At 33.5% G+C, this 72,089-nt stretch overlaps 3 protein-coding genes and 1 non-coding gene across 4 annotated transcripts; 3 read left to right on the top strand and 1 right to left on the bottom strand.

Moving 5' to 3' along the window:
- Window positions 1–26,390: 26,390 nt before the first annotated feature.
- Window positions 26,391–30,012, bottom strand: LOC125809839 (uncharacterized). The gene is made up of 4 exons (XM_049489416.1): window positions 29,841–30,012; window positions 29,648–29,737; window positions 28,428–28,546; window positions 26,391–28,334 (listed from the first exon to the last, which is right to left on the bottom strand). The coding sequence occupies exons 1-4, from the start codon at window positions 30,010–30,012 to the stop codon at window positions 26,391–26,393; spliced, it is 2,325 nt and encodes a 774-aa protein (XP_049345373.1).
- Window positions 30,013–37,241: 7,229 nt separating this feature from the next.
- Window positions 37,242–43,674, top strand: LOC125809800 (proline-rich receptor-like protein kinase PERK9). The gene is made up of 8 exons (XM_049489382.1): window positions 37,242–38,372; window positions 38,511–38,921; window positions 39,012–39,098; window positions 39,653–39,723; window positions 39,807–39,883; window positions 39,978–40,125; window positions 42,987–43,148; window positions 43,249–43,674. The coding sequence occupies exons 1-8, from the start codon at window positions 37,310–37,312 to the stop codon at window positions 43,447–43,449; spliced, it is 2,220 nt and encodes a 739-aa protein (XP_049345339.1). The 5' UTR covers window positions 37,242–37,309; the 3' UTR covers window positions 43,450–43,674.
- On the top strand, window positions 43,672–43,771 carry LOC125809845 (U6 spliceosomal RNA). The gene has a single exon (XR_007441837.1). It is a non-coding gene; the product is annotated as a U6 spliceosomal RNA (small nuclear RNA).
- A 1,335-nt stretch (window positions 43,772–45,106) lies between these two features.
- Window positions 45,107–45,790, top strand: LOC125809813 (probable calcium-binding protein CML15). Its single transcript, XM_049489394.1, has one exon. It carries the CDS (start codon window positions 45,198–45,200, stop codon window positions 45,681–45,683), a length of 486 nt encoding a protein of 161 aa, XP_049345351.1. The 5' UTR covers window positions 45,107–45,197; the 3' UTR covers window positions 45,684–45,790.
- The last annotated feature ends 26,299 nt before the right edge of the window (window positions 45,791–72,089 follow it).

Raw genomic sequence — 72,089 nt, 5'->3', positions numbered from 1 at the left:
ATGGGCAGTAGCTAAAGAAGACTACCTACCACCCACGAGAGCCTAGACGGCTCGTGGTGGTCACCACAGATCGTGGGACCACTCGTGGAGGTGAGGCAGTAGCTTCACAAAGTTGCCCAAAATATGGACCCTCCCCACGAGCCACTAGACGGCTCGTGAAGGCCACCACGGGCCGTGGGAGGGTTCGTGGTTATGAGTTAGATTTTTTAGTGGTTAAGGGGTGGCAAGCTAGGCTACTGGTCAAGGGTCAAGGGCACCACAATGGTCCGTGAAAGGTATTCATTTGACTTAGAGTGTATGGTCAACTTCAAATAATGATATCTCTTAGCTCAAAATGAATAAGGTGGGCCATTACCTATCCAATTAAAGGTCTCTGAGTCCTCTTTCCAACGTCATCGAGTTTGCCCAATTCTGATCTCGGGGTAAAAAGTTATGCCCAAAATAGTGAAGCACTGTCAGGCTGAAAATTCTTCACGACCTGTTTGACGGGCCATGGTGATGATAACGATCCGTGAAGGCGTCCATCATGCCATTTCGACAGTTAACAGTCAAGTAACTTCTTGGGTCTTTTCCCAATCGTTTTAACTCAAAGTTATGTCATTTTGCCCAAGCCTAGGACCCCTATTTAAGTCATTTTAACCCCAAAACTCACCCAAGTAAGTCATTTATTCCAAGACCCAAATCAAATCCCCAAAATAAGTCTTCTCTCAAATATTTCTCTTTCTAGAAAATCCAAGACTTAAAGGAGAAGATAGAGCTTGAAGCTAGGGTCAAGAACAAAGACTCTATTGATGAAAGTTTGTGTAGTGCTTTGAATTAAGGTATGTTTAGCTTATTCATCTATGGGTTCTTCCACCCATAGAGCTCCCTAGAAATCCCTCAATTGTGAAATCAAAACCCCAATTCTAGCTAAGGTTCTTCTTACATTGTGGGTAGAATTTGGGTATGATTCCAATCTAGTGAATAATACCCAATTATGATTGATTTAGCTTTGTTTAGTGATATTATGATGAATTTATGTGATTTCAATGGTAAACCCTAATCTAAAATTGATGAATGTGATATTGGTGGGTTTATGCCATTAGAGGTGAAATTGAAGGTTCAAAAGTGATCTTCTTAAATCAATGTCATGAGTAGTAATTGTTCAAGGTTATGAATATATAATCATGAATTGAACTAGAATTTATTGAATATGATGGGTCTTGATTAGTAATGCTTGATATTGATCTTACATGATGACTTATGACTAGAATTTATGATAATGAAGAATGTGATGAGAATTGCTTAAGATGAAGCTTATGACTTGAATGTCTTGTAATCTAGATATGAATAAGGATAGAATGAGGTAAAGCTTTGAGACTAAGACTTGTAGTCATGTATGTTGAATCACTAGGGCTTTGAGAGTAGAGTCAATGTGATGAATAGAAGTGTAATAGGTGGATTTGTGGTAAAAGGCCTATACTCACCTAACCTACCTTATGAATACTTGAAAGTATGAAGTGATAGAATCACTTGAACATGGATTAGTTGTCAAGGACATCCTTCCATGAGATTTGAGATAAGATTGTGCTAGAGCTGCCTTCCTTGCTATAAGTGACTAAAGGTGAGAGATTCCCTTGGTTATGAAAGTTAAGCTAATAATGAGGTCAAAGGAGGGTGAATGTGACTAGGATGACTTCAAGGTTATGCTTAGTGTGAAGGGTAGTATGGGATGCCTTTTATGCATTGCACAAATGTGCCTTGATGTTACGTAGGAGTATGGTACACTTATGGTAGAGAAAGCTTAAGAGATGACCATGTATATAGACTATGATTAAGATGACCAAAAAGGGATACTTGGCTTGGGTGGTATTATGGGATGTTATTCATGCTTTGCATATGTATGCTTTTGAGGTTACTTAAGAATGGTGCTAATATGGTATAGATGACTAAGAGTCAATTATGTTTATATGATTATGACTTATCTCTTATGCTCATTAACTATGTCTTATGTTGACTTGTGATTATATGATGCTTATGTTGGAGATTATGCTATGACTATGTTATTATCTCTTATGCTTATGTCTTATGTTGATTAACCATTTTGAGATGCTCTTATGTTGTTATGCTAGTTTTCATACTTGGTACATTTTGTATTAACACATTCTTTGCCTACATTATAATCAAATGTAGGGTTTCAGAGATTGAGTTCCTTTGGAGGCTAGGTTTCAAAGGAGCAAGAAGAGTTGAAGATTTGGTGAGTCCTCATAGCTTCGAGGACAAACCCATTATTCCTCTTTATGTCATTTCTCTATGCTTTAGACTTTTATATGGCTGCTTCCCAAGACTTTTATTCAAGAGTTTAATAGATGGTTTGAGACAAAAGTATAGTAAAGGCTTCATTTTGCTTATGAAAATATTTTCGATTGTATGGATAAAAGAAGTTTTAAATTTTTCCGTACTTTTCTATTATCTTATGTTATGATTATGCTAAAGGCTTGTATGTTGACCCCGAAGTTACGTCTAAGGGGTACCCCTGGGTCGTGACGAACTTGGTAATCAGAGCACAAGGTTTAGAATAGTTTTAGGATTGTCTCAAACCACGTCTAGTAGAGTCTTGTTCATAAATGTGAAGCGCGCCACGTTTATGAATAGGAGGCTATTAGATGCTTAAGAAACTCCAATTTTTCATTCTCTAAGTCGTGCCATAGAGTTTAACCATATAAGGTCTCTCTCCTACTCCTTATCCGATAGTCTTTAGGATATGACTACTTGAAGGGCTTATGCTACAAGGAGCGAGGGAGAAAGTGTTGGTTGTGATGCCAATTATGGCTATGTGACTAGATAGACTTGATATAATAGACTTTGATGTTGTCTTTAGTATGAATGGGTTGTATTATGGTTATGTGTATTTGATGGTAGAACCCGACTTAGTAATGATGAGTTTTGAGATATGATTATAGATTGGTTGAATATGGTGTTTTGAGTAATGCCTAGATGGGTTAAGTGAATAGACTCTAGTGTAATTCACCTTGGTATAGAATTATCCTGTGTGATAGATGTGAAAGCTTAGTGATGACTTGCTCCGACCTTAGAAGTGAAAGAAGTGATGCTTAAAAGAGTTTGTATAGGCTTGCTCCCAAGGGGGAGATAATGTGCTTAGATAGCAAGGTCGTTGAGTATCCTTGATGTTCATGAATTAGGGTTGCTAGAAATTTTCACCTTGAGAGGTGTAGTGAGTATGAGAAGTTTAGTCCCGGTTTGGTAGGCTCATATGAGATCTTTAGTGGTGTTAGTAAGGTTGCTTGTGAGCTAGAGTGCTTACAGAGAACCTCTCTAAATTAGAAGTACCGGTAGGGATCTTAGACCGACAAGTTAAGAAATAGAAGAACAAGGAAGTTGTTCCATGAAGTAGCATGGAGTGTCCTTTAGTGAGGGTTTTAGGTGAAGATGCCACTTGGGAGGCCAAGGGTCAATGAGATGTCACAATGTCCTCATACTTTTCCTTTCTATTCCTATTCTAGCTTGAGATGATAAGTTCCTATTGTTTTGCTTTTATATGAAGTCATGTGTGATTTGTATGCTTTTATGATCTTCTTATGTGGTGCATGTTCATGAAAATGCTTAGGTCTTGTTAGAAATGCCTTATATGCATTGTTTTCCTCATGTTTTACTGCATTTTAGTAGATTTTCATATAGACTTCATGAGATGAATTATGAGCATGCCTTAGTTTTGGGAGTTGAAAGATTCCCCCTTAAATAAATGCTTTTGAGAGTAAATTGCATTTGGGCTCAATGAATGCGTGGAGCATGTTTTAGCTAGGAAATGTTAGTTCCTCCTTGAAAATGAGTAGATATAAAGTTTCATGCATTTTGGGTTGGTAGAAGTAGTTCCTACTCCCTTGTGTTGCATTGAATGTGTTTAGCTTGGAATTGAAGTTTCCTTGTTTGGTTGTCTGCATTTAGATGTAGTGCATGCATGATGGGCTGCTAGTCTAGAGTCATTTCCTATAAGAAGTGTTGAGAATGCCATTCGAGAATCCCAAAGGGGAGATAATGTAACACCTCGGAATCTTGGAGACTAAGCTAGGGGCTAAGTGCTAGGCATGAAATAGAGAATTAGGCCTTGGCACCCTCCACGAGTGCCCACACGAGTCGTGAAGGGCACCACAACTCATAGTGGTGCCCATGATGCCTGGGCAGTAGCTAAAGAAGACTGCCTACCACCCACGAGACCCTAGACGGCTCGTGGTGGTCATCACGGATCGTGGGACCACTCATGGAGGTGAGGCAGTAGCTTCACAAAGCTGCCCAAAATAAGGACCCTCCCCACGAGCCACTAGACGGCTCGTGAAGGCCACCACGGACCATGGGAGGGGTCGTGGTTATGAGTTAGATTTTTTAAGGGTTAAGGGGTTGCAAGCTAGGCTACTGGTCAAGGGCCAAGGGCATCACAACGGTCTGTGAAGGGTTTTCATTTGACTTAGAGTGTACGGTCAACTTCAAATGATTATATCTCTTAGCTCAAAATGAATTAGGTGGGCCATTACCTATCCAATTAAAGGTCTCTGAGTCCTCTTTGCAACGCCACCGAGTTTGCCCAATTCCGATCTCGGGGTAAAAGGTTATGCCCAAAATAGTGAAGCACTGTCATGCTGAAAATTCTTCGCGACCCGTTTGACAGGCCGTGGTGATGATGACGATCCGTGAAGGCGTCCATCAAGCCATTTCGGCAGTTAACAGTCATGTAACTTCTTGAGTCTTTTTCCAATCATTTTAACTCAAAGTTATGTTGTTTTTCACAAGCCTAGGACCCAATTGTGAAATCAAAAACCCAATTCTAGCTAGGGTTCTTCTTACATTGTGGGTAGAATTTGGGTATGATTCCAATCTAGTGGATAATACCCAATTATGATTGATTTAGCTGTGTTTAGTGATATTATGATGAATTTATGTGATTTCAATAATAAACCCTAATATAAATTGATAAATATGATATTTGTGGATTTATGCCATTAGAGGTGAAATTGAAGGTTCAAAAGTAATCTTCTTAAATCAATGCCATGAGTAGTAATTGTTCAAGGTTATGAATATATAATCATGAATTGAACTAGAATTTATTGAATATGATGGGTCTTAATTATTAATGCTTGAGATTGATCTTACATGATGACTTATGACTAGAATTTATTGATAATGAAGAATGTGATGAGAATTGCTTAAGATGAAGCTTATGACTTGAATGTCTTGTAATCTAGATATGAATAAGGATAGAATGAGGTAATGCTTTGAGAGTAAGACTTGTATTCATGTATGTTGAATCACTAGGGCTTTGAGAGTAGAGTCAATGTGATGAGTAGAAGTGTAATAGGTGGATTTGTGGTGAAAGGCCTATACTCACCTAACCTACCTTATGAATACTTGAAAGTATGAAGTGATAGAATCACTTGAACATGGATTTGTTGTCAAGGACATCTTTCCATGAGATATGAATGTTAAGCAAGGCTTAATAGTGAATCTAGGGGTATATGCTTGGCCCCTAGTGGATATTGACAATGAGGTGGAGTGTCCCACAAGATAGGGTCCGGGCTCCAAGTTTAAATGAGAATCACACCTAGTTGATGTGAGGAATACCCAAGTTAAAGGGGGAACTCTTACGTAGTAGAGTGTGGGTTTTTCTAAAGTTAGGCCTCATGAGATGGAAGCCTTCACATAGTTGAGTTAAAGTTTCTAGTAGCAATCTCCATATCCTATGAACTAAGACATGCTTGAAGAAGCATCTCATAGTGTTCTAAAGCATAATTGAACTAAGACTTACTTAATGAAGTACCTCATAGTGTTCAAGAGTATGAATGGACTTAGACATGCTTAAGGTAGTATCTCATAGGGTCCATGTGAATAATGAACTTAGACATGCTTGAAGAAATATCTCATAGGGTTCAACCTAATAATGAACTAATATGTGCTTAAGGAAGTACCTCATAGTGTTCCAAGGTTTTAAGAGAGGTGAACTAAGATGTGCTTAAGAGAGTACCTCATAGTGTTCTAGAGCTAAAGAGAGGAATTAGGTTCCAAACCAAGAAGTATTAGTATGAGGACCTAAAAGTGGTACTTAGCATGAATAGTATTATGGGATGCTATGTATGCATTGCACAAGTATGACTTAGGATTATTAAAGAAAAGATTTGAGATAGGATTGTGCTAGAGTTGCCTTCCTTGCTATAAGTGACTAAAGGTGAGAGATTCCCTTGGTTATGAAAGTTAAGCTAATAATGAGGTCAAAGGAGGGTGAATGTAACTAGGATGACTTCAAGGTTATGCTTAGTGTGAAGGGTAGTATGGGATGTCTTTTATGCATTGCACAAGTGTGCCTTGATGTTAAGTAGGAGTATGGTACCCTTATGGTAGAGAAAGCTTAAGAGATGACCATGTATATATACTATGATTAAGATGACCAAAAAGGGATACTTGGCTTGCGTGGTATTATGGGATGCTATTCATGCTTTGCACATGTATGTTTTTGAGGTTACTTGAGAATGGTGCTCATGGTATAGATGACTAAGAGCCAATTATGCTTATATGATTATGACTTATCTCTTATGCTCATTAACTATGTCTTATTTTGACTTGTGATTATATGATGCTTATGTTGGAGATTATGCTATGACTATATTATTATCTCTTATGATTATGTCTTATGTTGACTAACCATTTGAGATGCTCTTATGTTATTATTCTAGCTTTCACACTTGGTACATTTTGTACTAACGCATACTTTGTCTACATTCTAATCAAATGTAGGGTTTCAGAGATTGAGTTCCTTTGGAGGCTAGGTTTCTAAGGAGCAAGAAGAGTTGAAGATTTGGTGAGTCCTCATAGCTTCGAGGACAAACCCATTATTCCCCTTTATGTCATTTCTTTATGCTTTAGACTTTTATATGGGCTGCGTCCCAAGACTTTTATTTAACAGTTTAATAGATGGTTTGAGACAAAAGTGTAGTAAAGGCATCCTTTTGCTTATGAAAATATTTTCGATTGTATGGATAAAAGAAGTTTTAAATTTTTCCATACTTTTCTATTATCTTATGCTATGATTATGCTAAGGGCTTGTATGAGACCCCTTCGGGGTCAAATACGCTATGTTACATCTAGGGGGTACCCCTGGGTCGTGACAATAATGCTCTTCCAACTTACTTTATGATGATGTGGTGTTAGTTTGATGTACATTTGATGGATAGAGAATTTATTAGCCGCCACCACTCCCTTCAACTTTGATCCTAAATCACTTGGACTCAATATAGGCCTGAGTATCTTCCTAGTCTCCAATATTTTCCGTATTATCCACGTGGCATTTGTTGGAATAGGGCAGGGTTCCACCTCCTCTCCTTTTGTATAGTATGTATGTACCCATTTGATCCAAAGACAATCCTTTTTCTCATGCACTGCCCATAACAACTTCAAGATGGCAGCATTATTCCAAACTTGTAGCTTGATTAGATTTTGACCTCCAACTGATTTTGGAAGACAAAGTTTCTCCCATGAAACTAGTGCTTTCCTAGAACTTAGAGTTAACATGTCCATAGATAGGCTCTGCGGACCCCTTCAATTAATTTCAGTATTCTTTTTGTAATACAAAAATTTGTGCCCAATAAGTTTGCATCTCAAACACTACTAACTTCAATAACTGGATCCTTCCTGCATAAGAGAGTAATCTAGTTGTCCCGCATCTTATTCTTTCAGTTATCTTCTCCACCAAAGGCATACATTGAGTAATCCTTTAAATATTCATCATTATTAAAGGATGAAAAAAACCTAAATCTAGAATTGATTGGAGTGTGCGTTGATTTTATATTAGAAATCAAAATTTCAAACAAAAATAATATTATTGTAATTTGAATTCATTTAATCGCAGAATGTGAAACATCAAAAGAACTGATATGAATAAATGACTTCTAATTGTTTTGGGCTAATTTGGATGGATTGGGTTATTAGTTTGGTCATGTGGACAAATAAATTGATGTCATCTATTTCAGTTTGTAAAGTTTATATGTGTTATTTCATAATTTCGTTAAAAAAATTTTATTGATTATAATAGTGATTTGATGTACAATAAGATTTTCTAAGTGATTTAGAAGATACTGTAGGTAAGAGTTGGAGAAGATCTCACTTTCTCTGCTCTTTCCGTTGTAACATACACGTATATATTAAATAAATACAAATACTCCTAATATGATAAGAAGTCCGGAAACAGAAGAAATAAACTCCTAATGATATAAGGTTGTTATTCTCTATTGAAAATCAAAGGGAAGGTATAAGGATAAAGTAATTAATAGCAACTAATTTGATCATTTAGATTATAAAAGCATTTTAGCAATTTGGAATGACCAATTCAAAGACATCACCGTATATTGGCTTCATGGCTTGTATACTAATAACTACTTTATATAGTTTTCTAAAACTAAGAGTAGTAGGGAAAACAATGCTAAAATTATTTCATCATGTGGACAATAATAACATGAAACAATTAATTCATCATGAATTATTTAAATATAGATAGACGATATCAACTATGAAATTATACTAGGTCTATTATTGTCGTAGACTGTAGATGATACTAATTAGTTAATATATATTGTAATATTGTCAGTACATTTCCTTTACGTACTAGAGATTTATCTATCGATAAAATATATAAGGAGATCTCATATATTATTACTTTGCGAAGAAGTACTTAAACGAAATAATGAAAATTCATATAGTTAATCCAACCCATTTCGAATTAAATCAGCTATCAATATAACCCATATAGAATCAAATAAAATGAAACGAAAGGAATAAAATCAATATGTAAATTTGTAGTCACACATATAATTCTTCTTTTTCTTTTATTTCAATTCCAATTGGTTGGCTGATAATTAGGATATGACTCTATGAGAAGGCAATAATGTGGAACAGAGAGTGAAGCAATTGTGCAGACAAAAATTCAGATTCTCATGTAGATAATATAATAAGTGGCTTTAATATGTTTCAATTTACGTACTGTTTAATTTGATGAGAAGTTTTTTTAAAAAAATAATTAAAATTTGTGGTTAAAATCCTTTTTGATTATGGACTATAAACCATTTTATAGAGAAAAAGTGACACATAAATTGAGATATAAAAAAACAAATGTTAAACATATTTTTTTTTACATAAGAAATTATTTACACTCATTCAATAAATATAAGGGAAAGGGATAAATATACCCCAAATATCATAAATGGTATGCAGATACTATACTTTTCGTCATACTTTTGGGACATTGGTGTCCCTACCATCCAAACACTAGAGCATATATGCCTTCACTCTAACGGAAGACTAAATAGGGACATGTGGCACAATCTTATCCGTCGATCCGATATTTAATAAATGTCGGGTCTGTGGATAAGATTATGACACGTGTATGTCAGTTAATATAAAGGGTATATATGCTCTAAAAATAAATGTCGGGTATGTGGATAAGATTATGACACGTGTATGTCCATTAGTATAAATGGTATAATATGCTCTAGTTTTTAAACGGCGGGGGCACCAATGTCCCAAAAGTATAAAGGGTATATATGCTCTAGTTTTTAGACGGCAGGAGCACCAATGTCCCAAAATTATGACGAAGGGTATCTGCAAACCATTTACGATAGTTCGGGATATATTTGTCCCTTTTCCCATAAATATAGTAATATATACTCTTGTCATTAACAACTTTAAATATTCAAAAATCATATTAAAATTTAATTGACTCTCTAAATATAAGTGGGGATACCAGGCAAGTTATGGTCGACATGCCTGCCTGGTAGCTACACATATATTTAATTTTTTTCTTCCGTTTTAATTTATTTGTCATATGTTTTAATTTTTTATATATTTAAAAATTGCGTAAACAATATTATAAATCATGATAATTGACAACTTTCAGTACTAATATATAAGTGGGGATACCAAGCAGGTTATGGTCGACATGCCGGCCTGACAGCTACACATATATTTAATTTTTTTTCTTCTGTTTTAATTTGTTTGTCTTATGTTTTAATTTTTTATACATTTAAAAATTGCGTAAAAAATATTACAAATCATGATAATTGACAACTTCAAATATTTTCTAATTGCTTGTAAAAAAAATTGATTCATTCATAAAATTAATCTATATGTGTCACATAAAATGGGATAAAATAGGTAATATGTATTTAATTTGGAGATTACATAAAGGATATTGTAAATCTCAATAATTTACAATATTTAATTGACTCTTGAAATTTTATTTGTGCTACATACATTGGAACAAGAGAAGTAAATATTATTTAAAAATTATGTAAAAAGTACTATAAATTACAATCCTTAACAACTTTAAATATTCAAAAATCATATTAAAATTTAATTCTCTCTAAATATAAGTGGGGATACCAGGCAGATTATGGTCGACATGCCTTCCTGGCAGCTACACATATATTTAAATTTTTTTCTTCCATTTAAATTTGTTTGTCTTATGTTTTAATTTTTTATATATTAAAAAATTGCGTAAAAAATATTATAAATCATGATAATTGACAACTTCAAATATTTTCTAATTGCTTATAAAAAATTTGATTCATTCATAAAATTAATCTATATGTGTCACATAAAATGGGATAAAATAGGTAATATGTATTATTTAATTTGGAGATTACATAAAGGGTATTGTAAATCTCAATAATTTACAATTGAGATTTACAATATTTGATTGACTCTTGAAATTCTATTTATGCTACATATTACGGGTGTACAAAACCAAACCAAAAAAAAAAAACCTGACTAGTAGTTTGGTTTGACTTGGTTTGGTATTGGAAAAAAAAACCCGACTATATTTGGGTTGGTTTGGTTTTAACTAAAAAAAAACAACCCGAGACCAAACCAACCTGATATTATATATGTAATTTTAAAATTTTATTTTATACGTAAAATATTTACTTTGATATAATTTTAAAATATTTCTTATACTATTTCATAGTTTTTATCTTTTAATATATTATTTCTAGTTTAAAACTTAGAATTCGGAATGGTCCAATAAAGATTATTGTTCATAGATGTTGATAATTATAATAAAACTTAAATCAAAATCAAATTAATAGTAATGCAAAAAGGAAATCAATTCAACACTAAGAATAACAATAATATTGATATTTGTTCTTTAGTTTTACATTGGTTTAGACAATTAAAATACATAATCTAATTTTAATTTTCCTTAAATATTTAGTAATGTAACTAATACTTATTAAACTTATTTTAGCATGATTTAGTACTTTTAAATTATGATCATTTTCATTATGACTTTGCAATATTTATTTTATATGATGATTTCATTATTATTTTTTATTGAATATTTTAGTGTCATCGGTACTCATCTCATATTTTGTGTTATTTTCTTAAGAAACACCTTAGATAATTGCATTTTGGTTGGACTAAAGAAATATTTGGAGCACAAGTTAATTATATGTTTGTATGCAAACTTTACCTAAAAAATTCGAAAATCTGAAAAAATTTGAGGTTTATTAGTTTGGTTTGATTTATAAATTTAAAAATTTGACACAATGGTTTGGTTTGGTAGTTGAAAAACCCGAACCAACCCGAGGTTGAAAAACCCGAAAAAATCCAAATTTTATTAGTTTGGTTTGGTTTATAAATTTAAAAATTTTACACAAATGGTTTGGTTTGATATTTGAAAAACCCGAACCAACCCGGTCATGTACACCCCTACTACATATATTGGGACAAGAGAAGTAACATATATTATATAAAAATTATTTAAAAAGTACTATAAATTACAATCCTTAACAACTTTAAATAGTTAAAAATCATATTAAAATTTAATGACTCTCTAAATTGTATCTATATCACATAAAAGAGACAAAAATATAATAAATATTGGGCCCGTGCTAGCACGGGCACTTGTGTCTAGTAATATCATAAACAATGATTCAAAATATTTCAAAAAAGGTGAATAATTCTCATCACCAAATAACACCACTAAAAAATTCATTAAATATGAGGGACATAAAACCTCTTTTTTTCTCTAAAGAAAAATCCAGATAATGGAAAGAGGCTTTGCTCATAAGAATAAATTCCTTGTGTCGAATCCTTTGTAGGAAGTCCCCGCCTTGTAAATATTCTCCAACTCTTTCTCGTGACATCATAACAAAGATAGAATAATTCATTCAATTTTTCCCTCTTATAATTACCAACAAACACGATATCCCATCATGACTTCGAAAAGTAAAAGTTGTATGTTTACAAAATGTTATCCCTCTGATCATCTCTTGTGATGGTAAATGAATAACATGCCTCTCCCATCGAGTCTTTTCTAAAACCCACAAAATTATATACTTGTTAGACATATCATACATAATCTATGATGGCTAATTTGTCATTCAGTTCTATCGGGCAATAATAGCATACATTGTGATCATATGGCCACAATTGTATGATTCGAAAATTTTCACCTTTAACATTAAATGCAATTATTATCCTCTTGAAACCAGACAATCGATAAATAATTCCATTGATACATAATCCATCTTTAAATGGGTAAAAATCGTCATTATTTTCAATCTCTCTCCATAATTCGTCTTTACCTAGAGTGTAAACCCAATTTCTTGATATTGTCTCATACGGAATACTTATCCAAACTTTAAATTTCTTTTCTTCTGGATCAAAACCTAGTGAGCAATAATACATAGGATAAAAGATATTTAAATCAAAAACCTGATCTTGTAGTTGGGGTAGAAACTTTATTTCTCTTGTAAAGGGATTGCAAATTGCAACTAATTGCATACTTTTGCTCCATAAGCAAAACAAACCATTAACACATTAATTGAGTGAGTCGATAGCGCGTGTGAGTGAGATTGCATAATTTATCCAAATTTCGAATACGAAAAAGTGAGGTTTTGCCATCTTCTTCATGCTTGATCGTGTAGAAAACTTTTCCAATAACAAGGTATGTGGTTCCACGAATATGAAATTGATAATTGTCCACAAAAGTTGAATCTGATATAAGAGAATTCCAAAATTTTGAAACGCACTTGAAACGCATCAAAGATTTGACAGGTAGCAATAAAAATATTTCAAAGAGTGGAATTGACATTGTTTTTCTCGTATGATCAATCTAAAGGTGACAAAAGTAGTGTGTGTTGTCACACCTCTTTTTGCGTACGACGGATAGAGTTTTTTACAATTAAAGTGACGTTATTGATTAGAAATTAATTTATATTTTTTCGGAGTCGCCACTTGGAATTGAGTTATGGTGTTCCAAGTCACCTTTTTTTTAATCTCTAATCAAAAGGAAATGACTCTTTATTATGGTCTGCGAACTAGAAATTCGGGTAAGGAATTCTGTTGACCGAGGGGAAGGTATTAGGCATCCCTCGAGTCCCGTGGTTCTAGCACAATCACTTTTTATTGACTTATACTTACTTTAAAATATTCTTGGATATATTATTTCAGGCCATGGTTTGCTCGGATGTTTTAATTGTTGAACTTTATTGGGTCTCAACCTAGATGCGTAACCGCATTCTTGATCTTGACATTTAGAGACATATCTGTCTTCTTTGCATCACACCTAATAATATATTTTTTCTATAAGTCTCTACTTTAAATTAATAAAAACTAATTATATTAGTGGACAAGGTACGTCACCGCATCCTTGAGTTTATTTTAATGTCTCAAAAAAGATGTGTAACCACATTCTTAATTGAAACAAATATTTTTTAATTTATTTAAGTGTTCGATCTAACATTAAAAGAAAATATGTATTCCTACAAAAAACAAATAAAGTAAAATACTAAACTTCTAGGATAATTTTTTTATCATTTTTCATATGTTTTTATTTTTTGCAATTTCTTAAAGTTGATGTCAAAATTAAGTGTACACTTTCTAATCAAAGAAAACAATACCGAATTGCAAAAAAATAAATCTCATTTTTTGTTTGATAAAATAAAACAACAATAATTTATTTATTTATTTTTAGCCTAATTATACCTACTTTATCATTATTATCTAAATCAAGATAAGAACAATGTTATGACTCGTTCATTTTTAAGAGATCACAACTAACAAATAAAAATTAAAAAATTAAAAAATAATCATCGATTAAGGCTACCTTCATTCATTAAATGGAGATATAACAACTAACAAATTAATCGTTTTAATCAAATTTAATGAATAAAACAAAATATAAGAAAACTTGTCATAAAATTACATCAAACTCTATAAATAAATTAAAGAGATAAGGAAAAGTTGAATACCGCAAAATCTTGACCGAACCTCGATTAGAACACCCACCAAATTTTTGTAGGTGGTTTGTGATGATATATGTGTTGTGTTTAAATAGAATAGTAATGAAAAAGAAAAAAAATATGTGAATGTATTAATGAATTAAACTAAAAATAAAAATGGATTCTCTCTTTTTTCTTTTCCTGCGTGAGTTTTTCTTCTTTTTTTCCTTGTGCAGATTGTTTTTTTTTTTGGTTGTGTCGTGTGTCTGTTTCTGGGTTTTTTTTTCTTTTGTTGCTTGTGCGTCTGTATGTATGCTGATGTTGTATGATATTTTGTGTTGTTTTTTTTCTCTTTTTTTCTGTACGTTTTCTGTAGTCTTTTTTCTTTTTTATGTACGTTTTCTGTAGTCCTTTTTCTTTTTGGGTTTGTCCGTTTGGGTGTGGTAATATAGGTGTATGTGTGTGTTGTGTTGTGTGTGTCGTGTGTGTAGTAGAGTAGTACGTGTAGTATGTGGGTGTATAGTGGTGTTGGGGTTGAGGGGAGTGGGGTGGAGTAATGTAGTGTGGGTGGTAGAGTAGTGGGGTTAATGCGTAGGTATATAAATATAAAATATAATAATTAAAAATATTAACTAACTATTTTATATTAATATAAATATAAGAAAAGTTAAATAGCTAATTAAAAAATATAATTAAGAAACACTAGTTTATTTATTAAATCTAAATTAAAAGAAAATATTTATTTTTTGTAATTTTCCATTTCTTTTTTAAACAATTTAAAATAAAACTTTCCTTAAAAAGTGATTATATTTTTGTTGTTTTCAAACATTTTAAAATAAACTTAATAAAATAAGATAAAAATATAATTTAGATTTATTAAAATTTTAAGCTCTAAAAATGGTGTAAAATTTTTAGGTTCGATCAAAAATTACGTGTCTACATGTATTACGTGTCTACATGTGTCTTAGTGTTTAGCAGACCTTATTTTCTACCATTAGTAGTAGAATTTGATTCTTTCGAAACCCTAAATTCCTTTTATATCCTTTATATTAAATAAATAAAGTCAAAAGTATTTGTTTTTTGAAACAAAATATTTATGGTAGAAAATTGAGTTGCTTGACCAAATTTTAAAGAAAAATAAAATTGAGTAGGTTCTTAAGAAGTTGAAATGCACTTTTTCCTCTCAAACACTTTTGTAACCTAGTGAAACACAAATTATTGTTCTAATATTACTGAGAAACTATGAATCGCCAGCACTGTGAGCTTCAGGAAGTCCAACAATGGAAGCCTCTGACAATGGTAACCATCCAGGAGAGAAGAAAGAGATATTGATTTGTGAATTGAAAAGCTTGATTACTCTATTGCATCAATAAGTATTTGTACAAATCTGAAAATAGAAAATATCTAGTCTAACTTTTGTACGATATGGACTAACTAACTCTGTAACAAATTAACTAACTGTCTAACTAATTGTGTAACTAACTATGTAAACTGTACAATACTTTAACACCCCCCCCCCCCTCAAGTTGGAGGTGGATACAACACTGTCAACTTGTCTAGAATGGAAGAGTGTTTGATCCCTGTCAAAGCTTTGGTTAAAATATCAGCCAACTGGTCTTGTGTAGTAATGTGGTGCAAGGAAATAAGTCCTTGTTGCAAAACATGTCTCACATAATGACAATCGACCTCAATATGTTTGGTCCTCTAGTGAAAAACAGGATTCTTGGCTATATGCAATGCAGACTTGCTATCACAGAAAACTGAAATAGGTTTCGAAAAAGGGACATCCAGTTCAGTAAGTAACCTACTCAGCCATACCAATTCCCCTACTACTTTTCTGAGGGATCTGTACTCAAGCCTCTGCAGATGATAAAGAAATAGTTTCTTGTTTTTTCGACTTCCAGCTTATTGGACTGCTTCCTAGTAACACTAAGAAACCACTAATAGACTTTCTGAAATCTGGACAAGATGCCTAATTTGAATCACAATACCCTTTAATGGTGAAATCTGCATCCTTAGAGAGAAATAAGCCTAGGGTAGGATCAGACTTTAAATATCTCAGAAGATGAAAAGCAGCTTGTAAATAAGGTTCTTTAGGATCCTGCATGAATTGACTCAAATGTTGAACACTAAAGCAATATCAAGCCTGGTATTTGTGAGGAAATTCAGTTTTCCAACCAGCTTCCTATAGTAAGTTCCATCACTAGAACTTTGCCTTCCTTAGATCAAAAGGAGAAGCCAAAAAACTCATGTGTAAGCAATCATACTTTTTTAACATGTCAAGAACAAACTTCCTCTGGGAAATTACAACTCCATGATCTGTGTGAAGTACCTCCATTTCCAAAAAATAGTGCAACAGCCCCAAATCCTTAATCTTTAATCTGTTATGCAGATAGACTTTCAGGTCTGCTATTTCAGCAACATGTTTTCCTGTGAGAACTATATCATCAACATACACAACCACATAAACAGCTAAATTGTCCCTCTTTTTGTAGAACATAGAATAGTCATACATGGAATGAGCATATCCTCTAGAACATAAAGCCTCAGTGAGTTTGGCATACCATTGCCTACTCACCTGCTTGAGTCCATACAGGGATTTGTTCAATTTACACACCAAATTAGGGGGTTGAACTGCAAGTCCAGGTGGTACATCCATATAAACCTCCTCATGCAAATCTCCATGAAGGAAAGCATTATTAATGTCTAACTGATACATAGTCCAACCCTGCTTAACTGTTGTAATCAACAAAGCCCTGACCGTGGTCATCTTGACTACAGGGGAAAAGGTCTCAGTATAGTTAATACCTTCCTGTTGTGTGTACCCCTTGACAACAAGCCTTGTTTTTAGTCTTTCAATACTACCATCTGTCTTGTGTTTGACCTTATAGACCCATTTACAACCAATGGCTTTCTTGCCATTAGGTAGTGGAACCAAATCCCAAGTATGATTGAAATGCAAAACATCAAATTCTTGTGCCATAGCCACCTGCCAAGCAGGATCAATTGCAGCCTCCTCATATGAAATTGGTTCCCTGTCAATACAAATATTTCTCATAAGATCTTGACTACTAGGAACTAAGGTACTATGATCCATGTGTTGCTGATTGGAGAAAAGGGCCTTAAGAGAAGTAGCAACATTGGCAAGGTGTTGAGATTGAGGATTAGGTGGTTTGAGTTGTGGCATATTACAGACATAATCATGCATGTGACTTGGTAATTTGGGAGTCCTAGTAGATCTCCTAGGTTCTGGATGTATAGAGGGAACAAACATGAGGATAGAAGAAGAGGGTAAATGTACTATAGGATCAGGTGATGGACTATATGTAGCACTAGAACCATCTGATACAATTTGATTTTGATTACCTTGTGTGCCATGATCATCAGAACTATCTAAGATATCAATGAAAGAAGGAAACTGTAGACAAGGAGTAGATGAAGTAGGAAAAGAAGCATTGTGAAAAGGAAAAAAATATTTTCATGAAAAACAACATCCCTAGAAACATGTATTCTTTTTGTGGACATATCTAGGACCTTGTACCCTTTTGTCGCATAAGGATATCCAACAAAAATGTGGAGAGTGGCTCTTGGTTCAAATTTGGCTCTATATGGTGTAGGTACAGTGGGGTAACAAAGACAGTCAAAGCTTCTCATGTGGGAGTAAAGGGGTTTCTTTTTGTATAAAATTGCATATGGGCTGGCATCATTTAGTACAGTAGAAGAAAGCCTGTTTATAATGTATGTAGCACACATGATACATTCTGCCCAGTACTTAACAGGTAGTTTGGATTGAAAAAGCAATGCCCTAGTAGTTTCAAGTAAATGTTTGTGTTTTCTTTCTACTACACCATTTTGTTGTGGTGTGTAGGGGCAAGTTTTCTGATGAAGGATTCCTTTTGCTTGAAAACAGGTGGTTGTTTCTGTATTAACAAATTCCAGACCATTGTCTGTTCTTACTGCTTTTATAGTAGTTTCAAATTGATTTTCTATCATGGCAATGAAAGTTTTAAGGGTCTGTAATGCATTACTTTTAGAGCTCAGTAAATGAGTCCAAGTTGATCTGCTGAAATCATCCACAATGGTGATAAAGTATTTGAAATTGTTGTGTGATATGGTCCCCACATGTCAACATGAAGGAGTTCAAAAATGTGTGAGGTTGTTGTGGTACTGGGCTTAAATGGTAGTCTTTCCTGTCTTGCCATAGGACAGATAGAACACAAGAATGGTTGTTTAGAAAAATATTAAACAGGGATAGTAGAAATACCCTTCATCTTGACAAAAGGTACATGCCCCAGCCTATTATGCCACATAATGTTTACATCATTTCTAGTGCATGTATGAAAATTATCAGTATAAGAAATAGATTCAGACACATAGTCATAATGGTGTAAAGGAACACCAATTGAAGAATTCTTGGCAGTCAAACAAGATTTATCAAAAGAAATACACTGTTTAGAAGAAGAAACATTGTCAATACAAGCAATACATGTGTTGCATGAAGGTAAACTATTACATGAAGAAGAAGTAAATGATTTCTTCAAGCAACTTGAGCATAGAAAATAGAGACCATCACTTGCACTACCACTGACCAGAGGCCTCTTCATTGAATGGGCCTGCATGAAATATTCTGTTAAAACTGACTGTGCAGTTTGAATGTACAGTCATGGTATGAACAGAAATTAAATTGTATTTAAAAGATGGCACAAACAAGACTTTTTCTAAACTGATCATAGGTCCTAATGTTGCACTACCAATTTGAGTCACCTTAACCTTATAGCCATTAGGTAATTCAACTAATAATGGATAGGGCAGGAAGATAATGTTATGCAATAGAGATATATTGAAGGTCATGTGGTTTGAAGCTCCTGAATCCAAAATCCATGAATCAGATCTATTTTTGAAACATTTGCATGATTGTTTACCAAAGTCTATAGAGGAGGTACAAATTGTAATACCTGCAAAGTCAGTTGATCCATTAACAATAGCTGAGCTTATGGTGGATCCCTTATTCTCATGTTCTTGTTGAAAATGCTGAATCATGTTCTGAAGATGGCCATATTGATCCTTGGTGAGACTTACATTGTATAATTCCTCATTTTGATCTACTGTTGGTCCTTTTCCATGAGCCAAGTCTTGTGCACAATGAACATTTGCTACTGTCATGTGTCTAGTTCCTTTATTCTGAAGAGGCTTTGGAGGAGCTCTAGGATTATTCTGAGGAGGCTTTGGAGGAGCTTTAGAATTCTGAGGTGGATTCGAACCAAATGGATACCCATGGAGTCTATAACATTTCTCCATGATGTGACTTGTTCTCTTACAATAGTTACAAAACCTATCCTTGTATGGAGGATTTCGTGATTGATTTGGTGAAAAATCTGTCATGTAGGGTTGAGAAGGTTGAGAGGGCCTACCAAATCCAACATGTAAAGCACTTGACTCCACATTGAAGTGATTGGATGGCTTGATTTCCCTTTGGTGTTCATCTTGAACCAGAAGAGAGAAAGCTTGTGCTATAAAGGGAAATGGATTCATATTGATTATACTACCACGTATCACGGTATAGACGTCATTCAATCCCATGAGGAATTGAATCAACCTTCGATATTGTTCAGCCTTATTAACAAGAGCCTTTGCTCCACAGACACATGTGCAGTTGCATTGAGCTATGACATTCAAAGTACTAAGTTCCTCCCATAGCTTTTTTAATTTTGTGTAGTACCCCGTAATATTGAGAAATCCCTGAGACAGATCATTAATTTCCCTCTAAATTTGATACAGTTTTGCACCATTAGTTTGTTCATAGCGATCTTCCAGCTCCCTCCACAATTCTGCAAAGCTCATAATGAATTCAACACTATCTGCAATTTCCTTTGACAGTGAATTCAGAATCCAGGATGTAACAATATCGTCGCATCGTTCCCATTGACGATATGAAAGATGATTGGATTAAGGTCGTGGGCAATCCCCATTGATGAATCCTAACTTGTTTTTGACTGATAGTGACCTCAAAACACTGCGTCTCCATGAACGATAATTAATTCCAGCAAATTGTACTGGTACGAGCATGGCTCCAGGATTATCAAAAGGATGCATGTAAAGAGGGCAATTGGAGTCGATTGAAAAAGATGTTGAACCACCAGATTGGCTAGAATTTGGAGCATCTTCCATAGATCCAGCAAAAATGAAGAATGGACAGATCGCGGAGAGAAGAAGAAAGGAGAAAACTCGTACAAAAAACAAAAATGAAGAGGAAAGTGAATACCTCAGAGTTGGACTTGCTCTGATACCATGATAAAACTATGAGTTGCCAGCACTATGAGCTTCAGGAAGCTCAACAATGGAAGCCTCTGACAATGGTAACCATCCAGGAGAGAAGAACAGAGATGTTGATTTGTGAAATGAAAAGCTTGCTTATTCTATTGCATCAATGAGTATTTGTACAAATCTGAAAATAGAAAATATCTAGTCTAACTTTTGTACAATATGGACTAACTAACTCCAAAGTAAGTAAATTGTGAAAGTTTCAAGAATAAAAATATTTTGAGTTCAACTCTAATTTATTCGATGTTTTCTACTTTGGGAGATGAGAACTAAAATTACAAGAAAAAATATTACTCTCCGGTCAACAATACTTGTTCACTATATTAATAATAGATGTCCAATAATACTTGTCCACTTTATGAAATCCATGAATAATTTTACACTTAGTTCCTAATTTACCTTTATCATTAATTATAGACATTTCCCTATTACCTATTACATTTTTCAAGTCATTGTATTTATTATATTCAAAGGGTAATATAGTAAAATTACTCTTCTATTTATAGTTTCTTAAGAGGTGTGTCAAGTCAATAGTGGACAACTATTATTATTGGACGGAGGGAGTACTAATGTCTAATGGTTTTTACTTTGTATATTGTATTAATTAAATAATTTGTGCTTATGCTGCTAGCCTGCTACAAATTACAATGTCTTCAAAAATTTAATTTAAAATCCGGATTCAGGCTAATAAAATTATGAGTAATGCTAATCAAAGACCTTAAATTACTATATGTAGAACCCATTGGTATCATATTGAAATTTTACCTCTTCAGTGTACAGTTAACACTTGTCTTGTCCAAAAGAAAAAGAAAATATGACAAATTTGAGAAATCAGAAAATTGTTTATGTCCCAGGAAAAAAAGATATTTTTGTGATTTTATTGTTATAATTAGAGTTGTCAATATGGGCTAGTCCATCCTATTCGGGCTAATCCATACACGCTTTGACATTTTACAGGCCAGACCAGGCTAGCCCATTTTTGGTGTGTGGGCCAGAAAACGACGGCCCAACCCACAAGTACTTGGGCTACAGACTTGTCGAGCCAGTCCACTTTTTTAAAAGTTATATATTTTTTTATAATTATTAAATTATATTATAAATTATAAATTATAATTTAAAAATATTATCATAAATATCGACAAAACTATATTACATGATGTTAATGTTACTACTTGTTAATCAAATCCACAAATAAAATTATCTTCATCAAGCATATCTGAATCAACTTGTGGGAAGGTTGTCTTAACATCTTCATTTTCATCTGCAATATATATGCGATTTCAATTATTAAATATTAAAAAATAACTAAATTGAGAATTATAATATTTAAATGTACACAAAAATATATTATCAAATTTGAGAAAAACCATGTAACCAATTTCGAGTAGCAACAAGTGTTTGGACATTTTCATGGTGGATGCAACTTCTATACTTGGTGATTTCCTAAAAAACTTTAAATAGATTTTGAGTTTGGATCTCTTTAATTTTAAATTTTAATATTATATTGTATTTTTTAATTAATTTTTATTAGCCCACGGGCCGGCCCTACCTATATTTCTCAGGCCCCACAAATTAGCAAGCTTATCCAGGCCGTGCTAAAAAGCCCTTTTTTGAAATGGGCTCCAAAATTTTTAGCCTAGCCCTATTAAATCTCGGGTTAGGCCAGGTCGGCCCAATATGCCTAGCCCATATTGACGGCTCTAGTTATAATGAATATAACTTTTAGTGATCATTGTGACATCTCCAATAGATTTGTTCTTGAAAGTACCCTAAAAATAGAAATATTTCCTTACACATCACGCTATTTCAGATTAAGAAGATGTGAAAGCATATTCACCTTTATAATAAGAGTGTTTCGAGATGTGGAATGGAAAATTACATAATAACTATAAAATAAATATGTTCCTTTCGAATAAATTGCACAATAGGTGACAATTATTGTAAACTAGATAATGTTGGCACGGGCCCAATAATATAAATGGTATGTTTTAGGGCTAATAACGGAGTTTTTGAAGCGATTGTTTGGGTGGATAAAGGAATAAGTTTTTTTATGACAAACCTGTACTTTCTTTGACGCTATTTAAAGCATAATAAAAATACCCATATACACCAGATGAGGTTCGGTGAATTTCAACACTATGAAAAACATAAGAAAAGTGACAGAGAAGCATATTGTCGTAAGATCACAAAGAACCAGAATTAACACTTTGAAAGAAAAAAAGAGCAGCAGTAAACATTTGTGTTCATTTTTATTTTTGTGTAATATATGCCATTATCAATCATTGCTTGTAGGATCTCTAGTATTCCCAGCGATGAAATAGTCCATATTAGTGACAGCAAAAGTTGTTGTCGTTTGCTCAAACCTAATATAAATCAAAAAAGGAAACATTATAATAGCAAACCAAATTAGTAATACTACAAATAAACTTGAGGGGTGGGTTTGAAGTATGCAGCTGGAAAATATAAGAAGCAGTACCAATATGTAGCTGCTCAAGTATAATAATCATGTACCCATCGAAATTTAGCATACCGCAAGAGAAACAACCGATAATAACAAAAAAGAAGCACAATTCTTTTTCAGTAACTTCAGAATTCAAAACTAACTAATATTTAGAGCAATAGCTATTAGTTCTGTTATGTATTGTGCTGTCATATTCCTCCTATTTGCTGCGGAAAAGTCTAATATATAACATTTTCACTGTTTGGCTGTGTACAGATCAATAGCTGGGGAATACCTGTGATTTCCACTTGAGTTAAGTTAGTTAAGGATTTAAGGTATAGACAATCATAGTAGATTTGTGGACAAATGGTTGGCATAACAAAGTCTGGCTGTATTTAGTATATATGAGAGCAGCTCCTGAGTTTATGAAAGCGTATACATCAAGTGAGAAAATAGATAAGGTACCTGTGACCACGACTGGGGATTCCTCTAAATCTTGTTGACCGCCTAGTCTATACATATGGTTTGGACTGGCACTTGAATCAGTGTCTCGTGAAAACAAAAGAAGCAGAAGGGGAACTGAGAAAAATAAAAGAAATTTTGGGTAAAAACATACCTGAGTTTGTAACTAAGAGATGAACTCGTCTGGAAGCAGAGAAGGAAGGAGAAGATAAGCTGACAAACAAAAAGGAGATAATTTATTATGATTGTTAAATGGGGAAACTATGCAAGACAATAGTAAAAGATGAACTATGATAATTAAAATAAACAAATGTATGTGTAACCACCAATTAGAATGGCGTGGAGGGAACAACAGAGTTATTAGTTTAGTGTAAGAGCAGTAGACCAATGGTTTTCCAAAGAAGAAGATATATGAATAAGATGGCAAAAAGAGTGAAAATCACTATTATATACAGGATACTGTAGACCTAAGTTGTGGGGACTCTTCATTTTTGTTGCCGCAACCGTGTTGAATTCTCCAAAAATATAGTACTTTTGAAGAATCACAAATACTATATTTCAATAATAAAGAATACCAAAAGAATTGAAATATAAAGTTATGAATAGAAAACAATTGATAATGTGTATATGTTATGTTTACATGGATATGATCTTACTTGTACTAATCTTTCTTTTTCCGCTATTCTTGAGGTTAATCAATTACGGGTGCTGTCTTTTTTACGTTTGGACAATTTTCATCTTTGAGCTATCACAGGATGCAAAGGAGACAGAATTGGTGAATCTTCTGAGATGGTTACCAGGTTATGATTTTTGGGGAGCTAAAAGACCAACCAAAAATTAAGGATCTTTAGAAAATTCGCAAACAGTGGACTAAAAATCAATAGAAATGATTAAAAAATGATAAATCTGCAAAGTTGAGGGAGTCATCAAAGTTCATCTGATCCAAAATATTCTTCCTTTTCAAAGAAAATCAGTGAAGTGCTTCCAAAATATTCCTCTTCGCTTTGCTAAACATTTCAGCGCAAATTTACAAACAATGTGAGTAAGTAGTTTGCCAAATTAACAACTATTCTGGCTCTAAGGGAAAAAAAAATTTCCATCATGGTTTTACTCGTAATTCCTAATCTTCTGACAGGGTGGTTTAAATAACGCTTAGTATCTAAGTATAAGATATTTCAATTTTCCACTGCTACCATACCTTAGGAAATCTGATTTAAGTTTATCAAGTTCTTTTCATTGGACATGTATTCAAAAGAATAAGGTTGACTCGCCTGTTCATATACCTTCTTTTAACAAAGAAATCAACTTCAATTGATTTCTCGCCTGTTCATAAATCTTCTGACAGGGTGGTCAACTACTTGATTTACACAGCAGACAATTTCACAGAAATTTAAATTCAAAATTATCAATCGACGCAATTTTAGAGTATGTAAACTTAAGACAGTGGCAACACACCTTCATTAATCTTCTCAAGCACCTCAAAGTCTATGCTTGGCGTGCCTACTTTCTTTTGAAACATTTTCGGTCGTTTTGGTAGACGGCGATGGAAGCAGGAATAAACTGAAGGTTAAATGTTTACTTTGTAGTGTAAATTATGTGCAGGGAAAAAATATGATTATAATTTATACAAATAAAAGTAAAATACCTGTATCATAATGGTGGACTGATCTATAGGACTTTGTCAACTCTGAGGGCAGGCTTTTCTGATGGAGGAGGCACAGTCAAAAGGATTTAGGGGCATCCAAGGATGGTTTCATAAGAATGCTTTTTGAATGATTTCGTTGTAGACTATGTTGTATGTTGAATGATCATTGTCATCATCTGGTGTTGGTGGGCGAATTAATATTTTTGTACAGTTGGAACTTCTTGCTCTTGATAAATCCACGTACAGTTGTCGATGTGAGAAAACAGGTTCTCGTAAATAAACTCCAACAAAGTCCAATGTTTGACCTTGAGATTTATTTATTGTCATAGCAAAACATAAACGTAAAGGATATTGTGTTCTTTTAAAAGGAACAGGCAATTTTTCATCTGCAGATGATAATAATGGTATTCTTGGAATAAATACATGCTTGTTTTTGAAATCTGCAGTTGCAATTGTTGCACTGATAACATGTTTTCGAAGATCACTACATATAAGTCTAGTACCAATGCACAAGCCCTCACAAGGATTTAGATTTCTTAGTAACATGACAGGGCAATATTTTTTTAATGTCAATTTGTGGGGAGGCAAACCAGCTGGATGTAGGGTGTGTAGAAAATCTTCATATTGACTTTGATCATTCGCTTCAATAGTCTTATCAAATGAAACATATGTTTTAGGATCACCAGGAAATTGAGTTATAAGCAAATCATTCATTTCATCGACGAAGTCATTTTTTGTCGTCAAAATTACACGAGAGGTCATAGAAGATACATTTGAAGAACACGTATGTAGATCCGGATAAGTTAGTCTAAATAGGACATCTAATAATTCATTTTCAGAAATAAAAGGTATAATAAAGCAATGGGGTATTTGAATTTTATCATTATCATGTACTTTTTCTTTTCCATTTCCTATTCTTAGCAAGTACTCACAAAATGTGGGGTCTGTTTTTGCTCGCATATTGTCAGATAATCGTAATTTTTCAAGGTGATTCCAAATTTCAGAAAACAGTAAACTCTCTTGAATGAAATCATCCTTTTTTCCACTGCGAACAACAGAAAGAGTTTGTCTAAAATCACCACCAAAGACAACGACTTTTCCACCAAATAAGATATTTGTGTCCATTAAATCTCTCAAGAGAATATCAAAAGCTTCTAGCAGTCCTTTTTGGCCATAGATACTTCATCCCATACGATTAATTTGGCATCACGTATTAAAGCTGCCAGTGAGCTTTGTTTACTGATGTTACAAGAAAAATTTTGATCTATTTCGAAGCTGCAACACCTGAACTTGCTGTTGCTAAGGCAACAAAACCTCTTGAGCGTACAACAGCTAATAAGGCACGATATAAAAAAGTTTTACCTGTTGCTCCAGGTCCATCAATAAAAAAAAAAAAAGCTCCTGATTTGTTGGAAAATATTCTATCAAGGATTGTATCATATGCTATTCGTTGTTGGGTATTTAATTTTGTCTGTAGCAACAAATCCTCTTCTGCAACAATAATGTTTCTCTCAAACAAACATTCAGTAGCTTCTGTGACATCTGTTGAAGATTTTACTGTCTCTGCAATCAATTTATATTCGTTAATATCATGTCCCATCAAATGCAAAAAGTCATTAATATGATTTAAAGTCAGGTAAGTAATATTTTTTGGATTCATGTTAGGTAGAATTTGAAAGTCTTCTGACATTTGAGCTTCAAATTGTTTCCAAATTTCTGCTGGATTGGCAGGATTACAATAGACCAGTAATGTTGCAAACAAACGTCTTAAATTATATGGCATTTGGTAAGTGACAGCCTCAGACATACATTCCACTAAGTTGTTATCACAATGTAACAAGCCTCTTTTTTCCGCAGACTCTCTAAATGTACTACAGTATTCAGCATCTACTTTAAGTAAATCCTCATATGATTTTGGTCCTCTAACATTCATGAGTAATAATCTAAGGTAATATCTTTCTCCTTCTGTTGGATGACATGTTACAACACGGCCAATAACAGAACGTTGTTTTCGACGTGTCCACATTTTGTCTTTTGTTGACCATACAAAGTATTCAGGAAATTCTTTATATAATAATGATAGTTGCATAGCATCAGTGTTTGTTCTATTCATAGCAAAAAATTCAGTTAACATTGTTTTTCCAATAGTCGGATTATTTAGAATTTTATCTACCTTGTCAATACTCTTAAAGAAAACAAATTGTTGTCCTTGTAAATGTAACTGAAGGTGATAGACAGATGGAGTCATTTCACTGATTGGAAATTTAAATAATCGCCAGGCTGCCTCAGGAGGTGAAACCCACCTACCAGATTGGTATTCTTTTATTTCATCTACGCCAGTATCTATATTACTATCATGCATTTGAAAAGTAATTTTGTCATGTCCTTTACAAATATATTTGTAGATATATTTGACTACTTTGATATCAGAACAAACTTCAACATTCATATGACAATTATACTTGCATAACAAGAAAGGATTATATGGAACAACCCATGAATTGTCTAGGAAAATGCCCTTCTTTTTGACACATTCTTTGGTTTTTCTCCGCTTGTATATTGGATATGAATTCTTTCCTTTGGATGTTCGTTCAACAAAATCTTTTGGATATTTGAATTTGCACTTACCTTTTTGTTTCATGCAACTATTTGTGGGATTTAATTTTCCACAAGGGCCATGCATCATATGTTTGATAACAAATGAGTATAAATCATGATCTACAACAGAATCAGGAAGTTCAGCACATACAAATTTATCATAAGATTCAGGAGTTAGCAATTTGTGTTCATTAGCAAGTATAATAAGGAAATGAGCATGTGGAAGACCACGTTTTTGAAACTCTATAGTATACATAAAAGCAGCAACCTTTCCAAAAATTTGTCTTTTTAATATATCTTTTTTTGATTCTTCTACTTTTGCTCTGAAAACTCTACTAACCAAATCGGGTCTGTTTTGTACTTCATCATTGAGTAGTAGTTGTTCTTTTATTTCTGGCCAAGATGGGTTGCATGTCATTGTTATGAATAAATCAGGTTTTCCAAAGTATTGCACCAATGCAATGGCGTCCATATATCGTCGACGCATGTCTCTTGGTCCTCCTATAAAAGCAACAGGTAAGAAATTTTTCTTTCCAATATTTGAAGCTTCCCTTTCTCCACATCTTAATATATCAAGAATCCCTTGCAAGACTTCGATTCTACATAAATCCTGGTTGAATGAGAAAAAGTCTAATCTTTGTGTTTCAACTTTTATATAAATATCAACTATAAATTGTTGAAATATTCTTCCACAATGTACTACCTGATTTGTTTCATCTTCTCTAATTTGGAATTTGTAACAGTAATACTCTCGGCAAGATATTGCATCTCTTTTTCTTTTTCCTTTTTGCAATGATTGAGCTTCCATATCAAGAAAACCATCTATTGAACACATATTTGATATACTGGGCAACTGCTCATGTTCACAGTGAGCTTTATTTCTTGTCATATTATTTGTTCGCAAGATTCTTTTAATTCCACAGTGCCATCCATTTTCTCCAAATAGAAATAATAATGGATATTGTAGTGGATCATAGCAGCCATAATAATAATTTACTAATTGAGCTCTATTACTATGAGTATAAATTTGAATATGTGGTGTAGAAATAGGGTGAGTAGAGTCTTCTTCAACCCATATTGCTGCGATTTCTGAGGTAGTAGGTAAATTATGTGTTCTTTGATCTAAAGTTGAGTCACATTTAAGTGCAATGTAAAAATCAGATAAGTCTGAAACATTGAAGAGAGATCTTAGGAAAATACTATATGGGTTAACTTTTAGTATGTCCATTAGTTTTTGAACTATTGACTGGTCAATTTTATATTCTATTGGGGAGTTCATTATCATGATCATAAAAGTATAACTGCAAATTTTTGGGTTTGTCATTTGAAGGAATCAAATCATCTATAAAATGGTACATTTTTCCCTGAACTTTGAATGTGTAAACACCAGAGTTTCTTTTCGCTAGTTCTTTATCGTACTTAACACCCAATGAAGTAAATGCAAACATATTATTGTACGTTCTAATATAAGTTTGAAAGTTTTTGGACTCCTCAGTTTTTGCAAAGTATAGGTTTGATAATTCAGTTGGCATTTTATATGATGTCAGTCTTATTGAACCATTACTACAACAAAATCCAAGAGGTTCGTACTCAAATTTTTTGGCATTACAATATTGACAGTTGGAAACCTTTTTTAAAGCAAGATATTCACTCCGGTGGTTGGTTGTGGCCAGATATACTCCTTTTGTTTTTCTAGTATCTGAGTTTTTAAGAAAGATCATTATAAGTAAAGAGAGCACCAATATTGAGGAAGAGAGGACATTACTGTATTGTAAGATTTGTGCGGACCTTTGGTTGGAATTGTATTTTGGATCTGAAGAGCTTGGTTAGATGTGTTGGATACGCTCCCTTATATGCAAAAAGTTGTAGGTTACAACAATAGCGTATATACAATATTCCACAGTTGAGTAAAGACAAAGTTACCTGTTTCACTAATGACAGAGGACGTGCATAAATCCTTTCCTTTTTTTTTGTTATTGTCTGATGTGCTCACAAATAGCTGAGGACGGGCAGCTGGGACAAAGAGTAGTTACGATAATTAAAGTTGTAAATCTAGTATTGATAGATGCACAACACACAAGTAGAATAGGAGTATTTGAATATCCGTGTTTCGAACCTTTTTGAACAACCGGAAGTGGCTCTCGTATGGTAAGAGCAACCTGTTTTGGGACTCGTGAACTGCACCAAGATGATGTTGGTTGCTTGGGGACAGCTAGTGTTGAATTTTGAAGGATAGAAGATATTTCGCTATATGTATTACGGCGTTTGAGTTGCGCCGCAACCTTCATTTTTTCTTTGTATATATATTTGTTTGGCTCTTTTGAATCCATCAGTTATGAAAGTTGAAGCAACCCTTTTTTTTACCTGTAGATATTTACAACACAAATTCAACGAAATGATGGTAAAATGCATAAGTTATTTGGAATACTTTGTCAACCGCGCAGAAGAAAGAAGACACAACGACATCAAGGATACTGTTAATAAAAAATCTTATAATAAAGTTGAAACTATTATTTCCTCTAGTTAACTATTAAGTTAATTATTGAGGTATGACACACCATATGCAAAAGAGCAAAGACACAACAAATCAAAGTTGATTTATTATCAAATGTTTTCTTACATTTCTTTTGGCAGAACCTCTGTAGGTAAAACTAAATCATTCTCTATTACATAAATGATTTATTTAGTGTGCGAAGGAGGTGTTACCATTTCCTAAGGATCTGCAGTGGAATCTAATAATTCCATAACACTCCATTTAAATTGTTCAAACTGTAGAAGTCCAATGGAAACTATCTAATATATTTTATATTCATGTCGTTACAAATGTTTCAGAGAAAGTGGTAAATCTGTGTTCTTCATGGCAGCATTTCACTGTCCATGTAGCATAAGTCAAGTCGTATATAGGATTTATGCAACCAGATTCTATAATTTGTCTTCTTCTGAGTAAAGCCGTGGAGAAGGAAAAGTCATCGCCGTAAATTGGAGATTACATATCTGTAAACACGCAACAGGAATTCAATTTTACTTTATTGTTCGATAACAAAACATATTCTTTAGCTATTTTTCCTGAATCCTCCTTTCACATACCTACTTTTAATTAAAAAAATCAACTAACCAACAGTAAGGTCTGGTATTTGGGTGAATTTTAAATTTTTTCATTTTTTTATTAGCAAAGATGTATTTTTTTTTGCAAATCCTACAGATGACTCAATTTGATTGATTTTTGAAATGAAAAGTATCAAACTAATTTACTGTATTAGAATCTGAAAAACAATAGGAATATGATGTGGGTCTGGACTAATGAGTTAACAATGGTAGTTTAGATTTGGGGATTGCAAATTTTGGAGAAGAAAGCGAAAGGAAATATTACCTGGAATCAACGGAGGCAAGAGCAGGTCAAGCACATGAAGAATGGCAGCAAGCTGAAGCAGCGGAGAAACCAAAGAGAAATTATATTTTCTATTGAAGACAGATCGATAAGAGTGAGATTTACTCGAGAAAGATAGATGAGAGCGTGAGACAGTAAACGCGGCAGACGCTGAAATGAAGGGGGTTATCTAGGGATGCCGAAATTACTAATTTGTCCTTATTAATGGCAGTCAGGCTAACATAGTACAACTTAGATGCTAGTACAATACTTGAAGACGCTTTCCACGTGTTTTATGGCCAATCAAAGTGGGACTATACACATTTGACTGGTTTTAGTTCATCTGTTTGGTGGGCCTCAATGTACAATTTGTGTAGCTTTTACGATGACAACTTAAAGTATACTCCATATCAAAGTTGTGTCATATATATCCAAATGCTTTGTGTTTTTTTCTTTAGTATTTAATAATAGATAATGATATTAATTAAAATCAACATAAAATATACAAATAAAATAATTTTAATAATATTTGTTGAATTTGGTTTCAAATTAAACTTTGGTATATGACTTTATCACAAAAAATTTGGGTATTATAAGCATAATAAAAAATGATTATTGGGCCCAACATATTTTTTTATTTTTTATTTTAATTTATGTGACATTAATAAAATTTTAACGGTCAAACAATTTTTTTGTATGTTCTTTAAATTTTAAGTTGTTGATTATCGTGGTTAATAATACTTTATATGTAATTTTCAATATTCTCTTTGTCCCAATTTATGTGTCATTGGTAGAATTTCGAAAGTCAATCAAATTTTGTATATGTCTTTTAGATTTTGAAGTTATTTAATTATTATGAGTTCTAGTACATTTTACGTATATGTTACTTTTTCTATCCTAAACTATGTGACATTAGTAGAATTTTGAGAGTTGATCCAATTTTTTGTTTGTCCTTTAAATTTTGAAGTTGCTAATTATTGTGTGATTTGTAGTACGTTTCATGTTATTTCAAATAATAAATGTTATTTCCTCTATCCTAATTTATATGGCACTAATAGATTTTGAGCTTCAACCAAATTTTATAGATATCTTTATAATATTTTAGGGTTTAACTACCTCTTTTTGATTTTTAATCCATTAATATGCTTTCTTCACAATTATCAGTAGAGCTACCTTAAATGGTCATGTGGCGCTCTCTATGACCTTCATTGTCATTTTTCTTTTTTCTCCTTTTTTGAAATTTTTTGAATTATATTATTTTTAAAAGTTATTTTCATAACTCACACTTCTTCATCTTCATAAATTATACTTTTAATTAGTATTATTAATAATATTCATAACTTTCAAACCTTTTATATTCATAACCCCAAAAAATTCAATTTTACATTAAATTAAAATATTCAACGTCTTTCTTTCTTTGGAGAGAAATGACATTAAATTAAAATGTTTGCCTCAATATGCTTAAGATGCTAGAATTCTTAAAGTTCATTTTAATTTTATGTATTCTTTTGTTATATATGTTGTATGTTGTTTAATATATTGATAGATTTTTAGGATTTTTTTTATTTATATAGTAGAAATCTAAGTCAATAGAATTGCTCCACTTGGGCATAAACTCCCTTTTATAATATAGTAGAATTTTGTTATATATGTTGTATGTTGTTTAATATATTGATAGATTTTTAGGATTTTTTTTATTTATATAGTAGAAATCTAAGCCAATAGAATTGCTCCACTTGAACATAAACGCCCTTTTATAATATAGTAGAATAGAATGTGAAGGCACTTCATCTGTCTCTCTATATAATAATACATACATATATAGAGAAAGAAGATGATATTTGTCTTCATTCGCTGCTCACCTCAATTATCATTACCCTCATGGGGAAGTAAGAGTATCAGTTTGTCGAAAAATTATATTACGTATATATAAAATTAAAATTATTTTTTATATTTATTAAACCTTTTTAGTAAAAATTTTGATTTGTCATATACCAACCAACAAATAATCGCTAAGTCGAATTGAGTAAAAAAATGCTTATTAAGTTAGCAATAATTTAGACATATAATATTCGATAACCAATAAATCAAATCATTATATCTAAAAACTTAATCAAACCCACCATTATGAACCTAGTTATATATCTCGTGAAAGAAAAAACACATAAAAAAAAAAACAAAAAAAAAAGTATCCAACTCACCAAGCACCTAAATTTCACGGGTTCCTCTTAATATGAGACAATAATTGTCGTAATGATTTGTCATTTTCATGGAACATTTTAAAACTAATAATGGAGATTGTACTTTTAGCATTGTGTGTTGTACCTCATGTAATATCTATACTAGTAATAAAATAATCTATTTTTGCAGTACACAAAGTCATCATTCTTAATTAATAATTAAATATTCTGAATTATTATATCACTTAATTGAGATTCTAATCAGAGTTTGTCTTTTAGTTAATCGAGGAACAAATCTCAACCAACTAGCTAAATTGGTTCATTCGTTTTATTATATTTGGAAATAATTAACCTTTGATTTGTAATTTATTGTAAAAAAGCTCCATAATGTTTGTTTTTAAGAATTAACCTAATTAGAGTATAGCATATGTATAATTAATATATGTATATAATTGTGTATAATCCATGCGTACTAGTTAAGAAAAGTAAATATTAAACACTGAATTTGACTAGCTATTTATGTAATGTTTTCGTTGTTCTTCACACGGTGACGAAATCCTATAAAGAAGCACACAAATAAGCAAAAAAATTAATATATTATATATATACATATAAAATAAATTTTTTTTAAAAAAATAAATAAATTGAAGAATTCTACATGGTGTATAGTTACCTAGTTAGAATTTACAGAATAGAATTCCAAAAGAATGGAATCTCTAGGCAAATGTAGCACGTGGTTGTAACATATACTCTTTTTATGACAAGACTAGATAAACAAGGTGATTTTCAAATGATAACTTTAAGAGTCGTTTGGCGAGAGACATAAGATAAAATAATTTTAGAAATGAAATGTAAAGGTATTTTATCATGTATTTGATTGGAGGTATTAGGAAGTCTTGAGATTATTTATTTCACCATTTATACCTTAGGATAAATTATTACACACATATATGGTGAAATAATTTATCCCAAAATAACTTATTTCAAAATAATTAATCTCAGAATAATTTGTGCCTAGTCAAGCGACCCCTTAATGTGTAGCTAACAAGAAACAAGATTAATAAAGTAGAAAGCACCTAGGATCCCTTTTAAATGGTAATCCCACTTCATCTTTTTCTTTTAATCAAATGGAAATAATTAATTAACCAAGTTGTTTATCTGAAATGAACAACTAAAAGGCTTGAAGATCAAAAAGTTGATTAGCAAATAATTGTAGTAGCTAGGACCATGTCAATTATAAGTATTAATAATACTAAATGTTATTAACAATTAAAACAAGGGATATGAAATTTTCCATCAGAGAAATACATGATGTATAATTAACATGGAACAAGAATCAAATTAATATAGAGAAGAAAATTGAAAGCTCGTTGCTCTTTTGATAATTTTGGGTTGATTTTGACTAAAGAAACTTGAAGAATTATGCAATTAATATTAGATTTTATTTGGCTTGAAAATCCAGTAAATCTTTAAAATTTGGACTATAAATCCCAGTGGCTTCCTAGAATTTCTCTCACAAATACTAAAAAAATTCTAGTAATCCATTAAATTTCGATAATCAGCATAATCTGTTGTGTTGATAATATTTACAGAAAACGATGATTATCATGATTTGACCATAAATTCTAACATAAGTCAAAATTGTCAACTAAGATGCTGAACAAAACTTAGCGACCCGTCAAAATTTATAGCCAAATTCTAATTAAAATTAGAACACAACATAATGATGTGTACGTTAGTGTATTTCGACGTAATATATTATGACAATTACTAAATTTGAAGAAATTAAATATTGATAATCACCATAACATGTTGTGAAACCATTAACTCTTACGTACGTGAAAACATTTTGGAACTTAAATTAATTGTGTTTGAGAGATTAATATAACTAATATTTGGAAATAAAAAACTTAAATTAATTGGGTACTCCTTTCTCAATTTTGACAATTACGTGGAGTGGAGATTAGTATATCAACTTAATCATATACATAATCCCATAAAGATTTCCATCGAGAAAATGCTTCTTCACAGACCACACATGTATATAGCACTAACCAGGATTATCATTTACTGCTTGACCTTTTTGCAAGTGGTATACTTGTCGCTTGATTGCAAGCTTATTCAAATTCGAACTAATAGCAAGTTATCTGCTTAATTATAGTTTATTCAGAATTGAATTATTTGTAAGTTATCTGCTCAACTATGAGCTTATTTAGAAAACTATGTCTAGACATTCAAGATATGATGCATTTATATATTTTTACTTTTTATCCCAATTTATCTAACACACTTTTTTATTTTATTTCGTCCTTAAAAAAAATACCAACACTTTTTCTTATTTGCAAATATATAATGACAATATATTTTCTCCCACTTATTCGAATTTTTTTTTATTTTGAGGTCATATCTAGTATTCAGAGTTTGCCTCGATTTGGTACCGCTCTCGCGGCCCGCACCGAAACAGTGACGTAGAACAAAAATTCATTTATTTGCATCAAGCTTTCGAGGGGCTCATTCAAGGCTTACTAGAGACTGAAAAAAACGTACCTACCACCTTTTTGGATAACAAAAATATTGTCTTGTAATTACAATATTACAAAATATTTTATATATTTTAAATTTTCTTCTAATCAAACTACATCACATAATTTTTTTCTTTCTAATTTCTTATTTGATATGCACTCTTCACATTGAAGTCCGATTAAATTTGAATTAAGTCGAGATTACAAGAATTGATTGAGAGGGGGGGGGAGGGAGTATATTTGAACCCTTGATGAAGATAGGGGCGAATTTTACTCCAATTAGTACTAAAATAATATGCGTTGCTCAACCTTTGGACGAATCTGTTGCACTGAATTTGACGTTATAAGAAAGCAACAATTTCAGTCCAATAAACACAATGACTAAAAGACAACACTATAACCAAAAAAGACAACACTATTACTGAAAAAACACACATGTTCCCTTTCTAAATTTCATACCAGTATTAAATTTCTCTCTTTTTTTTTTTTTCTTTACTAAGGTCGTTTTCAGTGTTGTAGTTAGTACCACTGCTAGGATTTCTCAGACCCCATTCCATTGATCCTTTTCTAAGGTCACAAAAAGAAGTTGGTTTTTTCATTCTGTTATTTCAAGATTGGCTCAAATTCTCATGCTTTTCTGTTCTTGACAAGTGGAATCATTTTTATGGGCCTTTGTTTAAAGTGGGTTTTCGTTTGAAAGCAAAAATTCTTTATTATCAAGAAGAAGAAAAAATTCATTTTTGTGACTTTTGGGTACTTGGGGTTTTGAGATAATTCTTTTTGGTGATTTGGGTATCTTTCTTTTTCCTTATTGGTTGTTTGTTTCAGCAGATAAGGGCTGGTTACAGTCTGAACCAACATATTTTTGAGTGATTTTGGGAAAAGATTGAATCTTGTTATTGTTTTTAGCTTGGTAGTGGAGTGTAATTGCTGTAAGTATTGTGGAGGTGAATTGTAGAGTAAAAAGAAGCAGTTTTTACAGCACCTAAGGGGATCTTGATTTGAAAAAAAAAATCAATTTTAGAGCAAGTATTGTTGAGGTTTTGATACTATATAGTGAATGTTGTAAATTTAGTTAGCTTGTGGTAGTTTGTTTGACTAAGTGTTTGAAATTTGCAGCTGAGTTCTACTTTGGACATAAAGCCAAAGTCTTGAGTACTGTGGAGAAAGATTGAATCTTGTTTTTGTTTTCAAAATCTTTGGTTTTTAACTTGGATAGTGGAGTGTAATTTGATGTAAGTATTGTGGAGGTGAATTGTTGTGAATGCAAATTGTAGAATAAGAGGAAGTGATTTTCTGCGTACACTCTATCCTCCGTAGACCCCACTTGTGGGAACGCACTAGGTTTGTCGTTGTTATTGTTATTAGGGATCTTGATTTGGAAATATCAATTATAGAGCTAGTAGTAGAGTTCTTGGAGTTTTGTCATATCAATGATATTCTTGCAGATATTGATAGTACTATATAGTTGATGGTGTAAATTTTAGTTAGTTTTTGGTGGTGGTGAGAATTGGAGATGTCAATTGTTTCACCCCCTCCAAGTTCTTCTACACCATTTGCAGCTCCACCAACTGCTTTGAATTCTCCAGCACCTATATCTCAGCCCAATGAAAACTCATCTTCGATTGCATCTCCACAATCTGCTCCTCTTGTAGCAACATCACCACTGCCACAATCCCCCCCTCCTCCAACAAATATGACATTGCCTCCTCCAGCCTCATCTCCACAACCACAACCACCAATTTCTACTCCAACACCTCCTGCAAAATCTGCTCCTCCAATTATTAATCCTCCACCTACACTGTCTGGTCCGCCTGCTAGCAGCTTAACACCACCTCCATCTTCTAGTCCACCTGTTAGTTCGCCAGAACCTCCATCATCCAGCATAACAAGTAGTCCACCACCATTACCACCTCTACCAGAACCAACTCGTCCTGCAAGTTCACCTCCACCACCATCGACACGTCCCCCTTCATTGTCGCCTCCTCATTCATCAACAAGCCCCCCTGCATTGTCACCTCCACCACCTGTGCAAAATCCAAGAACTCCTCCAGCACCACGATCACCAGGGAATCCATCTCCTGAACCTCCTAAAAGGTCACCGCCATCATCCAAGCCACCTGCGAATGCACCTCCATCCAAGCCACCACGAAATACTCCAGATTCTCCAGCCTTAGTCCCTCCCAAAAATTCACCCCCTTCACCAGCTGCATTACCTCCTATTAATTCAGCATCTTCTAGTTCACCCCCTACAAACTCATCTCTACCAACACCTACAGCACAATCATCACCACCTCAATCCACCAATGGTGCACAACCTTCTCTTACTCCTCCTTCACCATCATTTCCTTCAGGCAACACTACTACATCCAGTAACAGTTCAGCAGTAAAATCAAAGGATATAGGGGATGGAGCCATTGGTACTGGAGGGTCCGTTGCAATTGGCATCATACTTGTGTTTCTGTTGCTTGGTATTGTTGGAGCAGCGGGATGGTGCATATGGAAGCGAAAGAAAAAAGATTCAGGCCTGAGTGGTGGTTATATCTTGCCAACAACTCTGATCTCCTTTCCAAAATCAGGTACTGTTTGGATACTGTCAAATCATTGTTTAAGTGTGTTAATCCATGTTTTACATGCTGCAAGCACCATTTGTGTTATCTATAAGTCATTCAGATCTTTTGAAATGCAATCTGAGTAGATGTGGAAATACAATTCAGGTTCTGCCTCGTTAAAGTTTCGAGAATCAAAACCTGAGATTGGAAATGGAGCTGGCTCCAATATTGCGAACACGACAGGAAACACTGGTGGATTAGGTCATTCAAAGCCATGGTTTACTTATCAAGAACTACTTGAAGCTACTAATGAATTTTCAGAGCATAACCTATTGGGCGAAGGTGGATTTGGTTCCGTGTACAAGGGATGCCTAGCAAATGGGAGAGATGTAGCAGTAAAGAAGCTTAATATTTATGGGAGCCAGGGGGAACGTGAATTCAGAGCTGAAGTTGAAATCATTAGTCGAATACATCATCGACACTTGGTTTCACTTGTAGGTTATTGCATTTATGAGAACGGAAAGCTCCTTGTATATGACTATGTCCCCAATGACACCCTTTACTTCCATCTCCATGGTAAATGTGGACTTTCCAGATTTCAACATTCATTTTTGGCATTTGGTAACTAAAGCTAGCTGTTAATACTTGCAATTTACAAAATTACAGAGCAGGGAAGAACTGTTATGGATTGGGCAACACGTGTTAAGATTGCTGTTGGTGCATCCCGTGGAATAGCTTATCTGCATGAAGATTGTAATTACTGTTCTCTTCCTTACCTTATGAGCTGTCCATGTTTCTTCATTTGATTTCTTCTCAGGATGAACAAGATAAAATGCTTACCTAACGACTGACCACAATTTAGGCATCACCTACTTGTGTTGAGAAATTACTAAAATATCTTCAACAATCTTGAGCAGCAAGTATGCAAACACTAACAATGAAATGCTTTCTCCTTATGATATAGTTGGCTCAACTAAATTCTATCATATAAGAATTATATTGAACATACTTGGGAAGGTGACTGTTATGGTGTGGTATATGTTCAGTCACAAATGAATTCTATCTTATAAGAAATATATTGAACAGACTTGGAAAAGTTACCATAATGGTGTGATATGTGATTACATATTCTGTTTGGTCTTGTTATTTGACCTATTATTGGCCTTCAGCTAAATAAGTATCGCTGAAAGATGACATGAAATTTTCCCAAAATTCAGTCTTTGAAGTGAGTTTAAGTATAAATTTCTAATATGATATTCAATTCTTGCTTCTTTTGGTTTATTCATTTCTATTGATTGTGATGGCAGGCTGTCCTCGCATCATTCACAGAGATATTAAGTCACCTAACATTCTTTTGGATAACAACTTTGATGCTCGGGTATGCCTAATTCCTCAAAACTCCTTTATTTTGCATTGTTTTTCTTGTAGACTGCCTTTTACAATCGTTTCACTTTTTCACAGGTTGCTGATTTTGGATTAGCTAAATTAGCTCAGGATGCAAAAAGCCATGTTACAACACGTGTAATGGGTACGTTTGGGTAGGTTTCTCTTCCAACGTTGTCATCAAATAAGAAAATATACTGCCATTTTTGTACTGCCCATGTTTACTCTAATTTCTTGGTTTGGATTTAGATACATGGCCCCTGAATATGCATCCAGTGGAAAGCTGACTGAAAAATCCGATGTATTTTCCTTTGGAGTTGTGCTTCTGGAGCTAATTACTGGACGGAAGTCTGTGGATGCATCTCAGCCTTTGGGGGAGGAAAGTCTAGTTGAGTGGGTATGTTTGTAGCTGACTTCTCTTTCTTTTCCTCTTAAGTCAATAGTGATGTGTGATCTTTTTCATTATCATTTTTACACCTTCTATGAGAAATTGAGTCAGAATATTGTAGTTCCTCCTCATTTTTCTCACTTCATGAATTTGATAGCTGATGTTTGAAAAAAATACTGTAATTACTCTACAGTGTAGGCCTCTAGTTGCAGCTCTAAGAGGGTTCCCTTTCCTTGGTTTGACCACACCAATGTCTTGAGTATGAGATTGATGTGATACAAGTTCTGAAAACTTGAGACCGATACATAAAGGATTTGTATTATTGATTAATGTTGCCCAAATCACGTAACATGGAATGAGATAAATCAGGTAAGTTATAGTCTCTTAAGGAAAATCTTAAAGCAGGTACCAAATAAACGTACCTCAAGTTTTGGACTGCTCTAATATCCCTTGTGAAGTTAGGGGAAAGCAAGAAAATGTGGAAAACCGGTTGAAGTTTTTCCGTATTTGTTGCTGGGAATTCATCCCAATTCGTCTGGTGCTACATGACATAATAGGAGAGAGAATATTGGCTTAGTTATTTGGGCACTAATGAAATTAGACAGATGTGTGCTTACATGTTTTAGAAAAATCTCCATAATTTTTTAGGATCGGTTTATCTCCAAATACATAATTGTTATTTTGCACACCTTAAATTTATGTTTAAAATATCAACCTTATCCTTGCATGTGCACGTTGCTATTGATCTGTTTTAAATCCTTTTGATTTAGGTGTTATATTGAAATACTTTGAATTGATTCACTTCGGTCTTGTATGATCAACCTTTTAACTAAACACAGAGGGATAAATGTTATAAGTCATAGTTCAGGCAATTGCTAAATACAAACAGTGGCGAATCTAAAGGTAAAAAATAAGGCACCGGAACCCGTGGTCTCTTCGTAAAACTAGATATTTTATGTATATATTTTCTAAAATTTGTATATTATTATATTTTTGCACCCGTGCTATAAGAAGTCTATCTGGTCCACATGGTTAAATGTTGAGCTTTTTACCTTGAGGATGAAAAATCAATTCTCACTTAATACATTTTTCTTGATGCATCCATGTTCGGATCAATTCCCACTTAATACATTTTTCTGGGTGCACCCATGTTTGAAAAATTCTAGATTCGCCTCTGAATACAAACATATTTATTTGTGACCTTCAGCTTCATTAATTGTACTAACTTAGCTCTGTGTTGGTGCGGGCATCTGTAGATAAATTAGATCTAACATAACTGCTGCTGAATACATTCATTTAATTATTTTCCAATCAACTATATGGTGATGTTTAAGTTAAGCTATGTTGTTTGGACTCTTCAGTAATGTTGATAGGTGCGTGTCGGATCCTCTATATTTAGTGTATTTTTTGATGATCCGACACAGGTGTGGCAACATTTTTGGAGTGTTCGAGCAACATAATGTTTAAGAACTGTGTAATTTGTGTAGCTCCTGGACACAATTAGTATGAAGGCTGATCAAAAGACTTATCTTTATCTTGAAAATAATACGATTACTGGTAACTGTAATTTACAAGTGAATAACAATTGTTTGTTTCATTGCTATATATTATGACTATGAGGACTTGCCTATGGCCTATGACACCAAAAGAGCATGTAAAGTCCTGTTATAGAAAAATTCTTAACAGTATATGATGTGTTCGGTATGAAGGAAAGTGATTTCTTGAAAAATATTACTATCTAGGAAAATAAGTGGGTTGTTACTTATTTTCTTTTGTTGGTAATGTAAGCAAAAAATATGAGTGGACTGGTGGGGTTGGGGTCTATGAGAGTGGAGGGGGGAGGTGAAGATGAGGTATGTTGGAGAGTGGGAAGGGTCACTTGTGGAACTTGTTTTCCCTACTTTCTTTGGGGAATCATTTTCCTCATTTTTAAGGAGCTGATTTTTCTTAAGAAAATGTTTTCCAAAAATTTTGACCAACCAAACATTGAAAAATTGGAAAATATTTTCCTTCATACTGAACACACCCATACTAACTATCTATTAGAACGACCAAATAGATATACTGGTTTAAATAGTAATTTTCAAGACTCGAGAGCTCATCCAAACTTTAAAATATAACAACCTTAACATGATCTACTAAAGCTAAATGCTTTTATTTCTTTGTTCATTACAAGGAAAAGGCCCAAATCTTATCTTTTCTATGGTTCTTTCAGCTATTCTTACATATTCGGAGGGAATAATGCTGCTTTCTTTTGTCTCATAGAATTGAGATGACATATATTTAAAGGATAACTCTCTTCTCCCAAGCCCTCAAGTCTCTATATTAAACATATCGGTTGGACTTAGCAGCATAGCGGAATCTTTCAGAAAAACATAAGTCTCGCTGAACCCGATATCTTAGTGCTGAGTGAATCAAATCAATTTGTTATTTGAGTATTAACATTGTGTTGGATGTCCTGATCATTGAGATCTGATAAGGCAGACTTTTTGCTTTGATTTCTCCAATGGAGGATTCTATCTTCATTTCTTATACTCTATTTAGTGATTCGGTCGTACAATGGTCTGACTTGGTTTCAGATAGTAATGGGAATTATGTAGTCAGTTAACACCTGAAACATTGAGGTCTGGTTGCTTTTGCAACAACCAAAGCAACAACTCCACAGAAGTTGTCTGCTTAAATTTCGTTTCAACTTGCTCATGTTACCAAAACCGTAGATCCTAAGACAAGTCTAAACTTGAAACTGCAACAACCATTTAATCGATCATTAGAGAACCAAAAACCAATAACAGTAGCAACAGAGATCTTATATCCCTTCTCATTTTGTCGAGCAGGATCCACTAACTGCACTTTAATTTGATTGCTTCCAGGCTCGACCTTTGCTTGGTAATGCACTTGAAAAAGAGGAATTTGATCAGTTGACAGATCCTCGCCTTGGGAATAATTACATTGACAGTGAGATGTTTCGAATGATTGAGATTGCTGCAGCTTGTGTGCGTCACTCAGCTGCAAAGAGACCAGGGATGGGACAGGTAAATTCATTTACTTTACTGGAAAACTAACACTCAAACAACCTCAAGTCTTCTTAAACAGAAGAAAAATTACATTCTCGTCATGCTTATGCTTACGCAGATCATGAGAGCTTTTGATAGTATGCTAATGTCTGATTTGACAAATGGGATGAAAGTTGGTGAAAGTGCAATATATAACTCTGCTGAGCAATCTGCACAGATAAGATTGTTTCGAAGGATGGCATTTCCTAGTCAAGATGTTAATTCAGATTTTTCGAGTCAAAGCACCAATTATAGTAGAGAGTTGTCTGAACATGTTTAGATGAAACATCTGTTAATATATCAAAGGCTGCTTTAGCTGAGAGGTACACTGATTAAATTTTGTAAAGTAGGTCTCTTTTTAGCTTGACATACATGTAGTTTCTGCAATTTGACAGCAATTTTTTCTGTAAGTAACTGGTACAGCTGATCAAGAGTTCATTCATTTCCTTTCTTGTTCAAGAAGGTCACAATGCAAGTCTTGATGAAATGTACAGGTCCTCCGGTTCCTTCGCGGACATCTGATAAAATTAGAACGATATAGTGATTAACATGATCCGTGTGCTAGAATGACAGACACAAATCAAGAAATGGTACGCTTCTCGAGCAAATATATAGTATCATGTATTTACCTGAAATAGGAAGAGTTTTGAAAAAATTACAATACATAATGATTTTTTGAGTTTTGCTTTGTATTTGTTTGCCTGAAGTTATATCGATTCGCTTTATATTAGTGTATCAATTTACTCTGATACAGGGTGAATTAAAAAATCTTTTTGGTACTCTTTATCATATATTTTTTAGTAGTACATTAAAAAAAAATGTAGTGGAAAAATGAAGACTTCTTCTGTAAATGTTAGGCTCTTTATTCTTTTATTTGATTCAGTCATGCTAGTGTTCCCACTGTGCTTAAAGTTGACCACTTGGCATCAAATCAATATGTTATGTGTTTGAATATAAAGTTTTTTTAAAAATCTAACTATGATTAATTAGTGTTACTTTTACCTTATATATTACTTACTAATGAAAAATTATAGTTGAAAAATTATATTATGTATATAGAAAATTATATGAAGTATATAAGTCAATTTTTTCTTTCCATATTTATATTGGATGTTGAACAGTGATTACGAAATTTCTGACTTTGTCATTACTCTTTCTAGCCACTTTTACTTATTCACTATACTAGAAGTTGATGTATATTTTGTCTAGTTTAAAAAATCAAGAGATAAATTATCATTAATAGTTCTTAATTTACCTTTCTTAATTATAGTGATTTCCCAATGTATTTTTAATATATTAAATTATTATATTCAAAGGGTAATGTAGTAAAATTGTCATTCTAATCATTATACTTTAAAAAAAGACTTGTCAAATCCTTACTACAACAATATATTCAGAATAGTTCCACAAAATTGAGTCTGAACGAGTAAAACATATTTTTAATAGACCTTCGATTCAAAATAAAAATAGTCTAAAAACAGACGTAATAAAAGTACCATAGAAGCGATATTAATTTGATTTAAATTCCATTCATTGTCTTTTTTAATTTTATTTTTGGATTTCCATTAATGGCTTCACCAACCATTCATTGAATGACAAACTGTCAGGTCACTTTCGGTGGCACTAACAGCCATGAATAAAGTTCAATAAATACAGTATTTCTGTTATTCAGAAAATAAAAATAAAAATAAACAAGTAAGTCTATATATATATATATAAGAAAAAAAACAAGTAATAAGTCTATATATATAAGAAAATTTGTTCTTATCCAAAACTAGTTACATATTTTAAGAATTACAACAAAATTTTCCTATATTTAGGTTAAACCAATAATAATTCACAATTTTTTTATATCACTTCAATAAAATAATATACCTCTACAATTTCCTCTCTCTTTCCCCTCACACGGTTTCTCATTACATCATTAAATCCAAAAAACATCTCAAACTTCTTCATTTCTCTCCTTCTATTTCCTTCAAAATATCGAGGTACCATTACGAGCTCAATAATAATATATACGTTCGTATAATGGCTAGCCTTCAATCCGATGAACAACTCAAACAACTCAAAGAAATATTCGGACGATTCGATCTTGATCATGATGGAAGCCTCACACAACTAGAGTTAGCTGCGCTTCTTCGTGCCCTAGGGCTCAAACCAACGGGCGATCAAATCCATACATTATTAGCAAATATGGATAATAATGGCAACGGGTTCATCGAATTCGATGAACTCGTAAACGCCATAATGCCTGATATGAATGCAGAAATTTTAATAAATCAAGAACAATTAATGGAGGTTTTTCGATCGTTTGATCGAGACGGTAACGGTTATATAACAGCTGCTGAGCTGGCCGGGTCAATGGCTAAAATGGGTCGCCCGTTAACGTATAAAGAATTATCTGATATGATGCAAGAAGCTGATACTAATGGTGATGGTGTTATAAGTTTTAATGAGTTTGCTAATATTATGGGAAGATCTGCTGCTGATGTTCTTGGATTAACGGTTTCGTAATCAAAAATGGATTCAAGATTTGAACTTTACAGGTCGGGTTCTGACTAATTTATTAGGTTTGAAATCTATTATATGTATGTATTATTTAACATAGAATTTAAGTCAAGGCTAGTGATTCGAATAAATTCCTAGCTCTTTTACTAGATTCGCCCCTAGTTCTTGATTAACCGGTATCTAAGAGCAGTTTTCCGATATGTTTTTATTTTTATTTTTATTTTTATTTTTAATTGTGACATTAATTAATGTTAGAAATTGGTGTTGGTTGATGAGTTGTAGATGATGACTTTGATGGTATTAGACTTGGTCCAATTGATGACTTTTATGGTGTTGTGATTTAATTTGTATTTTGTGCATTGATTTTTTCTTTGCATCTTTGTCTCTTTTTTTTTAATATAGTTTTTTTGTTTTTTAGGTCAGATTATTGGATCTTTTATTATGTGTAATGACTAATGATCAAAGGATTGTAGACAAGAATTTGACTATGTCAAAGTATTTTGAGGTTATGCGGGCCTCAATTTATATTACTCAAGGATAGGATTCCCATGGTTTGCTGTATCTATCTTTTTACTAACTTTTTTTGTTACTCTATTATTTTTAGGCATAAAGCGTTCTTTATTTTAATGTCATTTTATATTTATAATCTTCAACATTGGATGTACACAAATAGACATTTAAACTTATATAAAGTTGAATAAGTAGACACATGAGTCCTATGTGACATAATACACGTAGGACACAATGTAAAACACATATTATCATATAAGATGTCATTTGTTCAACTTTATACAAATTTAAAAGTGTCCATTTATACAGACGTAAAATTGAAAAAATAAATATAAAATCAAATCAAATTAAAAGGTATATTTATACATTATATAAATGACTTGTTTATATGGATGAAAGGGACTTCTTATTGGTAGTAAACTCAGCATCGAAAAGTAAAAAAGGGTATCTTCTGTACCACTTGTATGACATAAGACAAATATGAGACATAGTTTTAAGAAAATATTTTTCTCTAAAATTAAAGATACGTAGAACATGAACTTTATAGTACTTTTCGTATAATTTTTGAATATTGAATTTTTTTATTTAAAATATCAAATTAATGTAATCTAATTTAACTTTAAAAGTTAGAATTAGTCAAATTAACTTTTGAAAAGCGCAACATGACAAATAAAGTAGACAGATATAGTATTATTTAAGGACAAGATTGCCATGGTTAAATGTATCTATCTTTTTACTAACTTTTTTTGTTATTATTTTTAAGCATAATATATAAATGTGTTCTTTAATTTGATGTTATTTTATATTTATATTCTTCAACTTTGGTGTGCACACATAAACATTTAAATTGATATAGAGTTGAATAAATATACACATGAGTCCTATGTGACATAATAGACGTAGAACACAACATAAGACACATATTGCCATCTAGGACGTCATTTGTTCAACTTTATATAAATTATAGTGTCTACTTGTACACACGTAAAGTTGAAGAGCATAAATATAAACTAAAGTCAAATTAAAAGATATATTTATATATTATAAATTACTTGTTTATATGGATGAAAGGGACTACTTATTAGTAATTCAGTATCGAAAAGTCAAAAAGGTATCTTTTGTACCACTTGTATGACATAAGACAAATATGAGACAGAGTTTAAGATTTTTTTTATTTTTTTTTAGTTTGTGATCTCAAATTAAAAATATGTAGAACGTATTAAAATGTCATTTTATATTGGTCATTTTAAACCTGTCATGAGAAAAATTTAGAATTAAAAAGTTGCAAAGAAAAATAACATTCTATTTGAAACAGATTAAAAAGGAAAGTAAGATAAACAAATTAAAACGGAGGGAATATTAATTAGGACACCACGCTCAATTTTTTTTCCTCAACTTTGACATCCTAGTTAAGTCGTTATGAAAATGACTCATATATATACTTATTGTTACACAAATAGCTCACATATCATTTTCCTCTAATATAAGTGAAAAAAATAATTTTAAATTAATAACGAAAGGTATATCAGCTCTAAATGATAAAACTAAAGGGTATATTAAGCTTTTTTTTTAAGGTGAAAGGGTCCCCGATTAGGATTAGCGCTAATAATTTTTAAGAAGTTATTTGATCTCTCAAAATCAGCCTCCAAAAAGGAACTTTTCATGCTGGCTACTTCACTCAACACACAATATCACACATGTTATTTGGGTCAAATAACATGTTGGGTTAATGATAATCTAATGTGATTAAACTGATTTGGTGGGATAAATTCAAGCTGTTAATCATTTTGTTTCGGCTTTGGGCCTAGATAAACATTTAAAGGCCCAATTATTAAACGCTAGAAGAGCGAGATGATATGAATCTTTTTAAAACCCCATTGCAAATGTAATTGTGCTTGTAGCAGAACTTTAAAAATGACTAAAATTTGGACTTAATGAGAGATCTATAGCTATAATTTGCATAATTACGATGCATAGCTAAGTTAGAAGGAGGAGAGAGGCAATCAATGATTTGGGAGAGAGAAAAGATGGTAGATACAAGATATATTCAACTTATACATGTTATATAAACACATACAATCTGGTATAGATTGCATTCAATATATACATGTGGTTAGAGGGAAGAGAGAGGGAGAGAAAGACATGATAGAGAGGAGGATTTATTCTAATTCTACGATTTTTTCTAGAACACTATTTTTCTTGAATATTATTCAATAAATTTTCGGAGAGGGATGAGAGAGGGAGAGAGCTGGAAACGAGTGGAGAGATTTGCTATAAAACCTCGAGAATAGTTATATTAGATAATATTTTAAAACTATAACTATATTATACCTACATAGTAGTTATGTTTGCTTGTAGTTTTCCTTATCTGTATATACGTATTTACAACAAAATTGGGCCAATAGAACTGGACCTACAATATTTGAAAGGATTTGAGCAGAAGGATTAGGAAATTTCTAATGTTGTATTTCCTCCAAAACTTGGTATTTGTACCAGTATTTACAACTAAGATTAAATGAAAAATAAATAAAAGAAAATAACCAACTATACAGTTGTCATTCTTTTATTTGTACAAAATTAACAAACTTATTCCTTCACATGTTTATCACGTGAGCTGAGCTTCTTGGAAGTTTCCCCTTTCTGTACAGGTGTCCTCTGATCCAATGGCCATGATCTCATCTTTGTATCTCTGATCAAAGGCCCTGATTGTTCCATATCAACTTCAGATTTATACTTTGATTTGGTCGAGGAAGCATTTCTCTTGTCTGAAATCTGATGCTTCCTCTTCGTTGTTTCTTCTCCAATTCTTGCAACACTTCCTTCATTCAAAGATGAGGAAGATGATGGATCTTTGTCAATATCCCCCCTCAAATTGGAGGGTGATGATTGTGTAGCAGAAAACGGTGAGAGTCGTCGGATAAAGGTTTAGTAAAGATATCGGCGAGCTGTTGACTGGACGGAACAAAAGAGAGTGTGATTAGCCCAGAAATGAACTGTTGTCGCACAAAATGACAGTCTTAATCAACATGCTTCGTTCTTTTGTGGAAAACTGGGTTCTTCGCGATGTGAATAGCTGCCTAGCTATCGGAGTGGACTGTGATAGGTAAAGACGGATGTATTGAAATATCGTCAAGAAGACGAACAAGCCAAGTAATTTCAACAGTAACCCTTCTCATAGACCTGTACTCCGCCTCAGCAGAAGATAATGAGATTGAGACTTGTTTCTTTGATTTCCAGGACATAGGATCTCCACCAAGAGTAATGAAATATCCACTAATAGAACGTCTGCTATCCCTGCAGGAAGCCCAATCAGCATCGCAGAAAGCCAGCAACTCAAAAGAGGGATCTGATGAAAGAAGGATTCCTTGGCCAGGGTCTGTGCGAAGCTACCGGAGGACATGAATAGTTGCATTAAAGTGAGATTCCCGAGGATTTTGCATATACTGACTCAGTGACAAGACGGCAAACGACAAATCAAGTCTAGTATGGGTTAAGTAGTTAAGCTTGCCCACGAGATGTCTGTAGATGGTGGGATTAGAGAGAAGAGGTCCGTCATCAGCAAGCAATTTGGAATATGGATCAAGAGGAGATAAAACTGCCGCACCAGAACAATCAAATTCCTGGAGGAAGCTTTAAGGTAAATTTTCATTGATTGATGATAAACCATGTTTTTCTTGGAGTACTTCCATACCCAAAAAATATTGAATCTCCCCCAAATGTCTGACCTTGAATTCTGTGTTTATAAAGAGCATAATCTGGTTGATTTCTGATTGATCATTACCTGTAATCAAAATGTCATCGACATAAACTGCTATAAGAGACACCAAAGAACCAGTCTTCTTATAAAACAAGGAATAGTCATTTAAAGAGCTGGTGTATCCTTTGTAAGTGAGAGCCCCAGCTAGCTTGGCATACCACTGTCGAGATGCTTGTTTCAATCCATAGAGGGATTTTCTTAAGAGGCAAACCAGATCAGGATTTGGAGTAGGCATACCAGCAGGGATTTTCATATACACCTTTTCATGTAGGTCTCCATGCAAAAAGGCATTACTAACATCTAACTGATGTACAATCCACCCTTTCTTTACAGCAGCAGTGAGGAAACATTTAATGGTGGTCATCTTGACCAATGGTGAAAATGTCTCAGTAAAATCCACACCTTCTCTCTGAATATGCCTTCTTACCACTAGTCTGGCCTTCAACCTCTCTAGTGTACTATCAGACTTATGTTTAACCTTGTAAACCCACTTACAAGGTAGGGGTTTCTTTCCTGGAGGCAACTCTACCAAATCCCAAGTGTGATTGTAGTTAAGAGCAGTTGATTGTGGAGTGATAGAGAGCCAAAAGAATAAGCAGTAGGGGTAGGGGTAGGAGGATGGACAAAACAAGCATTGGTAAGGTCAGTGAGATATATAATGTTACATACATAGTCAGAAAGATACTTAGGTCTGTGACTAATCCTGGCAGACCTTCTTGGGGGTGCAGGAGAAAGATCAGGAGAAGATGAAGTGGGAGTATGAGACACAGGAAATGAAGATTCCTTTATATGAGATCATGTGTTTATTGAAGGGGAGGAAGTTTCTGGAGTGGTAGCAGGAGAAGGGAAATGTGAAGAAGGCATGGGTGGAGGATCAGAAAAATCAGGAGGGAAATTTGGAAACAATAGTGGAGAATTGGTTGACTGAGAGGCAAAATGGAATTGATTTTCAAAAAAATGGGCAACTCTTGAGACAAAAACTCTTTTTGTGTTTAGGTCAACCAATTTGTAACCTTTCTTCCCTAGAGGGTACCCCAAAAACACACAAGTTACAGCCCTAGGTTCAAACTTAGCTCTGTTTTGAGAAAGAGTGGATGCATAACAAACACACCCAAAATACCTTAAGTTGTGATAGGATGATTCTTTCCCAAACAGAACCTCGTAAGGAGTCTTTCCTTTGAGAACCCTAGAGGGTAATCTATTGATTAGGTGTGTTGCTGTCAATATACTCTCACCCCAGTAGGCAAAAGGCAAATGAGATTGAAACATAAGGGCTCTTGCAAGTTCTAACAGATGTCTATGCTTTCGTTCTACTACTCCATTTTGTTGGGAGTCCCCACACAAGATGTTTGATGTAGAATTCCCTGTGATCTTAGGTAGAGACCTTCTTGAGTCCCTTTCCCTAATTCTAGAGCATTGTCAGACCTTATGCATTTAACTTTTCTACTAAACTGCCTTTCAATCATGATTAAAAACTCTTTTAAGGATAGGGAAAACATTATAATTAGAACTCAATAAAAACACCCAAGTACCTCTACTATAATCATCTACTATAGTGAGGAAGTATCTATATCCATCATAAGTGCATGATTTATATGGACCCCATATATCAATATGAATTAAATCAAACACTTGTTGGGAATGAATCTGGCTGACTGGAAAAGGCAGTCTAGTTTGCCTTGCTTTAGGACACACATCACAAACATGCTCAGAATTGAAGGAAAATTAATGAAACTGAAATTTTTCATTACTGAATAGGGCATATGCCCCAATCTTACATGCCAAAGATCCACAATAGGAACTACATTTGCAGAAATTGGAAAAGAAACTGAATTTGATTGAGGAATGAAATTGCTTCCTTTTTTACAAGAAACTACATTGCTTTGTGACACAACTTCAGACCTAGTACTAGTGGGTTGTAAGAGATATAGTCCTTCTTTCACCTCACCAAAAGCTTGAGTGATCCTCATTGAAGGGTCCTGTAAGATACATCCACTAATAGTAAGTAACATATGACAGTTGTATTGACTACACAACTTATGAACAGATAATAAGTTGTACTTAAAAACTGGCACATGAAGCACATTATGGAGAGTTATCTTAAGTAGAATGGAGACACTTCATGTATGAGTCACAATTATCCTGAAAGAGTTAGGTAAAGTGATAGATATAGGAACAGGGAGAGGACTTAGAGAAGTGAAAAACTTGGAATCAAAACACATGTGCTCTGAAGCGCCTGAATCAATGATCCAGGTGCTGGAATTAAAAACTGAAAAACATGAACCAGAGTAATGTAAAATTGTACCAGCAATTGCTCCTGCATTGAATCCAGATGCAGAGGTACTTCCCTGCTTCATTTGTACATCCCTTGTTACTTGTTCAACCAAATTAGCATACTGGTCCTTGTTGAGATACTGGCCAAAATTGTTTTCATGAGCAAAACTGTTTCCAGGAATAACATTGCTTCCATTAGCTTCTTTCTGTGAATTGTGAACTCCTTCAGTTTCAACACCTGCAATTACCCCATTTGCTTTGTTTGGATAAAAATTAGACTTAGTGAATTCAAAATCATCAGGAAATCCTGTGAGTCTATAACAATTATCATCAACATGTCTTGTCTTCCCACAATAAGTACAAGTGACATTAGTATTATACTTGGTTCTCCTTGGTTTTCCCTTTAATGTTTCTTTCCTATTTCTTTGATTGTTGTTAACTGTAAATTTCAGCGTTGGATTTGTGTCTTATTCCCTGATTCCCAACTTTTTGATTGAATTTTCCTTGAGGTGTTGCCATGAAGGCTGAAGATTCAGCTGACAAAGTTGAATGGACATATACTTCCCTCTAATTCTCATCCTGAAGTAGTAGGGAGTAAGCATGATCAATATTTGGTAAAGGATTCATCATCAAGATGTTTCCTCTTGCATATGCATACACATCATTAAGCCCCATCAGAAACTGGATCAACTTCTGATCTTCTAGAGATTTCACTAATCTAGCTTTCCTTTCACATGTGCACACACAAGTACAAGATATGGTGTGATTAAGAGAGTCCAGTTCATCCCATTAGTCGTTTGAGTCTGGTAAAATACCCTGCTATGTCACTGTTGGCTTGAACCAGACCTGAGAGTTCATTTTGTAAATGATATAGCTTAGCACCATTAGATCTACCAAACATGTGCTCCAAGCTATCCCATAACTTCTTAGCTGTCTTGAAATAGATAACACTATCCTCAATGTCCTTTGATAATGAATTAAGCAGCCATGATATCATTATATCATTACAGCAGCTCCATTGTTCAAAATCTACTACATTCAGATCTGGTGCTTTACATGTTTCATTAATGAATCCTAGTTTCTTTTTCGCAGATAAGCCTATCAGAACTCCTCTTCTCCAACCTGGAAATCCTCTTCCATCAAAGACTGAATTAACAATGGTCATTCCAGGTGAATCAGAATGAGCAAGGAAGTAGGGATGATTGTTCTTGAGTGTGGTGTTGACATTGACCTGAGGAGTAGCGACCTGTTGAGTGGTGTTGACATTGACCTCATAATTAGTGACCTGTCGAGGGGTGTTTTCTCCCATTTTACTGTTAGCTCAAGAGAGGATTTGAAAAGAAGATTGGATCGAGCTATTGCTCTGATACCATGAAAGGATTTGAGCAGAAGGATTGAGAAATTTCTAAAGTTGTATTTCCTTCAAAACTTGGTATTTGTACCAGTATTACAACTAAGATTAAATGAAAAATAAATAAAAGAAAATAACCAACTATACACTTGTCATTCTTTTATTTGTAAAAAATTAACAAACTTATTCCTTCACATGTTTATCACGTGAGCTGAGCTTCTTAGAAGCTTCCCTTTTCTGTACAGATGTCCTCTGATCCAATGGCCATGATCTCATCTTTGTATCTTTGATCAAAGGCCCTAATTGTTCCATATCAACTTCAGATTTATACTTTGATTTGGTTGAGGAAGCATTTCTCTTGTCTGAAATCTGAGGCTTCCTCTTTGTTGTTTTTTCTCCAATTCTTGCAACACTTCCTTCAGTCAAAGATGAGGAAGATGATGGATCTTTGTCAATAGTATTTTGGTTGTTGAAGCCCAAAGTGAAAAAATGTCGAAGGAGAAAATGTAACTGTAGTTTTAGGTGATGTGGCAATTCTTAAGACTTAATTATAATATTAATAAGAGAAAAGTTTAGAAATAGCAAACATAATGAGCATAATAAGACTTTATAACTATAGTTTTGATAATTGTGCTCCATAACTATAGTTTGTTTGCTATGGAAGCTGCAGTTGCATATTTCTACCCGTTTGTATAATTCGCTTGTGAATATAAAAATAGGGTAAGTATATACAAATTCTGTATTTATATATTTAGGAATTTTTTTCGAACTCCGTTTGTATATTTTGCTTGTCAATATACAACATGGTAATTTATTATGATTTTTTCATAAATCGTATACAAATAGTTACGGTAACATATATAAAATTCTGGAGTTATACAATCAAGAACCGAATTATACAAATTAGGCGAATAACAAATCTGTGAATTAGAAATTTCCTAAACAGTAGCCATAACATTTAATATGATTGAAATGTTTTCTATTCTGCACATTTTCCCCTATTAATAACAATATTTTTTTTTGACAAATATAAGATGCTTTAAGATACTTTTACTTATATAACAATGTAACGATCGGGTTTCGTCGTTATAGAAAAGCCAACGGGGAAAATTTTTGAGTTGGAAAACTTTTTCATAGTAACTTGAAATTTCCCAACCTAGTCCAGATTTGGATAAAATCGGAGTCATTAAGGTGTAGGGAAATCTGGTAACAACTGGGTAACTTATTTATGATTTTGATTACACGAGTAGTTAGACAAGTCGTTAAGGAACCCGTGCGACTTTACGGAATTGAATTCGGGTGAGTAGAACTCCCGAAATCGATCTTAGCGTGAACGGTATTTTCTGAGCGTCGTTGGTTAAAGGTGTGTTGTGAAATGGGGGCCTTGGAATTATTAAAATAGCTCACTGGTTCCGTGCAAGCCGCTGGGGCGGGTCCGCTGTAGCGGGGTGAGGACCGCTGTGGCGAGTTCGACGCGACTTAAGGTCGTAAATAAACCTCAAAACGTCTTTATTCTGCACTTTTTTATTTTTAGAGCTAAGGAACGAACCTCAGGCGACTCTTAATAGTTTTTCACCATTCTTGAGGCTAAATGTAAGCTTTTCACTCCCCGAATCCGTTTTTTGATCCGTAGAACGTAATAGAATGGGTAATATCGATGGGGGAGGGTTTTGACCTAGATTATATAGTGGGAACAATCCTATTTTGGATGATTGGGATCATGTGTATGATCTAGGGTTCATAGAATTATTAGCAATTAGGGTAATTAGTGATTGTTTATTGATTCCCGTATTGTATTGATTGTTTGTAGACCAAGAACAAGCGGAACGAATCCGAAAAGGGAAGGATCAAGTTTCTTAGGGTTTCAAGCTTGTTTTGAGGTAGGTGATAGTTGTGATTCTATAATTGTGTGATGTATGTTTGTTGTTGCTTCATTATGATACATGTATGTATGCATATGTTGCATTATTGATCACACTTGTTGTAAATGAGATAAATGAATAACTATATGCCATGAATCACTTCTTCATTGTATGATTATTGAGAATGTACTTGTGATTGTGATTATTGTGTTGATTGGATCGGATACCGCGTTCCGATATACTAATTAGGATCGGTTGCCACGTTCCGACATAATTATGGGATCGGTTGCCACATTCCGGCATAAACATTGGATCGGGTACCACGTTTCGATATGCTAACAGTTTTGGTTTGGGTTCCATGAGAGGACCAATGACTTGTTATAAATGTATATTGTTGAGCATGTGATAATCGATATTGTATATGTTCGGTATGTTGCATGTTTGTAATGTTGTATTGACTTGCTTATGGTACACTTAGTGGGATAGCCGCATGATCCTACCAGTACACTGTGGTTGTGTACTGATACTGCACTTGCTCTTTCTTTGTTGAGTACAGGGCATCTTCAAGCGGTTATTGATAGGCCTCGCTTAGAAGATCAGTGATCATCGTTCGAATTCAAGGGTGAGCCAGTTCTTCCAGGCTGCCATGAGTTCTCCTTTCGTCTATGTCCACATTTTGGACTTAGACTTTTCTAGTTAGTTATTAGTTGTTAATTAGTTTGGGGTTGTGACCCTTCTTGTTTAGACTTAGGTTCGTTGTTAGATGTTTTGGTACATTGACTTTCAGGTTCTAGGTGTATTCTTCCGCATTTGTTTAGTTCATAGACTTTTGTTTAGAGTTTATGGGAACTCCCTATTTCTTTCTTTAGTATTTAACTTGTTTCGTATCCTTAAATGCTTTAATTTTTGGTTTAGTTGTTTGGTTTGGGATTGTAGTAGTGGTTCTCCCATCGGAGGGTTAGTGGTGCCAATCACGATGGTCTGGGTCGTGACAAGCGGTCATTTAAAAATCACAATACATAATCATAATCTCTAAGTTAATGCTAAAAGAAAATGTCAGTTTACCTTAATTAGAGTCAATCCTAAACAAAATATGGTGTAATTTTGTTTGAAATATCTGTCTCTCTATTTCTCTGTCGTATTCAAAATATTTCGAAATATACTTCTATTTGGTAATTTCAAAATTCAGTTATATTTAGCCTTCAAACTCAATCGCAAGGGGAGTTTAGAAAAAGTTTGTAATTTGGATCTTTGAAATAAATTGTTGCATTTGATTTTGTCTTAATTCTTCATTTTTTTCAAAATGATTATTATTTACTCTTTTTTTGTGATTAAGATTATTATTGAGCAAACAGCATAAATTTTACTAGTTTAGGGTTTAATTACGTGTCTTCACTTTAGTTTTTGAAATTACCTTATGTATCGTATTTACTACTCCAGATACATGTATCTTGGATATATGCAGGTCAAATTAGGTGTATTTGTTTTAGATACATTGTATCCAAGTATGCTTTAAATGTATCTGGGATATACTAACTCTCTCGCTCACCACCCTCCTATCTTGATCACCTCTTTCTTATCTCGCTCGACTCTCTCCCTATACAGATACATGTATAGTGTAATCCACATGTGTTTGAAATACATTGACTTTCTTTCTCACCTCTCTCCCTATATATCTATTAATTAGTGAGACAATATATGTAATTATTTCAAACTATAGGGTGAATTAGAATTTATTGTAGGATTAATGTTTGTCTAATTAGATAGTTTTTTCATTATTATATCCTGGTACTTCGTTTTTTTGGTCTTATCTAAGGACTCATGTATATACATAAGTGTATATATTATTAATATATCAATAATATTATGAGTATAATAAATATACCACTAAATAAAATCTATAGCCACAATTAGAAGACAGTGAAAGAGAGAAAACAAAATTATTCTAAGGATAAGGAAATATGTTATAAAATGTAATTAATTTGCTGATATGGGATGTAAATTAGGTAACCCTTCTAATAATCTTTAAATACATTTGAAATGTTGCCTAATTAACAAATTGCAATCAATTTTACCGCTGCAACAAAGTTTACTTACAACAATTTTTATAGGGATTCTGATTAGAGAATTCTAAAATAGTAAAAAATATTATCTTTAATGTTTATACTGTTCTAACTTATCTTTTGTTTATAGTTTTGCAAATTTCGTAACCCCTTTTTCGAAGTTTGTTTGTTTTTGTTCACGGATTAGTGTTTATATTTTTTTATTGTTTACTTAATATCTACTTTTCGTATTAATTGTTATGTTTTCTTTACTATTTTTTTTTATTAATTATTTTGATTTGCTTGCACTTGAGTTGAGGTCCTTTCGAACAAGTGTCTCTACCACCATCAAGAAGAGGTAAAATCTACTTATACTCTACCCTCTATTGACACCCAATTTTGGTCATCTACAATACAAATTAACCATCGAGCTTCTTTTATTGCAAACAACTTGAAATAATCAAATTTATAAAATTCACAATGTCTTGAAGATATTTTTAAATAGTTTTGTTACTTTGATAATTTTAAATTTATATGAATATTTTTATAATTATGTATATAATTAGTACATTTTATGAATATTCCAAAATCATCTCAAAATATTTTATTAGTTGTTAAATATTCTATTAAATTAATTTAGTTTAAATTATGGTTATGATTTTGAATTATTTGATTTATAATTAAATTAATTATTTTATTTTCGTTAAGATTAAGAAACTCGTTAATTAATTATATTAATTCGTCCTATTTAAGTTATACCCGAGTTTGCTAAATTTAATGAATTCGATTACAACCTTTAACTTTGTTTGACTAAATTATTAATTCGTTTGGCTATATCTCAATACCAGTTCCTTACTGTATGGTTACTACTATGCACCTGAGCTTGTGTTGATTTTTTATGCTATTATTTGATTCTATTAGTTGTAACATGAATGAATCTTCTAGTAAAGTCGCCATTTTTGGATTTCAAAAGTCTCTTTATCTTACTATTTTAATTATCGAGTCTTGAATGAATTTCGATAATTCTAATCACTTGCTTAAATTCTCTAAGTAAATTCATATAGGGTCTTTTCTTGAAATAAAATCTAGTGTTTAGTTACTCATCACATGTTCTTAATAAAATAGGCAAATACTTTGCAGTTTTGATTTTAGCCAACTAAATAATTTGTTGGATAATCACGTGTTAGCGGACACTTGAAATGTCTTAAAAACCTTCTTGAAGTGTAAATAAGAACTCATGTACCCCTTTTCTCTAAATTTTTTAGGGTTAATTCTGTTAAATACTTTAAAGTTGAGTTTTCTTAATTTCTTTAAAAAATTAAGTGACGACTCCTTAAAAAAATGATTTTTCTCTTAAAGTTGAATCGATTTTAAAAATCAGATATTTCTTAACACATAAAACACCCTCTATCAAACCCACTTATAAAATTTCACTAATATAATTTCACTAAATAATAGATATGTTATTGTTGTTGTTGTAACAAAACCCCTCTAATTAGTTTGTTTTTTGAATTTTGTTTTAGAGTTTATAAAATTTATTCTAGTGAAAAAAATTAATAATGTTAGCAAAGAATAGCTCGTGGAATACTAGGCAGAGGCCAAACTAACAAGGTGTTATTTCTTAAGGGTTTGTTTGGAATTTATTTGATTGAAATTTGAAAAGAAAAATACTAGTTGAATTATGAGTTGAAAAAAGGTATTTGCAAGCTGCAAAAACTAATAAAATTTGTTAGAGTTTTAGCATATTAATATCATAAGAAAAATAATTATCTAGTACCATTGACTATTTTTCAGCCGGAGATCTTTGATTATTCATACATTGAGGGGCACACAATTCTTCATTGTGCTCACTAGGCATGGAGCAACAATATCTAGATTTGTTGTTATGGTGTAAAAGGTACAAATTCCTTTAATTTTATGTTCTAATTGTTCCTTATTGCATCTTGCTTTAAATACATATGCAAGAAATTTCTTTGTTATAGTATTCTGATGATAACAAGATTGTTTACCGTATTATTGGTGTCATGTGCATCAATTATTTCAATACAAATTATTCATCATCAATTAACTAGTGATTTGCATGATTTATCCTATAATAATAATAATAATAATAATAATAATAATAATATTAATCATCTAGTATAATACAGTTCAAACAATAAAAAAAAATTGTAAATTATTTTCTTTAACACTATTTACTAAGAAGAGATGTAAAGCAAAAGAAGAAAACACCAAGAAAAAGAACAGAACAGTCTCTAACGGTTCAGTTTTAGGAGGACTACTTTTTTAGATCTTCTTTGTAAATGAACGTTCTAGCTCTGTATGTTTTCACCTTTTTAAGCTTTTAAAGTGAATTCAATCAATCATCACGTATCATTAGAGTCAAAATATAACAAAGAGACTGTTAATTCTTAGCTAGAGTTTTAAAGTTTATATTATATAATATTTTGGTCACTGAATTTTAGGAGTTGCCATAACTTCTTAAGAACCATATGGATGTCTATATGACGGAGTTTTAAGATCTATCTCATCGTAAGGTATACATAAAGTCGATATTTTATTATATAATTTGAAAAATATTTTTTCAAGTTAATAAATGTTAGTTATTTGTTGTAATATAATCTCTTGATTGTTGTTCTCAAAAGATTTATAGGTATACAATAAGTGTTAAGTAGTATAACTCAAAGTTCTAAAATATAAGACAAAGTTCTATTGTAATTTAACTAAAAATTTATAAATTTGAATTTTGTTTTACATTCTAATGTAAATGTCTATAAAAGGATTTTCCCCAAAATAAGATGAACTATTATTGTGGTACCGATTTCTAATAGTAAGGCTTATATTTTTCGTAAGTAAAGTTTAAAAATATGATACAATATAATTTTTTGGATTACATCCAGAGGCGAATCCAGGATTTTGAGGTGCTGGGTGTCACATTTTATGAATAATGTGTGATTTCGAACTCTAATAGCCAGTTTGGCCACAAAAATGTTTATTGTTTATTTTATATAAGGTATTTGACCATGTTTTTAGGAGAAAATTAGTGTTTTTGACAAGTAGCAAAAATTGATTTTCAAAATCTAAAAGAAATAGTTTTTCCTTGAAAAAGTACTTTTGATTTTAAAAAAATACACTATTTTATTATCGAGAATTTGAACAAAAAGTGTATATGGTTGATAAAAATTAAGAACCATTATCAATAGAAATTGAAGAACACTTTCAAAAAATTTGGCCAAATTCTAATTGCGATTCATTAGTGTTTTTAAAATTAATTGGTCATCAAACACAAACTGATACTTATAAAAAGTACTAGTCTATGGAAACGTGCGTTGCACGTTTGTTCCTTAACACTATTATAGAACTTTGATATATTTAAAAAATTAAGTTATGAAATAGCAAATTTTCCAATTAACAATATTAATTTTATATTTGTATTTTATTCATTAAATAAATTACATAAAAGTGGGACATGACATTTTTCATGAAACAAAAAATATGTGAAGTCAATTACGACGGTATAGTCTCTAATGGTCTAAATATGTTGATGAATTGTTGGATTAAAAATTAATAAATTCATGTAAATGTCTCTAACGAAATTTTCAAATACATAAACATACGAACAAATACCAAAAACATAAAATGATAAGACTGAAATTTTATCATAGTAACAAAAATAATATGTATATCCATTGACTAAAATTACACGCTAGCTCTAAATTTTATAATCCAAATGGGTTGACAACAAAGTAGTTAATTGTATGACAACACAAGAGTCATACACTTGATCTTGATATAATGTAAGATCTCCAAAATGGTCAAAATACAAAGCACATGTTATATTATATATATGAATAAAGCCTTTTAATTCACATTGCTTCACACTAATGAAGACGATGATAATTCATTATCGATTTATCATGTTTACAAATCGATAGCTCATAAATCGAACAACTAATATATAAAATTGGATTGAACATATCAATAAGTATCCCTAATAAAAGTAGACGTTATTGAAGGCAATTTTAAGAATAGAGGCAGAAAAAGACTCTTGGTTGATTTCAACACTTTGTTTTCTCATTATAATATAAAACTTAAAATGATTTTTTATATGACTTATCCTAATAATCACAATAAACTATAACTAATTAATATATTCTTCAAGATTATAAGAATCAATACCCCATATAATTCTATAGTTTTGCTTCTCATCATACATGATACACCATCAGATTTATATTATGAAAATTATCTAGTGTGATAACTTTTCATTCTTGCAAATACAATTTACTTACATATAATAGGGATGATGATCCTACAAACACATTGTATATTTTTATCAAGTTCAATAATTTAACAAACGAAAATCAATTAAGCAACTAAAATCCTAATAAATAAATCACAAAAAATACTCAAAAGAAAAAAACTTTGAAATTTCTACCTGCATATTTTGTTATTGTTTTCCACCAGATTGATGACTGCATATGATACTCTTTACTCCATACAATATATTATCACTAAAAATGCCCAAGAAAATTATCAGATATAAAAAATAAAAAATATCCATAAGAAAAAAGAAATCACCACAAAAATATTACACCCATATTTCAGCTAATACCCAAATCAAAATCATAATTCAATATATAATTCGATTCAGAAAAAATCCAAAAGAAAAGAAAAATATACAAAGTCTAATTAACTTGATAAAAATATATAACACTCACAATACCCTTCAATTGTTAAAACGTGTAGTGTGGTGATATTGTAATTAATAGAGGCTGCACATAAAACTAAAAACAAATAAATACCACCTTAATTGTTAAAAAAACATGACTTTTGAGCTTCTTGAAACCAAATCAATAAAGAAATAAAGAAAATATAATAGAAAAATATAAAGAGACATTCAGGGTTCTTTTAAAGTATTAAATAAATAATAGAAAATTAATAACAAAGATATATAAAGCGACATTCATGATTTTTTGAATATCAAATAAATAATAGAAAATTAATAACAAAAGAGAAAGGAAAAATTTAATGCAGAGCAAAATAGAGTTTAACACCATTTTATTCCTCCAGACACATTGAGTCATTGAGATATACGACGTTTCAATCATCATTGAAAATTGAAATGAAAACGCTTAAAAGCACATTTAATATTATAATTAAGATATTTAAATGATTGTTTTGAAGTTCTTTTACTCTAGCATAATATATTGTATATATTCACAATAAGTAGTACACGGAAAAGTAACTCAGGAAAATTGAAAAGACTACAATAAATTTAGTTTCTCAACAGAATAATTCATTCTAAAATATTTAATGTTCTAATAATATTTATTGTAATATAAGTTTATTTTTTAAGAAATAAAATATTTATAGAAATAATTTTAGCTTGAGGGTAAAATGGTAATCCAACTTTGAATGTTGGAGCTTTCCACTTATAATAATATATATATATATATATATATATATATATATATATATATGATTATTTATTTTTAAAACACTTTTGGAAAGGAAAAAGACATTTCACAATAATTTCATTTTAAAAGATCGTTTAAACAAACTATAAAATCTTTATCATCGATTTTGTAAATTAGCATACTTGGCATGTTCAAAAATTAACATTAAGGACGTCTTGGGTTCGTATCACGACCCAGACTATCGTGATTGTCACTCACACTAACCCTCCGGTGGAAGAACCATTAATACTAATTACCTAACCAAAGAACCAAACAACTAAGACATTTAAGTTACGGAAGCAAGTTAAATGCTAAGGAAACGAAATAAGGAGTTCCCATAAACTCCAAACAAGAGTCTAATCAAACAAACATTGCGGAAGTAATGCCTAGAACTTGAAAGTCAATGTACCAAAACATCTAAAGTTCAACCATAAGTCTAAACAAGAAGGGATACAACCCCAAACTAAACATAAGACTAACTAAAGAACTAGTCTAAGTCTGAAATGTGGACATAGACAGAAAGAGAACTCATGGCAACCCGAAAAAACTGGCTCACCCTTGAATTCGAAACAATCACTGATCTTCTAAGCGAGGTCTGTTAATAGCCGCCTTAAGATACCCTGTACTCAACAAAGAAAGAGCAAGTGCAGTATCAGTACACAACCACAGTATACTGGTAGGATTACGCGGCTATCCCAAAAGGTGCAACATACATAAGCCATTACGACATAATAACAACATGCATATACCGAATATATACAATATCAGCAACATTAAGAACACCAGAGCAATTCACAATTCTCAACTATACAGTTATGTCAAGTCAATAGTCCTCTCATGAAATCCAAACCCAAATTGTTAGCATACTGGAACGTGGTACCCAATCCAATGATTATGCCGGAACGTGACAACTATCCCATAATTATGCCAGAACGTGGCAACCGATCCAAGTTAGTGTGTTGGAACGCAACACCTGATCCATTCAACAAGCCACAATCACAATCACAAGTATATTCTCATAATCATGCAATCAAGGCATAATTCATGGCAATCATCATTCATATATCTCATTTACAACTAGTGTGATCAATAATGCAACATTCACATACATACACGTATTACAATAAAGCAAGAACGAACATACATCACACAACATGAAATCACAACCATTACCTACCTCGAAATAAGGTTGAATCTCCTAAGAAACTTGATTCTTCCCTTTTTGGATTCGTTCCTCTTGTTCTTGGTATACAAACAATCAATACAATACAGGAATCAATAAACAATTTCTAATTACTCGAACTACCAACAATTCTATCAACCCTATATCAAACCCATGATCCTCATACCCAGATTAGGGCATTTTCCACCATAATTTCCATATCAAAACCCTCCTCATTGATAATTACCCATTAAACTACGTTCTGCAGATCGAAAACGGATTCGGAGAGTGAAAATCTTACCTTTAGCCTTAAGAATGGTGGAAAATTATCAAGAAAATCCCTGAGTTCGTTCCTTAGCTCTCAAGTTCAAAAATTGCAGAATAAAATGATTTTGGGGTTTATTGCCGACTTTAAGTCGCGTCTACCCTGCTATTGCGGCACTCACCCAACTACAGCGTCCCCGCCCTGGCGGGAAGAATCCCGCCTCAGCGGCTTGGACGGAACCAATAAGCAAAATTAATAATTCCAAGACCCCTATTTCACAACACACCTTCAATCAACGACTCTCAGAAAATACTCGTTCACGCTAAAATCTATTCTAGGAGTTCTACTCGCCCGAATTCAATTCTATAAAGTCGTACGGGTCCTTAACGTCTTAGCTATCCACTCATGTGATCAAATTCATAATTAGATCACCTAATTGTTACCAGATTTCCCTAGATTTTAATGACTCCAATTTCGTCCAAATCTAAACTAGGGTGAGAAATCTCAAGATATTATGAAAAAGTTTTCCGGCCTAAAATTTTTCCTCGTTGGCTTTTCTATAACGACGGGAACAGGTCGTTACAATAGATACCAATTTACCCGTCACTCATCCCCGTGTGACAAACTTAAGAAAAACAGGCTAAAGAAAGAATGGAGTAGTACCTGAATCAACGAACAATTGGGGATACTTGTCTCGCATGTCCTTCCCGGTTTCCCAAGTAGCTTCCTGAACTGGACGATGCTTCCATTGAATCTTCACAGACTTAATCTCTTTGGTCCTCAACTTATGCACATGAGGATCAAGAATGGCAATCAGTTCCTCCTCATATTGGAGGTCTTTGTCTAACACAATTGAGTCTCGGCCACTTTATGATGTAATCTTTGTCACCATGATATCTCTTCAACATGGACACATGGAATACCGGATGAACTCTAGATAGAGTAGGAGGTAAAGCCAATCTATAAGCTACTGGCCCTACACATTCAAGAACCTCAAAGGGATTAATGTATTGCGGACTTAACTTGCCCTTCTTGCCAAATCTCATCATCCATTTCATGGGTAATACCTTAAGGAAAACATTCTCACTAATCTGACATGCCATATCTCTTACCTTATGGTCTGCATATTTTTTCAGCCTACTCTAGGCTGCTAAAAGCTTAGCTTGAATACTTCTCACCTTATCACCTTTTCTTGAACATCATTTACTAACCATCCTATGGTTGATCTACATCCCCTCCCATAAAGTGCCTTAAATAGTGTCATATATATATTGGAGTGGTAACTATTGTTATAGGAGAACTCACACAAAGGTAGGAACTTATCACAATGCCCTCATAAATCAATCATACATACCCTCAACATGTCTTTTAACACTTGAATAGTCCTTTCTAACTGTCCGTCCGTCCGTCTGTCTGTGGATGGAAGGTTGTACTAAAAGTGAGTTGTGTGCTCAATTCATCATGTAATTTCCTCCAAAACTTGGATGGAATTGGATACTACAGTCTGAGATGATAGAGAAGGGCACCCCATGCAACCTCACTATCTCTTTCACATAAATTTTAGCCAATTGTTCAGCATTATAATCTATTCTTACCGAAATAAAATGTACTGGCTTAGTCAATCTGTCAACCACTATCCAAATAAAATCAAACTTCCCCAAGGTCTTGGGAAGACCAACCACGAAGTTCATAGCTATCATTTCCCACTTCCATTTCGGAATTGGTATTCTTTGAAGCAAACCTGCAGGACTTTGGTGCTCATGTTTTACTTGTTGACAATTTTGACACTTAGCCACAAACTCCGCTATATCTTTCTTCATGCCCGGCCACCAATAAATTCCCTACAAATCTCGATACATCTTTGTCACACCCGGATGAATGAAATATCGCGAGCCATGGGATTCTGCCAACAATTCTGAATCAAATCATCTACTCTAGGAACACAGATTCTTCCTTTAAAATTGAGCACACCCTCCACATCAAGAGTGGTCTATTGTGCCTTATCAATCACAGTCTTCTTTCTTAGCTCCTCCAAATTCTCATTCTCAAATTATTTGTCTTTGATTTCTTCAATGAACGTGGCCCTTACTTCAATGCTAGCTAACACCCCACCTCTCTCTGAGATGCCAACTGCATGAACTTAGACTCCAATTTCTGAATTTCCTTTGCCAAGGGTCGCTTGGGTACACTCAAGCAAGCTAAACTATCTATACTCACCGTTTTTCGACTCAAAGCGTCTGCCACCACATTAGCCTTACCCAGATGGTATTGAATGGTCACATCATAATCCTTAAGTAACTCCATCCACCTTCGTTGTCGCAGATTCAGATCCTTTTGAGTGAACACATGTTGCAAACTATGATGATCAGTAAACACCTCACACTTAACACCATACCGATAATGTCGCCAAATCCTAAGAGCAAACACTACCGCTGCCAACTCTCATGCACCTTCAATTAACGCGATGCATAAACTATAACATGCTTATCCTGCATCAACACAGCACCCAAACCAAAATGTGAAGCATCACAATAAACAATAAAGTCCTTACCTTCAATCAGTAATGCTATAATAAGTGCGGTGGTCAAGAGAGTCTTGGGCTTTTGATAGCTCTCCTCACAGTTTTCAATCCATTCAAATAGTATCTCCTTTTTGGTCAAATTTGTCAAATGGGTGGCAATAGAAGCAAAGTTTTTCACAAATCGACGATAGTAGCTAGCGAGCACCACAAAACTCCTAACTCCAGTCACAGAGCTAGGCCGAACTCAATTCTTAACCGCCTCAATCTTTTGGGGATTTACCATTACCCCTTCTTTTGAAACTACATGCCCTAAAAATGCAACCGAGGTCAACCAAAATTCACACTTAGAAAATTTAGCATACAACATTTGTTTCCCAAGAACACCCAAAACAATACGAAGATTGGTCGACATGCTCTTCCTCACTTTTCGAATAGACCAAAATATCATCAACGAAGACTATAACAAACAAATCAAGAAAGGGTTTGAACACACCATTCATCAAACTCATGAACGTTGCAGGCTTATTAGTCAAACCAAAAGACATAACTAGGAACTCATAGTGCCCATAACGGGTTCTAAACGCCGTCTTGGGCACATTCTCAGGCCTGATTTTCAACTGATGGTAGCCAGACCGTAGATCAATCTTAGAAAAAACCTTTGCACCTTGTAATTGGTCAAAAAGATCATCTATTCGAGGCAATGGGTACTTATTTCAAATGGTGACCCTATTCAATTGCCGGTAATTTATACACATCCTCGTACTACCATTTTTTTCTTAACAAACAAGACAGGAACACCCCACGGGGAAGCACTAGGGCAAATAAATTCTTTATCAAAAAGTTTTTGGATTTAAGCTTTAAGCTCTCTTAATCCTGCCGGAGCCATGCAATATGGAGGGATAGAAATGGGGCTGGTACCAGGTTTCAAATCAATGCAGAAATCTATATTTCTATCCGGAGGCATACCAGACAGATCAGTAGGAAACACTTCTCAAAATTCTGACACCACATGAATAGACTCAATGGATGGAGACTCAACCTCAACATCCCTAATATGAGCTAAATAAACTAAACAACCCTGCCCACGAGTTTACTTGCCCGAATGGAGGGTATGATCTTAGCTTGCTTAGGCTTGTACACCCCTTCCCACTCTAATTTTTCCTTTCTCGGAATTTCTAGAGTCACAGACTTAGTATTACAATTAAGCACAACATAATAGGAGGACAACCAAGTCATGCCTAAGATTATGTCAAAGTCAGTCATATCCAAAATTACCAAATCAGCCTAAGTCTGAAAACCCATAAACAAGATAGGACAAGCAAGATAGACATGTGTGACTATAAATGACTCTCCAACAAAGGTAGAAACATGGATGGGGGTATCAAGTATATCACAAATTATATCAAACTCTGAGGCAAATCACATGGATACATAAGAATAAATGGAACCTGGATTAAATAGCACATTAGCCATCTGGTCATAGACAAGAATAGTACATGTGGTCACTGCGTTAGACGCCTCTGCCACGCTCTTTCCCGAAAAGGCATAACATTGAGCCCTATCATCTTTACGGACGACTTCACTACATGGTTGCAGTGTACCTCTGCATGTGTTACCATTTCCCCTACCTCCGCGGTCTCACTGATTTCCTCTTTGCCCACCTTGTGGACGCCGTCGACCATTATTACCATTTTCTGCGAGTACCATTGCTCTAGACTGTTGTTGTGCGGAATCCGACATGCGCGGGTGGATACAATATCTCCTCATATGCCCAGGTTCTCCACGGTTGTAACAGGTACAATCAAAGATGACTTGCTGCCCGCCGAAGGTACGGCTCCCTAGCTATCCTGAATCAAATTATGAGGTGGAGTTCCCGAGTAATTCCCTGTAGAGGCGGGCATAGCGGACTGAATTGGCTTGGCTGCAAGTGTTGGCCTTCCTGACCCCTTGGAATAAGAACCTTGAAAGTTATCCGAGTTCTTGTCATCTTAGCCAATGCCTTAGCCTGACCATCTCGCCTCACTCCCTTCACTTTCTTCACAAAGTTTGTTACCTCATTAAAGCTGTAATTCAGAATTTAGTCCCTTACCAAATAAACGAATCCTTTCTTTGTCAGTAGTCACGAACTGCGTAACATATCTAGACAAGGCATGGAACTTGGCATCATAAGCAGACACATACATACAACCTTGCTCCAAAGCCATGAACTCATCCTTCTTGGGATCCCTCAAAGTCCTAGGCACATACTTCTCTAAAAACAGGGCATGAAACGGAGTCCAAGTAAGTGGAGGTAAAACTGAAGATCTGCATTCCACATAAGCTCTCCACCACTGCTTAGCCTCACCTTGAAGCTGAAAAGTTACAAACTCAACCCCATGCTAATGGACAATTCCAAACTTATGAAGCCTCTTATAGCAATCTAGGATAAACTCATATGCATCATCACTCTCAGAACCATGGAACACAGGCGGTTTCAAATCCAAAAACTTAGTCAACATCTCATGTTCATTACCAGTCATAATAGGACCCAACAAAGGACGAAAGAAAGCATCATTACCTACATTCCTACCCACCTTGGGGACAGTGATAGCAATAGGGGAATTGGCGGGAGCTTGAGTTGCTTGAACAGAGGTAAACACTCTATGACCAACCAATCCTTTCAGAAACGACATGATTTGTTGAGCTAACACTGGGTCTATGGGAGGAATACCTATTATCTCAGCTTGCACCTCTAACTCTTGTCCAACATTCTCCTTATTCTCAACTTTCACATTCTCTTCTACTTCTTCATAATGTGTAGGAGGGGCCTCATTTCTGGGAGCATCTCCAATCGGTGCTCCATCCCTAATAAGTGTTGCCTTTCCCCACCTCTAACCCTGCTCTTCATCTAGCCTTGCCTCAATCGCGATCTCTCACTACAGATTCCTCAGTTGGAGCATTGACGAGAGCTGTGGGTCTGACATCATTGAACCTAGTGTTAACCATCTGCGGACAGAAGAGTGAAGGAGGTTAGATACCAATTGGAATCAAGTTATAGAACGAAATGAGACAAGAGAAAATAGAGAGATTTCTTCAAGTCTTATAGCCTCTCGAAGAAAATTACATACGTCTTTGTACCATTCCGCAAGGCTCTACTAGACTCGTTTTGGTACATCGAGATTAACGAACCTAGGCTCTGATACCAACTTTTGTCACGACCCAGACTATCATAATTGACACACATACTAACCCTCCGATGGGAGAACCATTAATATTAATTAGCTAACCAAAGAACCAAACAACTAAGGCATTTAAGTTACGGAAGCAAGTTAAATGATAAGGAAAGGAAATAAGGAGTTCTCATAAACTCTAAACAAGAGTCTAATCAAACAAACATTGTGGAAGTAATGCCTAGAACCTGAAAGTCAATGTACCAAAACATCTAAAGTTCAACCATAAGTCTAAACAAGAAGGGATACAATCCCAAACTAAACATAAGACTAACTAAAGAACTATTCTAAGTTCGAAATGTGGACATAGACAGAAAGAGAACTCATGGAAACCCGAAAGAATTGGCTCACCCTTGTATTAGAAACGATCACTGATCTTCTATGCGAGGTCTGTCAATACCCGCATGAAGATGCCCTATACTCAACAAGGAAATAACAAGTGCAGTATCAGTACACAACCACAGTGTACTGGTACGATAACACGGCTATCCCAATAAGTGCAACATACATAAGTCATTACGACATAATAACAACATGTATATACTGAATATATACAATATCAACAACATTAAGAACAACAGAGCAATTCGAAATTCTCAACTATATAGTTATGTCAAGTCAATGGTCTTCTCATGGAACCCAAACCCAAATTGTTAGCATACGGAACATGGTACCTGATCCAATAATTGTGCCGGAACGTGGCAACCGATCCCATAATTATACCGAAATGTAGCAACCGATCCAAGTTAGTGTGTCGGAATGCAACACCCGATCCATTCAACAAGCCACAATCACAATCACAATCACAATCACAATCACAAGTATATTCTTATAATCATACAATCAAGTCATTATTCATGAAAATAATCATTCATCTATCTCATTTATAACTAGTGTGATCAATAATGCAACATTCGCATACATACCCCTATTACAATGAAGTAAGAACGAACATACATCACACAACATGAAATCACAACCATCACATACCTCGAAATAAGGTTGAATCCCCTAAGAAACTTGATTTTTCCATTTTCGAATTTGTTCCCGCTTGTTCTTGATCTACAAACAATCAACACAATACGGGAATCAATAAACAATGTCTAATTACCCGAATTACCAATAATTCTATCAACCCTAGATCAAACTCATAATCCTCATACCCAGATTAGGGCTTTTCCCACCATAATTTTCATTTCAAAACCCTCCCCCATCGATAATTACCCATTAGAGTACGTTCTACGGATCGAAAAATGGATTCGGGGAGTGAAAATCTTACCTTTAGTCTTAAGAATGGTGGAAAATTGTCAAGAAAACCCATGAGTTCGTTCCTTAGCTATCAAGTTCGAAAATTGCAGAATAAAATGATTTTGGGGTTTATTTCCGACTTTAAGTCACGTCTGCCACGCTATGGTGGCACTCACCCTGCTACAGCGGCCCCGCCCTGGCGGGAAGAATCCCGCCTCAGCGGCTTGGACGGAACCAGTGAGCAAAATTAATAATTCCAAGACCCCTATTTCACAACACACCTTCAACCAACAACTTTCAGAAAATACCCGTTCGCACTAAGATCAATTCTTGGAGTTCTACTCGCCCGAATTCAATTTTATGAAGTCGTACGGGTCCTTAACGTCTTAGCTATTCACTTATGTGATCAAATTCATAATTAGATCACCCAATTGCTACCAGATTTCCCTAGACTTTAATGACTCCAATTTTGTCCAAATCTGGACTAGGGTGAGAAATCTCAAGATACTACGAAAAATTTTGCGACGGGAACAGGTCGTTACAGTTCGAATCTTTTTTTTGTCAAATAAGTGAATAACAAAATGGCACGTTCTATTTGTAAGAACAATGTATGAGACCGGATTCAAACCACTGACCCTGGAGACATTAAACTTGATGATTTTCCATTTGTACTACGCGATCATTTGTTAATATGGGTGACATGTATTATATTTATACCAGTTCTGATATATATATACCTATATATATAGAGA

This window comes from Solanum verrucosum, unplaced genomic scaffold (assembly GCF_900185275.1).
Source record: "Solanum verrucosum unplaced genomic scaffold, falcon-dt-bn FXZP01000474.1, whole genome shotgun sequence".
Taxonomy (NCBI): Eukaryota; Viridiplantae; Streptophyta; class Magnoliopsida; order Solanales; family Solanaceae; genus Solanum; species Solanum verrucosum.
Note: the sequence above shows the minus strand (reverse complement) of the source record. Positions and strands in the feature narration are given on the sequence as shown.

Bases quoted from the DNA above. Each gene is read 5' to 3' on its own strand.
- LOC125809800 (XM_049489382.1), top strand. From the start codon at position 37,310: ATGTCAATTGTTTCACCCCCTCCAAGTTCTTCTACACCATTTGCAGCT. The intron at 38,373-38,510 runs GTACTGTTTGGA...AATACAATTCAG, and splicing joins GATCTCCTTTCCAAAATCAG to GTTCTGCCTCGTTAAAGTTT. The intron at 39,724-39,806 runs GTATGCCTAATT...ACTTTTTCACAG, and splicing joins ATAACAACTTTGATGCTCGG to GTTGCTGATTTTGGATTAGC.
- LOC125809813 (XM_049489394.1), top strand. From the start codon at position 45,198: ATGGCTAGCCTTCAATCCGATGAACAACTCAAACAACTCAAAGAAATA.
- LOC125809839 (XM_049489416.1), bottom strand. From the start codon at position 30,012: ATGAAGGTTGCGGCGCAACTCAAACGCCGTAATACATATAGCGAAATA. The intron at 29,738-29,840 runs GTTCGAAACACG...TCTTTGTCCCAG, and splicing joins ACTTCCGGTTGTTCAAAAAG to CTGCCCGTCCTCAGCTATTT. The intron at 28,335-28,427 runs GTAGTACATTGT...TCATTCAACCAG, and splicing joins GAGAAGATGAAACAAATCAG to GATTTATGTAGAATCGAAGT.